The following is a 72,089-nucleotide window of genomic DNA, read 5'->3' as shown; positions in this document are numbered from 1 at the left end:
GACACCTGTGAAAGGGTTGTTAAACCCCCAAAGGGGTCGAGACCCACAGGTTGAGAACTGCTGGTCTAGGGCGATAACATCTGATTACCTGGCCTGACACAAGGACTCCACCCTTGGTCAGGGGAGGACAGTACATGTTAGCTAAGAAAAATAAAAAGTTTCTAACTAATAGTGGAAATTTGGTTCCCCAAAGGAAATTCAGGGTGCTGTTAACTGAGGAAGAAAGGATGCATTCTGAGCAGAAAAATCATCAGAAGGCCACCCACCATATATAAAAACATGCCTCATGCCTAATAAAAGGTTATAATATTCCCATCTTAAAAAAAGATAGTGTCAATCATTTTATTGAAAAGGCGAGACTCTTGGAATATTGGCATGATTTTGAGGAAAGGAGAGATTGCAAGTCATTTCAAATGGAAGAATAATAAGCAAAAACACAAAATAACACACTTAAAGTGTGTTAAGGAGATTATCTTAACAAAGAAAGATCTTTATTTGGGAATAGTTAGGAACTTAATCAAGGATATCTTTAAAGTCATATTTAAAAGAGAACTTTATACTCATTGGCAATAGAAAATTATTGAAAGTTCCTGATGAGAAAAACAGCACCATTAAATTTCTGTGGTAGGCTGAAAAAATATCCTACTTCCTGTCTCTAAAGATGTTTGGTTTCTCACTCAAAACTAACTGCCATCAAGTAAATGCTAACTCATAGCAACTTTTTTTGGACAGGATTCTCTAGTACCCTATGGTACTCTGAGACTATAACTCTTTGTGGAAGTAGAAAGCCCCACCATTCTCCCAGTCCATTTAAGCATCAGGCTGTAAAACACATGGTTGGCACTTCAGAGCCATGAGCAGCATCTCAGGTGAAAGACTGGGCTTTCTACCCGGTAAACAATTACAGCCTCAGAAAGCCGCAGGGTGTCACTGTTAGTCAACATTGACTGGATGTTAGTGAGTTAATATGTAATCAATGTAAATGGAACTTTGTAGATGTGATTTAGGTTACATATCTTGAGATGCTGAGATTATCCTATATTGACTTAGTGAATTTGATTGAATAACCTAACACCAAACTAAAACCAAAACTAAATTCACAGTTATTGGTTGAGTTGATTCTGACTCTCAGCGACCCTATATAATGTTTCTGAACTTGTAAATCTGTATGGGGCAGACAACTTCATCTTTTTCTTAGAGCTCAACTGGTGGGTTGGGTCAACAGGGCACCTTTTCCAGCTCTAGTCAGAGAGAAACAATGTAAGAAACGCTTGAACTTTCTCATTTTCTTTGAAGATGGAGGAAAGGGCCACAAGTCAAGGAATTCTCTTGTGTTTAGTGACATTTACCTTTGATTTATAAAAACAATATGCATGTGAGAAACATTGCCCCTCTTCATAAGTGTAGGTGCATTGTGGCCCGTTGTTTCAGCGGCTGCGTCAATCCACTGACCCTTTACTTTAGCAAGCACGATGTTCTCTCTAGATCCTCCTGGCAGCATCAAGTCTCACCTTTCTTTTCAAGGAGTCTCTTCTTGACTCTACTTTCTCAAAGATGCACTCATTTGCTCTTTTGGTAGCTCGTAATAAATTCATGTTAGAGACATATAATCTCAGAATCTCCAGAAAAGATGACAGATGTTTTGCTACCTTCATTCCCCTTACCCGCCAGTGTGAACATCTTTACTTTTGCCCCCTGAGAACTATGTTGGACTTCGGAGCCACAGATACAGACAAGGTTTTAGACTACTAAGTGTTTCATAATTATTTTAAACATCACAATAGAAAACGGATACAACGAGTGTTTTGCGAAGATGGAATAGGAGTGCCTGATGGAGAGAAGGTGGCCTGAGATCGTGAGATCACCTAAGGTACTGTTGCTGTGGTCGAGACACAACCTGGAGGGAACGTAGACAGAGACTGTCTGGGAGCACAGAGAGGAGGAAATGAGGGAGAAGCAAGCCTGCAAAGCGATTGGTCACGAGAAGTGGGAGAAAGAAAAACTGGAACAAATACATGTTGAGATAGCACATTTGAAATATTTGGCAATACCTCAAAATTGTACACGGCCTTGCAGTTAAAAAATCTTCACATTTTTTGACTTTCTAGTTTAAAAGTAAGCATTCTTTCAGATGGCAGAATAGAGATTGATAACCATTATCTCCGTAAGAATATAATTTCCAGGAAGATCGTACTTTGCTCTGGGTCAAAGCAAGTAAGTCACAAACCTCTCTCTTTAGTCTAGGCTCCTAAGTACCAGATTTCCATCCACTACAACTGCCTCCCGAGTGTGGAGCTTGGAATCTAGTCTCCGCCAAGGATGGGATGGTGGGACCTCCTTGCACAGAGTCACAGAGGAACACACATAGCATAGATGAAGCAAACACGGCAAAGGGGTGATGGGAGAGGAAAAATGTCCAGGAAATCAAGTGTGACTCGAAAGAACCAAGAAATTGCCCAAGCTCACGACGGTCAATCCAGAGTGACCTACCAGACAGGCTAGAACTTCCCTTGTGTGTATCTGGGACTGTAAAGGTTTACGGGAGTAGAAAGTCCAGTCTTCTACCCTAAGAACAATGGGGGGTTTTGAACCTTGTGGACAGTGGGCCGGCTCATAACCACAACACCACCAGCGATCCTTGAGTCTAAATAAAGTGGTTGGTAAAAGAAAAGGAACCGATGAAGACAAATGAAATGGTGAATCCACTTTTTTTATTAGTTCATTCATTGTTGAGGACTTTTATTCCATAATGTCTTGCACCTTGAGAATAAGTAACAAACAATACAAACAAAGTTTGAGATTTACCTTCAAATGGGACAAGACAGAAAACAAATAAATGGTACCTGAGTAGGGACTTAGTTGGTGTAATGCTTTAACTCTTGCCTGCAAACTGAATGATTGGTGTGGTTACTGTGTTGGGCTGTGATGGTCCACAGTTCCAAACCACCAGCAGCTCCCCGGGAGAACGTCTGGGTTTTCTACTCCTGTGAACACTTACAGTCTCAGAAACCCACAGGGGTCGCTATGAGTCAGCACTGGCTTGAGGGCAGTGAGTAGTTTTTTGTTTTTGTTTTGAGAGGTTCCATAGGGGAAACAACAAACAAACAAACAAACAAACCGCCTGTCGAGTTTATGACCTCTTGTTAACACGTTCATTCTGCTCACAGCAATGAGAGAAGACAGAGGAGAACTATCCCACAGTGTTTGTTCCCAAGGCTGTAAATCTTTGCAGGAGGAGCTCATTAAGTCGCTTCTCCCATGGGCTGCTTGTTGGCTTTGACCTGCGACTTTTAGGTTAGCAGACAAGCACTTTACGAATGCACCACCAGGGTCCCTATCCTGAAAAGATGATAGCCCAGCAAATACTACAGGTAGCTTTATTCTGTCAGATAGGATTGCTATGTATCTAAATTGATTCAGTGCGCAATGATATTAGTAATGAATTCGTTTTTAGCAGAAACCACAGTAGTGTTAAGAAAACTGAAGCATGGAGTATTTGTCCCCAAATCTCCTTTTGTCTTTAGAAGCCCTCATGTCATCCCAACCCATCAGGACTGTGTTGTCACGAGAAGGCTGCCCAATCCTGCACCAGCCTCACAAGTGTCCTCACGGTTGTTGTGGAACCCACGGAGGCAGCCACTGAGGCAGTCCATCCCACTGAGGGTCTGTCTCTTGTCCTCTGCTCTCCAACTTTACTCGAGCACCATGCCTTTCTTTGGGGACTGGTCTCTCCGGGTAACCAGTACAACGTACATGTGAGAACCCATGCCACTCTTACCTCCCAGGAGGATTCTGGTTGTACTTCTAATACAGACTTCAGAGGTGTGGTAGACTAAGGTAGTGATACGTGAAAGACTAGTTCCAGCTACCTTAGTTCGTGTGGTCAGGAGGCTTGGTGATGGGGATGGTGTATGAGCTGAGGCCCAACACCGTAAGGCAAGTTGTTAACACCATCATGCAGACCTGCCGCATCCTTGAGCAGGGGCAGCCACTGTCCTGACTCTCAGATCCATGAAACTGCTAAGAACAGCGGGCCTCAAGCATGCAAAATGGTAGAGACAATAGCAAGAGAAGATGGCAGAGGTGTTGGCAAGGGAAGATAGGTAGGGATAAAGACTTTGGAGGGTGCGTGGGTTCTGTTAAAAATGAAAAGAAGAACCAGTCAGAGTAGATGGTGATGTAATTTATATTTTCAAAAGAGTAGTCTATCTGTTTTGTGGAAAACAGACTGAGGATACTCAAAACTGTAATCCTGAAGGTGAAAACTGGATATTTAAATCACCTACTTGAATGATAACATGGCTGGGACAAAGATGGTACTAGTGGAGGTAATAAAAGTGGTTTAATTTTTTGAGCATATTGAGAAGATAGCTCAAATCAATAGGATTTACTGATGGTTATGCTGGAAGGGCAACAAAAAAAGCATAATATGGCACAAACTAAAGAGAATAAAATTCAAGATTAACAGCAATATTCAACAGGGTCCAGTACAAAGAGAGACCTAGTGAGGAAAATCTAAGATGCACTGGTTTTAGCCTGTGAGTGTAATGAAAGCTGGCACACTGTGTTTCAGCGACAGGATGAAAGTGGCCCTGGTAGAAAATGCCCATCTAGAATATGGGCTCCAAAAGAGGTTCTCGTTGTGGTTCGGGGCCATCGAGCCGGTTCCAACCAACAACAACTCTATGCTCAGCAGAAGGAAACACTGCCTGGTCCTGCCCCAGCCGCACAGTGCTCCCTCTGCCAGAGCCCGTGGATGCAGCCACCGTGTCACTGCACCTGGTTGAGGACGTTCTTTTTGTTGGATGTCCATCCACTTTACTAAACACCATGCCCTTCTCCAGGGACTGCTCTCTCCTGACCACTTGTCCAAAGTATGTAGGCAAAGTCTTGCCACCTAAGATTCTAAGAAGCATGTTGACCTTACATCTTCCGATACAGATCTCGCGATCCTTTGAGCAGTCCTTGGGACTTTCGATAGTTTTCTCCAGCACCACAATCCAAATGCACCTCTTCTTCTGTGGTCTCCCGGAATCAATACGCCAAAAGATAGAACTAGGGAAAGGACCGCTGCAGAAAGCACAGTCCTGGTCTGCGAAGAGCAGGGGAAAGGAGATGGCAAGCTTTCAATGGTTGACTTTTGATTACGTTTTTACAATTAAAATCAGACATAATAACAATTATTTTTCCTGGCATTTTCTGTGTTCTTAAGGAAATGTGTTGACATCAGAGAGGAAGTTTGGATTATTGGTGAAAATAGAGTCAGGGATTACTGTTGGATTTCACTTCTTCCCAGCTCCTCTGTTACCCCTAGCCCAGATGAGTGAGAGTTGGCTCTCCACCCCAGTTTCAGTAAAGGACTAATATCAGTGAGTCATGTGCTTACATAAGATGGATCTTGATTAAAGAGGGGAAACCTGGCTGTGGACATAAAAATAAGCCCTTATCAGTGGGTAGGGCCTCTTTATAAAACACAAGTTGGACTACGGAACAGAAAGTTGAACTAAAGCAGATACTCAGGAGCTATATTAAGAATCGGTTCACCCTCCAGAGCATATGAGAGCTCCTGGACCTCTTGCCAAGTCATAAAAATCAGAACCCTCATGAGTCGGAGTTTCGTGTTAATGGATTCAGCTTATGGTTGACGGCGCAGAGGTAACACTGCACTCCCATTGATCTTATGACACTAGAAGAAAGAAAAAGAAGTTGTAGATGACATGATCTTCCTTTTTAATTTAGATCTCCAAAGAGTCTCAAACCGCCCATGGTCTCAATGATAGTATCTCTTGGTATGGCCCAGTTCCCAGTGACTGTTGCTAGTCCCCCGTGGATGGATGTTTGTGCCACCAGGACTCCTTGTAACAATTGAGGGTTAGCACATAGACCCAAAATATAGCTTGTTCTCACAGCACCACCTAGATTAAACCACAAATGAATGCACCCAGAGATAAAATGGCAAAGGAATAGGGGGTAAGGGGGGGGGGGGAGATTGCTATTTCTTTTTCACTTGAAAATCAAGTGCTCAGGGGTGGGGGTGGGCAGCAAAAGCAATTTTGCAGAGTTTTTCTTTGGCCCCACAGCTAGTTGAAAAAAGTGACACATCTTAGGCTAAGACTTCTATGTTTTAGTTCTACAATTTCTGACCAGGTAGGCATTAAAAGCCTATGAAAATATATCATTGTTCATTCATGCTCCAATTTTGTGTGTGTCTTTCATTGCATTATACGACTATACACTTTGGTCTAACAGGTGATGATTGGCAATTTAAAAAATCAATTATTAAATTGCAGTGATAATAACACAAATTGCTTAAATAATTTGCTAAATTACATGTCATAACTATATAAAATATATGTAGCTTTATATCCATATCTGTATTCACACACAATTAAAAGTGAGAATAATCTCTAGGAATCATTTTTCAAACTTCCTCATTTTATTATAGGTTGAGGTCTTGAAAATTTGCAGATTGGTCTCACAGCCAATAACTATAAATTAGGAAGTACTGAAACATTATACTACCACCTACTTGTCATTTTGGTGGCTTACATTGGCTATGAAGATGGAAGACCTGGCCCTGGAATTTTAAATACAAATAGGGACACCATGGTGGTCAGATGTCACCCAAATTCTAGACTAAAACAGAAGAATGGTGGTCATCCTTCTGAGAAGGAAAAAGGAGGGGGGGAAAGGGTACTGGGGGAACAGGGAACTAACCCACTCAAGGGGAATGTATTTGTTATATCTCCACAGAGAAAGAGAGACCAGACTTCAACCCAGTGCTCCAAGATGCAAATGCAACATAATGGCATGGAGTAGGGAACCAGTGGAGAGGTCTAAAGGGCCGGACCCAATCCCAACTTTGTGGACACCTGTCCCTCCCCCCAAAATAATTTATTTCAGACGACAGCACTGAAGCTGCAGCTCAGGGAGAGGGACATGTCTGTTCAGAGCACATGGGAATAAATGAAGGGGGAGGAAGAGAGAGTGGAGCACATCCTGGCCCACCAACTCGTGAGGACTATATCCCCACTCAGAGAAGTCAATCCACAGAGAATACCATATAGACAGCCTTCTATGAGACACAACATCCCTCACTGACCCATAGCCCTACAGGGGTCAACACTGGAGACACAGTGTAGAAATTACACCCGATGTGATCCCACCACACCGAGGCAAAACACTAAGCACGTGCAACAGGACAGCAATGGGAACAGAGAAAGGAAGTCCTGAGGGAATACCAAAAATAGACTTTGGGACCAGGTCTTAGCACCCTATCAGACTCGATCGGAAAATACTCCTGAAGGTCAACAAACAGTCCTTGAACTTACTACAGGCTTTTCTTTTTTGTTCTTGTTGTTGTTTGTCATTGGCTTTTTGTTGTTGTTTTGTTTTCTTTCATTGCTTTGTTTTGTTCTGTCTTGTTTTTTGTGCATGCTATTATCTCTGCAGGTATGTCTAAATCAGATAGGCTGGATAAACTATCTGGAGGAGAAAACAACGGGACTGACAGTTCTGGGGGAGACATGGAATAGGGGGAGGTGGGGTGAAAGGTAGTGGTGTTAACAAACCCAGGGACAAGGGAACAACAAGTGATCCAAATCTGTGGTGAGGAGGGTGTAGAAGACCTGGTAGGGAGTGATCAAGGGTAATGTAATTGAGAGGAATTACTGAAATCCAAATGAAGGCTGAGCATGATAGTGGGACAAGAGGAAAGTAAAAGGAAATAGAGAAAAGAACCAGGGATAATGTGAATATATAGAGGCCTAAATACAGGCATGTACATATGTCAATATATTTATATATGATGATGGGGAAATAGATTGATATGCATATATTTATAGGTTTAGTATTAAGGTAACAGATGGACATTGGGCCTCCACTCAAGTACTCCCTCAATGCAAGAACACTTTGTTCTATTAAACTGGCATTCCATGATGCTCACCTTCCCAACACGATTGTGATTGCTGAAGACAAAGGAGGTGCGTAAGAAAATGTGGTGAGGAAAGCTGATGGTGCCTGGCTATCAAAAGATATAGCATCTGGCGTCTTAAAGGCTTGAAGATAAACAAGCAACCATCTAGCTGAGAAGCAACAAAGCCCACATGGAAAAAGCACACCAGCCTGTGTGACCTTGAGGTGCTGAAGGGATCAAGTATTAGGCTTCAAAGAACAACAACAACAAAAAAGTCACATCATTGTTTGCTCACCTTCCTGAAATGATCACTGAAAACAAATGGGTGCATAAGAAAATGTGGCGAAGAAAGCTGATGGAGCCTGGCTATCAAAAGATACAGTGCCTGGGGTCTTAAAAGCTTGAAGGTAAACAAGAGGCCATCAAGTTCAGAAGAAACAAAACCCACATGGAAGAAGCATACCAGCCTGTGTGATCATGAGGTGTCAAAGGGATCAGGTATCAGACATCAGAAAACAAAAAATGAAATCATTGGGAATGAGGGGGAGTGCAGATAGGGGACCCAAGTCCCATGTGGAGGAAACTGCACATCCCCTTATTGAAGGGTCACAGGGAGGATATGAGCCAGTCAGGGTGTAGTGTAGAAATGATGAAACATACAACTTTCCTCTAGTTCCTATATGCTTCCTCGCCTCTCCCCCACCCCCACGCCACCCCCACTATCATGATCCCAGTTCTACCTTAAAAATCTGGCTAGACCAGAGGATGTACACAGGTACAGATAGGAAATGGAAACACATGGAATCCAGGACAGATGATCCCTTCAGGACCAGTGCTGAGAGTGGCGATACCGGGTTGGTGGAGGGAGGATGGGGCGGAAAGGGGGAACCGATTACATGGATCTACTTATAACCTCCGTGAGGGATGGACAACAGAAAAGTAGGTGAAACGAGATGTTGGACAATGTAAGATATGAAAAAATGATAATAATTTATAAATGATCAAGGGCTCATGTGGGAAGGGGATCAGAGAAGGAGGGGAAAATGAGAAACTGATACCAAGGGCTCAAGCAGAAAGCAAATGTTTGATGATGGCAACAAATATACAAACATGCTCGACACAGTGAATGTATGTATTGATTGTGATGAGTTGCATGAGCCCCCAAGAAAATGATTTTAAAAAGAAGAGGTGATCCCAAGAGCTCAATAGAAACTAAATGTTTAGGAAAGAATAATGGCAATATATGTACTAATATGTCTGATCCAATTGATGCATGGATTGTCACAAGAGTTGTAACATCCTCAATAAAATGATCTTAAAGCAATAGAATGAGTTCTGATATAGTGCCAGAAGATAAGCCACTCATTTAAAAGGCATTGAAAATATGACTAGGAAGGAGCTGCTTCCTCCAAGTAGCGTCAGCCTATATGACATGGGTGTGACCGCCACTTGTTGATATGTTGATGCGTCATGACCAAAGAAGAAACAGGTGCAAACACTGCAATCATAATGTGGAATATGGAAAATATGGTGCAAGAAATATTAGAAGCTGTTAAAAGTTAAACAGAACACATTAAGGTCTATACCCTGGGCATTGCTGAGCTGAAATGGAACAGTATTGACTGTTTTGAATCAGACTACTATAAGATCTACTCTACGAGGAATAACAAATTAAAGAATAATGGTATCACACTCACCATCAAGAGAAATATTTCAAGATCTGTCCTGAAGTGTAATTTTACAGCGATAGGGTAACATCCTTATTCCTAGAAGGATAACTAAGAAGTTGGCCTATGTACAAATGAATGTGGCAGTCAACCTGGAGAAAGGCTCCTTAGCAACTTGCGATCTGCAGGTGACACAGCTCTCTTGCTGAAAGCAAGGAGGACTTGGGGTGAACTTACGGATGAAGAACAACGGCCACAGCCTGCGCTATGGGTTGCACTCAACATAAAGAAAGCAAAAGTCCTCACAGATAAACAAGTAAGTAGCATCATCAAGGACAATGGGGGAAAGGCTAAAGCTGTCAAGGATTTTATTTTATTTGGATACTCACTCATCTTCCATGGGCACAGTAATCAAGCAGTTACATGACATATTGCATTGGACAATTGACTAGAAAAAGATCTCTTCAAAATGCTCAAGTAGGAAGATGTCATTTTGAGGATTACAGTGGACCTGACCCGGGCCACAGCATGTTCAACGATATCTGCATATGGACACTGGGCAATGAATGAGGAAAACTGGAGAAAAATGAATGTATTTGAATTATAATGCTGGAAGAGCTGATTGAATACACTGTAGACTGCTAAGTGACTGGACAAATCTCCATTAGAAGAAGTACAGTCAGAATACTTCTTAGAAGGGTCACAAGGAAGAGACAAGCCAGTCAGGGAGCAGTATCACACCAATGAAACATTCAACTTTCCTCCTACTTTTTAATGCTCCCCACAACTATCATGGCCCCAATTCTACCTTACAGACCCTGCTAAACAAGAGCATATGCACAGGTACAGACAAAAGCTGGAATCACAGGGAATCCAGGACCAATGAGAGTAGCAATACCAGGAAGGGAAGGGGAAGATAGGATGAGAGAGGTGAAAGCAATCACAATGATTTATATATAACTCCCTCCCAGGGGGATGAACAACAGAAAAGTGGGTGATGGGAGACATTGGTCAGTGTAAGACATAAAATTTTTTTTTATAAAATATTAAAGGTTTATGAGCGAGGCAGGGTAGGAGAGGGAGGGAAAATTGAGCTGCTGATTCCAAGGTCGCAAATATATGAATGTGCTTGACACAGTGGATGGATGGATGGATTGTGATAAGAGCAGTATGAGCCCCTAATAAAATGATTTTTAAAATAATTATAATAAATAAATAAATCCAGAGACAGTGGGGAAAAAAAGAATCAAGGATAGTGATACTTTGGCTGACATACTTTGGTCATCTTTTCAGGAAGACCCAGTCTCTGGAGAGACTAAGTAGCAGTCAGTGAAAAAGAGGCAGGTTCTCAATGTCATGGACTGGCACAGAGGTTACAGTAACGTGATCAAACAGCAATCATTTTGAAGGTGGTACAGGGTTGGGCAGTGCTTCATTCTGTTTCACAGATGGTCACTGTGAGATGGAGTCAACGGGAAGGAAGCTAACCATAATAGCAACAAGAAAGGTTTGATGATACAATTATTAAAATGGGTGCACTATCCTCTAATGCCAGTGATGTAGAAAGTGAAGATATCCTCCAACATCTACAGTCTGAAAGTAATCAAACATGCTCTGAAGATGCATTAATAATTACTAATGACTGAAATGCAAATGTAGAAGCAAAGAAAGATCACCGGTTGGGAAATATAAGAGTGGTGATAGAATTGACACTGAAAGCTGCAAGATAGAATTTTGGGAGACTAACAGCTGAGGCATTGCAAATACTTGTTTTTAACAATATAAACGGAGACTCTATAGGTGAATCTCACCTGATGGACTTCACAGGAGGGAAATTAATTACATTTGCGGAAAGAGACAGCGGAGAAGCTCAACTTCATCAATCAGAACAAGGTCAAGGGCTAATAGAATAAATCACCAACTGCTTGAACTCAAGTTTAATTTGAAGATTAAAAAAATAAAGAAAATCTATGCAAGCCAAAATATGATCCTGAGTATATCCCACTCAAATTTAGAGACCGTGTCAACATAACTTTGATGTTTTGCGTATTAACGACAGAAGACCACACCATGTCTGTGAAGATGGCATCTAGAATGGCACACATGGAGAAAGCAAAAGATGACTGAAAAGACAGAAAAGAAGGAAACGACCAAACTAGATGCAGCAGAGACACCGAAACGCTCTCTAGGATGTAGAGAAACTAAAGTGACCGGAAACAATGATGAAGTCAGAGAGCTGAACAGAAATCCTCAAAGGGAGGCTCAAGAAGACAAAGTGTTGCAATGGAACGGGCAGATCCCTGGGCTAGAAAAACAAGAGGATTGTGATGTATGGATGGTGATAAGATTGTGATAAGATTAACATTTTCAAGCTGAAAGATCTAAAGAAAGAATTAATCCTCAAGTGGCAATATTGAAGGATTCGATGGGGAAAATATTGAACAGTACAGGAAGTATTAAAAGAAGATGGAAGGAATACACTGAGTAACTGTACTCCCCCAAAGAGATAATTGATGCTCAGATGTTTCAGGAGGTAGTGTATCATCGGGAGTCAGTGGTATTCTAGTTGCACAGAAGATGTTGGCAAAAAAAAAACAAGGATCAGGGAGTAAAGAAATCAATAGCACAGTGCATTGATCTAGTGCAAAAGACCTTTAAAGCATTAGAAAGCACAGATGTCAGTTAAAAAACCAGATGTGCCTAGGCTAAGCCATGATATTTTCAGTTGCCTCATACACATGCAAAACTTTCTGTGCAGTGTGTATTTTGTCCTTGATTGGATAAGAGAATATAACATGCATTAAAAGTAAATGCTTTGCATAATAAAATAGATTCTTTTGCATTCTATAATTGGCGTTCCACAGTTATTGGCCTGGGCAAGTCACCCTTTGGTAGGTAACCTCTGTTTCTTCCTCTAAAAAGTCGGAGAATACCGGTGAACTAGCAAGATTATCGTGGTAATCAGTTATGGTGTTTGTCTAACCCTAGCACAGTACCTGGAAGAGACTATGATTAGTTATCCCTGAGATTATTTCTATTCATGGTGATCCCTTAACGGTTCTGAATATTATTCACTCTGTAAAGTGGGATCACTTGACATCTCATGTTCTGCCTCCTGGACCCCGCTGATCCCACCCTACATTTTAGGACAATTAATTTTGGCATTAAGACGTTACCTTTCAGCTGTTGCTATTTGCTGTTTTTTAGTCAGCTCTGATTCACTGCAAACTGATACATAATAGAATAAACTACTGCTCAGCTCTTCCTCATCTTCATGATCACTAAAAGTGCACCTCTATTGCTGCCTTATTATGCAGTGTCTTCCAAGCCAGGGCGCTCACCTTGTAGCACTAAATTGACACTGCAAGTAGGACAATAATCTGTTGTGACCCATAAGGTTTTTAGTTATTAATTATTAAATGTAGATTGCCAAAAGTTTCTTCCTTCCTAGTTTGTCTTAGTCTAGAAGCTACCCTGGAATCTGTCCATCATGTGTGACCACTGGTATCTCAAATACCAGTAGTGATACAGTATCAGAGCAACACCTGAGTCTCCACAGTATGACACACTGACAAATCGAATTTCAGTCAAGTTTCTTTGGTCACTGAGAATTATCATTATAGAAATACATGAATCATCTATTTAGTGATTCTATTTAGTTAATTCTACTCGAGTGCAGAGAATTATAGGAGTCCTAATAGTGTAGTGTTTACATAGAGGGCTGCAGTCTGCATGATCAGCAGTTCAAAATCACCAGCATATTCATGGGATAAAGACTGGGTTCTTTACTTCCTGTAAACACTTAGAGTCTCAGGAGTTTGGTTTGGAATGCAGAGAATGACATTGTCTCTGACCATGTCATCCACTGTTTCAATATTCAGTAAGTGACTCCATGACTTTGCTTTGTAGCCCTCCCCTTTGCTTGAAAATAGACTCAATTACACCCAACAACAGCTACTTCTTTCCAGAGATACCTGGAGATGCCTTTTATTATCGCTCCTGCCTCCATTTTAGAATAGAGCGAAACTATCGAGTTATAATGGGATCGGAAAACATTGTTGGTGGGTTCCATGGAGATGATTCGGACTCATAGCAAACCTACGGACAACAGAGTGAAACACTGTCCAGTCTTGTTCTATCCCCGTCATTGTTCTTATGTGTGAAACCAATGCTGAAGCCACTATGTCAATCCATTTTGTCAAGGGCCTTCCTCTTTTTGCTTCCCCTCCACTGTACTAAGCATGGTGTCCTTCTCCAGGGACTGGGCTCCCCGACAACATGTGCACAATACATGAGACAAAGTCTCACCATCTCTACATCTAAGGAGCATCCTGGCAGTACTTCTTCCAAGACGGATCCGTTTGACCTTTTGACAGTCCATGGTACTCTCAATGTTCTTCACCAGCACCACAGTTTAAACTAGGATTGCAGGCTTTTATCTTCAGTCTGTCAGGGAAAGTCACTTAGAGAAAGGTGGAAAGGGGGGAAGTTTACCCCATGGAAGGCAAGCAAATAAACAGAAACGAGTTAATTCCACAGCAAATGGAAGACTTTACGTTTTGGCAATATTTTCTCTTCTGGAATGATAGCATTAGCTTTCCAGATGTTGTCTTATACTTGACATTTATTTTAGGATCCCAAAGCTGTCACAGGCTGTTTATTTGTTTTTCATAAGTGAATTAATAAAAATGTCGGGTAGAATTTTGAAGTTACAAATATTTTGAACAATTTCCTCTCCATGGTTTTGGTTTAAAATTTGAAATGGTTTTCTTTCTTTTTTTTTTTGCCTCATTAAAAAATTCTGAAAACCCAGACTGTTGCTGTCAAGAAAATTCCAACTGACGCTGACTTTACGGGGCTGAGTGGGACTGTCCCCCGGGGTTTGCAAGACTGACATCTTTGTGGAAGCGGACGAACCCCGTGTTTTGCTAAGAAGGGATCTTTGAGTTCAAACACTGACCTTCGAGTTAATAGCGAAGCACTTAGCTATTGGGCTATCAACTCTCGTTAATTGGGGCATGCTGTCCTGTGGATTGCGTCAGAATTTGGCCCTGTGGCCAGCGTCTTGGGACTCCCATCCACTGGTTGGGTAGGACCCTCAAATAAGGTGTCCACTAAAAGGTTTGGGCAGCTTGTTGCTAATGCAAATAAGGAGTATGGCACTCTGTGGCAGTGGGGCCATGCAAGTAAATTTTGGAATGGAATGGAATTCTAGAAATGAGATTGATCATTTTTTTCCCACCATGCTAGACTTAAAATAGGCCATTCCAGACGTGACACGGGGACTGTACTACCCACACGTAAGATGATCTGGAAGTTGAGCATTGCCTTTGGACTTATAATTCCTGCATTATGAGCTCTCTGGATTCAGAGAGCTGTAACCCTGGAGACAGCACAAGAAAACCAGTAGTGATGCAAACATCGTAGAGCATCATCAGCGCCAAACCAAGAAACCAGCAGAGTCCAGTGAAGGGAACTTCTAGGCCTGTGGAATGAGAGAGCTGAAAATCTTTGGGCAGAAAGTTTGCTAGGATGCACCAAGGAGCTTGCCTGAGAAACTCAGCTTACTGCCTAACAGAGTGAGAGCTGAATGCCTACAGGCCGAGGTTTACTGCCTGAGTGGGGTTTATCTGAGCACTTATTGATGAAAACAAAAAGCTGTGTAACCCTTGTCCAAGAAGACATGGAGCAGAGCCCAGCAGCAAAGGAAAAGGAGAAAATTGTTCTGATCAAAGAAGTGTACCTTCAGTTGTTTCAGATCCTGAATTAATGAAGTTAGAGGTCAGATATTTCTACCATATCATTTTTTAGTGGAGTGGTCTATTAATATCTCAGCAATGAATAAACCCCTATATTTCTTGAAACTTTAAAAAAGGAAATATAAAATTGGAAAACATAAACTGAAGAAAGTTTTCTAGGATGATTTCACTAATAAGACAGGTATTATTCAGGAATTATGTTATTTTCTGTATGCTGAGCAAAAAAGCAGAGAAGCTGGATTATGTGCACAAGAAAATGGCTTCCAAATTAGAGGAACGCTTATTAACAACCTGATATATAGAGGAAACACAACCTTGCTTGCTGAAAATGAGGAGAACCTGAAGCACTTGTTGATGAAGATCAAGGTTTGCAGCCTTCATCAAGGGTTACAGCTCAATGTGAAGAAGAGCAACATCTACACAACTGGACCAATAGGTAACATCATGATAGATGGAGAAAAAGTTGAAGTCATCACAATTTCATCTTCCTTGGATCCATAATCACCCTCATGGAAGCAACAATCAAGGGATCAAATGATGCACTGAATGGGGTGAATCTGCTGCACAAAATCTAAAGGGTTGAAAAGCAAGGGTGTTACTTTGAGAACTAAGGCGTGCCTCACCCAAGCTATAATATGTTCAATTGCCTCGTAGACATGTGAAAGCTGAACAGTGAGTAAGGAAGATCGAAGAAGAATGGATGCATTTGAAGTACGATGCTGGCGAAGAATATTCAAAAGACGCTGGACTGCCAAAAGACCAAACACGTCTTTCTTGGAAGCGTACAGACCGGTTGCACCTTAGAGGTAAGTAAAGATGGTGAGGCTTCACCTCGTGTGCTTGTACTGTGGACGTCTTATCAGGGGTTCCCAGTCCCTGGAGAAGGATTTACCATGATATCTGGTCAATTAGAGGCTCCATGAAAAGGAGGAAGGTTCTTGACAAGATGGATAGATGCAGTGGCTACATCAATGGGCTTATGGGGGCGGCGCAGGACCGGGCAGTGTTTTCTTTGTTGCGCACAGAGTCACTATGACTTGGAACTGACTTGAGGGCACCTAAGAGCACCAACCAGCTGGGCCGTTGTCTTGAGAGAAGTACCCCTAGGTACACATACAGTAAGCTTCACTGGTTTGCGGTCTCAAGAAAACGCATTCTAACACATTATCCAGTGGCACATGTTCATAAGCTAGCCAGCTCACAGCACACTGCCTACAGACAGAAACCATCATGGACTATCACTAGTCCCCTTGGGGCACACAGTAGCACCGTTTTGCACTGGAATAGCCTTTGTGTTTGTTTTTGCTGGAGCTTGTGCTGGACACTTCTTATCAATCCATATATTTTTTTCTCCAATGTCCTGTCACTTTGTCTCTTTCTGTGTAGAAATGGAAACTTCACAAATCACAATGCTATTGGCAATGGGAAATAATGCCAAATGCATCTCTATTTGTAAGATAAATAGACTTCAGTCTATATAACATGGTTGTGGATGTTAAAAAGTCATATTCTAAATCATCTTCCCTAATATTAATGTCAATTATATGGATTAAGACAAAGGATTCTTTGTAAAAGTCAATGCCATAAAGGAGGAATAATTCAGTACGCTACTGGCACCTTTCACTACATTATCCTACATTCATATATCACCTTAACAGACAAATGGGCCCCATCAGCATGCCACTCTGAAGAAAAGTGTAGGCCACAAAAAAGTGATTGAATATAAAAATTCTGTCTAATAGACCAGAGTACATACTTTGGGAATGGAGACAGCAGGAGGAAGGTTTTGAAACACAGGGGGACGTGACACATAGAAGAATCGGATATTCCATCAAACTACGGAGCACAGGAGACAGCCAGCCTGTGCAGTTTCACCAGTCTGCTCAAGCGTAGCGAACAACTGCCACTGAGGACATATTTCAGTCGCAGAGTTCTCCTTTAGTTTATCCGTTGTCCTGGTAAGTAGGGTGCTTTCTCAGGCAGCAACACTGTGGGGAAGGACTAACAACCATAACAACTTGTTCATCTGTAACACTATTGACAATGTGGTGGATACAAGCCCAGAGTTTCAGAGATTACATTAATTTGAACTAAACACTGGTAAGTAAGCGGACATGTTCTCTGTCAATGCCCTCAGTGAGGGTCCCCCAAAATGAGCAGAGGCAAGTAAAGCCTTAATTATTAACTCTGTGGCTGCCGCCGCTGGGAGAAATGTATGTCACAGCACACTGTGGGAGAGGGAATTAAGGGCTTGTTACAAAGTTTGGAACCGTGCTGAGGATTTGAGGGTGGACTTAAAGAAGCACAATTTTGTTGTGGATGGAAAGCAGGAGCAATTCAATCCTTGGACATCTTAATTTTTATTTAAGAGGTTGGAGGAAGAAAGTGAGGCTTTCGCTACCAATGACAAAGAAGTCATCATAAGGTGCTGAGGGAGAAAGGTGCCACGTTGTTTTGGATGACACCTTTGCCTCTGTGCTCTCACATGGTTGTGATGTGGGCTACTTTTTCTTATTCCACCCTGGTTGTGGGGTGAGCCGGTCTGACTTTTCTTGGTAACCTGTGTTATTCTTTAGATTTGATGAGAATACTGTGACCTTGTTTTGAGTTGCTAGCTACCTGCCAGTTCTCAGGTGTCAGTGCTTTGAATTTTTTTCTTTAAAAAATTATTGGTATATATTTCACATATCATACAATTTAATCATTCAATTGTACTAAGAAAAGAAGTCCAGTCATCACCACAATCGGTCTCAGGAAATTATCTTCTGGTGCTGATAATTGTTCACTCCCCGTTTCCCTCCTCCTTCCCTGCCATACAGCTAGGTAACCATTAATCCAGCCATTGCCTCTTATAGATCTCCCTATCCTGGATTCCATAGACACAAAAAGCATGCAAAGTACAAACAGGAAACAAAACAACAACAACAATGACTAGACGAAACAGGAAAACTTCAATTGAAATGAAAGTCAAAAATAACAAAATCTGAAAGAACTTAAAATTGAAATCCTAAGGAGAAATGGTATCAGAGCTTGGATTGTGAACCCATGGTTTGCAGAAGGCTATGGATGACGGTGGAAGCCCCCGACAAACATGTGCAGGGTTCCTACATGAATTAAGCCTCTGGCAAACCCCCTGTGACCCCGGGGCAGGGCTGTGAGTAGAACCAGAAAGAAAGCCTTGAAAAGTTAACTGCGGCAGCTGTAGTTGGGTTTGAAGGTAATACTTCATCATTTGATCTCCCTTTGACCCCTTTTAAGTTGTTTCAGTTTCAATATTTTGTGTCAATGCTTTTTACTTTAATTTCCATTTAATTTTAACTTTCTCAGCTCATTAATTCTTAGAATCAAGAAATGTGTTCCAGTGCCAGGATGCGCCTGGCTCTGTGTGTGGGTGGATTGTGAAACAAGATGGAGTTCAGGTGTTAGAAATTGATAAAGCGTATGGCTTTGTAGCCAACTGCCCAGGTTTAAATCCAAGCTTTAACACTTACTGTTTCCCTGAAAATGGTATTCAGTATCATTAATGCTCAGCTACCACATCTAGAGATGGTAATGATATTAATCTTTCCCGTAGCAAGTCGTCATTAACATTAAATATCATCATGCCCTCCTCACCATCTCATCATCATGGTTCCCATCACTGTGTGACAGAGATTGAGTATGAAACCGTGAAACTATGAAATGTTACCAGAGAGGGCCCACTGAAGCCCATGGCAAGGTGTACCACAGGGCCTTTGATTTAATCCCCTCCTATCCACCTCATCGACGAGGTCGCGCATTCTGCCTCTGATTTGGTGAAAGCCAAACACAGGGCATCAACCCTGGACCCATGAGCTCGGTGGCAATTTATTAGTCGCATGCACTATGGTCTGGGGGAGAAGAATGCTTTGCAAGGTCACACTGGGATTGTTTTTAATGTGGAACAGAGTGAACCACCAGGGGCTTTGGGAAGCAGGAACTTTTGTATCGGGGGTTCCCTCACACTAGCAGGCACCTGACTGGCTGGATTGAAATAGTCTACGGGTCAGAAGAGAATAAAAATGCCACTCGGCAGGAATAAGAAGGCAAAACAATCCATTTCATAAAGAGGAGTGTTTGGCTAGGGCATCGGCTCCCCAAATTATTTGGCCTTCAGAAAAAATCTCAGGGTCCCACCTGGGAATTAAACCTCTGTACATAATCCTGGATAGCGTGGAAGTGTCTGCTTTGGCAGAACCCCTGGTTGGTTTCACAACACCCAGGGGTGACATCACCCACGTTGGGAAACATTGGGCTAGGGGGCCTTATCTCTGGAAGCAGCATGGGGAGGAAAACTTGCAGGTAGGCCAGTTGAGATCCCCCAGATACCCAGACAGCACATCAGGTTGTTGGTGAGTGCCTGTGAGTTGATGCTGATGGAAAAGAGACCCTATGCATGACAGAAGGAAGCATTGCCCAGCCCTGCGACCTCTGTCTAAGTTTTCTTTTGAAATATTGGGTCCAATTGGTGCAGTCACTGTTTCAATGCACTGTTTCAATGGTCTTCCTCTTTTTTGCTGCCCGTCTACTTTACCAAGCACGGTGTCTTTTTCCAAGGTCTGGCCTGTCCTGAAAACCTGTCCAAAGTACATAAGATAAAATCCTCCCATCCTTCTTTCCAAGAATTGTCTGGTACACTTTCTCCAAGACAAATTTATTCGTTCTTCTGGCAGTCTGTGGTACTTTGGACATTCTCTGCCAGCACTTTAGTTCAAATATATTGATTTTCCTGAGGTTTTCCTTGTCAATGTCCACCTAAACCATACTGGAATGCAGGTGGGGGCCTCAAGGAAATGACGCTGACTCACCAAAACCCTGAGGATGGAGGCGACCTGCTAGACTAGCAGCCAGAGCGTTTCCAAGGTTGGGGTCTTAATGAAGGCAGCCTGGCACGTCATGTTCCCTGAGGGGTGGCCGGCAAGGTGTCCCACCCTCTTGGTTTGCGACTGATCACTTGAACTGCGGCCCCGCCAGGGATCCATCCCAGAGCTACCATAGCCAGTAGCTATTCTGTACGTGTTCGTTACCTTCCTTTCTATGGAGGGAAGCATTGTCTTCAGAGAATCCATGGCTTCTCTGATACACTCTGAATCTTTTGTTTTTCTCAATATAGTGTCATTTCTTCCCTATAATGACTTGGCAAGTGTCCTTGCCAGGGTAGCAGTGGCGTTGGCATTTGAAGTGAGAGACTGAAGGAGCAAATGGACAATGGCTATCCCAAATAAAAACAGAACACTGATACACTCTTCAGAGCAGTGGCTCTCAACCCCCCCCCCCCCCCAATGCCACAACCCTCTAATTCCGTTCCTCATGTTGTGGTGGCCCCCCAACCATAAAATTATTTTCGTTGCTACTTCATCACTGTAATTTTGCTATTGTTATGAATTAGGTGACTCCTGTGAAAGGGTCATTCAACCCCCAAAGAGGTCGCGACCCACAGGTTGAGAACTGTCCGTTTAAGGAATCCGTCCCAGAACAGCAGATTCTTATTTGCAATGACCCAAACCATGGTGTTTTCCATGTACATGGAAATGAATAAGGAAGACTCGAGAAGAATTGATGCGTGTGAACTATGGTGTTGATGAAGGATATAGAAGGTACTGTGGCCTCCCAGAGAAACAAAGGGATCTGTCTTGGAAGAACAACCAGACTACTTATTAGATGTGAGAATGGTAAGACCTTGTCTCACATCCCCTGGGCATGTTTTCAAGACAGATCAGTCCCGGGAAGAGGACATGCCGGCTAGAGTGGAGGAAGCCTGTCACGGAGATGGGTTGAAATGGCGGGTGCATCAAAGGGCATAACAACAATTGTGATGAACGAGCAACGTTCCCTCCTCTTGTGCCCAGGGTCTCTGTGAAGAGGAGCTGACTTTAGGGTCCTGGACAACAGCAACAACAATAACCACTCAAGAAGTCTAAGGAGCCTCGTGGTGCTACTGGGTCAGCATGAAACTGTTAATGACCAGACCGTCAGTCCAAACCCATCAGTGGCGTCACGAGAGAAAGGTGAGATTGTCTACTGCAGAGATTCACAATGTCTGTCACCCTGAGTCTGAATCTCCTTCATGGGGATAGATGGGGAGTTCAGAAAGCCAGACGATAATATCAGCAACAATTGGACCAACCTGTCCAGGACTCAATTCATAACTGGGAGTTTCTTCAAGTGTTATCTCCTCATCTAATTTTAGGACCAACCAAAGAAAGCCAAACATGTCCCCCAATCAATAAGAAAGTAACGTTCACTTCTATTTAACTTCCTTCCAGTTTCCTACGGCCAGACCAGTCACTCCAGCCAGGACACCACCGGAAGGCTTCCTTCCTTTATTTATTTTTAGAACTATAAAGTTTTCCCATTGTCCTGCCTGCCTTTGAGTCTCAGTCAAACAAAAGCTAAGGTCGCTGGATCCCTTCCTATAGTAAACTCTGAATAGATACCTTTTATTTACTCTCATTGGGATTTAAATTTTCATTCTCTATTTCCACAGAAGTTATCATTAAAGAAAATGTAAGAAAGTTGAGCAAGATCACCACAGAGGTATTGCTGTCTTTGATGCCACTTCTCCTAAAGAAAGAATTCCCGAGGTCAACCTCTGCACAGTCACAAGTGCACAAGAACTTGCCCGACTTTGTTGAGGTGGAGCTTTGAAAGAAAAAAAAAAAAGCTGGCAAAATAAACTCCTCTAGACATTCATATGATTCGCTTGGACGGAAATGTGAAATGAACAGAAGGCATAAGGGAGATTCCATATTCAGTGAACTAAAGAAAAATGATGAAATGTCTAGAGAAGTGCTAATGAGTCAGTGCGGCCCTCCAACAGCAGAGCGGGTACTGCTGACGTCAGCAGGAATCATCCGTCTTCCCAGAATTTTCCACCTTTCCCTTCACCGTAACATCACGCCTCTATTTTTCTTAATTTTTGTCCTGACTGATCAAAACCACGCAGAACCTATCAAGCTGTGTCAATCCGGCACACTCTTGGTTAGAGTGAACTCTTCAAGGAAGAGGACTGGCTGGCACTTTTGCTGTTGGTGGGAGGGACCCGGATCACCTGATCGACTTCCAAGGTTGCAGGGTTCGCTTTTGATAGACGTGGATACCGTGCGTTAGCGGATTCCAGTTCTAGCAAGGGTTCTGAGACACTGACACGCCAATAAATTTCCAAATGGCATCACGAATTAAGTTATACAAATATTTACAATCAAAGGACAGTTGAAATAACAAAATGTTTTTGTTTTCTCCCGAAAGACGTACATGGGGTCGATAACATTCCTTACCAGATGGTGGATTGTATAGTTAGTGACATCTGTGTTGAGATGATCACACACGCGAGCACGCTGGTCAGGTTTGGGTCTGTTTTCCACCAAAAATGAGTAAGAGTGGCCACAACAGCTCTTGAGGGCAAGAATCCCAAGACGGCCTTACAGCTTGCCCAACCGAACTTTGCATAAACCCAGGAACAAAATGCCCTTCTGATGACCCTCATCGCTATCACAAACCCAAACATATTGCTGCTGTCAAGTTGATCCAGTGATCCGATAATTAGAACACAGCCGAATGCTCCATGGGCTTGCCATGCTGTAAATCTTAATGAAGCAGCCCGCTGCCGCTTTCTCCCATGGAGCGGCTGGTGGGCTCAAACTTCCAGCCTGCTGGTTATCGCTCAGTTGGGTAACCACAGGAAAAATTAGTTACACAAAACAGTCTCTTCTATGCTGTTTTTGTCATACTTATCCCCAATTAGGTATAATTAAAAAAATTTTCCCCTAACATTAGCATTGATAGCGTTGAACATGCAAGTTAAAAAAACATATGTACGAGGAAGCTTAGACCCGAACCAAGAACAAATAATCAAAACTCCTGTAAAAAGTTCCAGTCTTGGAAACTCACAGGGTCAGTTCTGCCCTGCCCTGTAGGGTCGCTATCGGCATTGACTTGATGGCAATTAGTTTTTGGTGATTTTTTTGGTAGTGTGGTTGGGGGTTGGTTGCCTTTGAATTGATTTTGATTCACAGCATTCCACCTGGGTGTCAGAACAGATCTATGCTCCGTTGCAGTCTCAATGGCTGGTTCCTTTTATCTGAGCAGAGCACCAGACTTTTCTTATAAGCACAGCCAGATCCTAGCCCAGACAAGTGTGTCTGAATCTCAAGAGATGAGTCCTGGTGTTTAGAACCTTCTGGCATAATCCTTAATCTCAACCAGGGTTGAGAACAATAACCTAAACTAATAAACTGAACGGAGGGGCTTTAAAAAGCAGAGGTGCTTGGATTTCAGTCCTAGAAAATGATATTTAATTGGTTTGGGGTGTGGCCTGAACATGGGAAGTTTTGAAAGCTCCCAAGGGTATTCAAATGTACAACCATGCTTAAAGCTTAGTGGCCAATATGACATCCTTAGAGGTTCCCTGCACATTTTGTTCTGAGTATCTGGGAATATCTCCTAAAGCAATGGCTCCTAATACTGGACTTGGATTTCTTGAGAAATCCTAGAGCTATTTATAACTATACTACCTGTTGCTGAGAAGTTTGTTCTGAATCATGGATACCCTGTAGGACAGAGTAGAACTGCCCCTGTTGAATTTCCAAGGCTATGTAATCGTTAAGGAAACAAGCTGCTGACAGAATGGATACATCTCACTCTTTTCCAAGTTGTTGCTAGTTTCCACCAAGTCAGCTTCCACTGGTGACAACAGGATATGTAGCACAAAAAAAACAAAGCCCTGGTCTGCTTAAGTTTCATGATCACTTGTTCTGTTCAGGGCCATTGAATTGGCTCCAACCCATAGTGATCCCATGCAACCAGAAGGAAACACCACCCTCTCCTGCGCCATCCTCACAGTTGGCCATACGTTTGAGCCCCTTGTGGCAGCCACTGGGTCAAGCCATCTCCTTGAGGGCCTTCCTCTCCTTCATTTGCCCTCTACTCTACCAAGCATGACGTCCTCTAGGGAGGACTGGTCTTTCCTGACAACATGTCCAAAGTAGGTAAGACAAAGTCTTGGTACCCTTGCTTCTAAGGAGTACTCGAGCTATACCTCTTCTAAAACAAGTCGGTTTGTTCCTTTAGCAGTCCATGGTCCTTTCAAAATTCTTCTCCAGCATCACCATTCCAATGCATTGATTCTTCTTTGGTCTTCTTTATTCATTGTCCAACTTGTGAGACAAATTAAATGTAAGTGTTGGGCTGCTTAGCGCAAGGACAGGAGTGTGAGCCTACCATCAGTCTCCTGGGAGAAGGATGAGGGTATGGGGAAGGTGGGCGGAGAAGGGGAGAGGTCATCACAATGATCGACATATAACAAAGGACCCGCCCCCCGCCCCCACCCCACACACATAAAGGGGTAGAACAACAGAAACATGGGTGAAGGGAGACAGCGGTCAGGGTAAGATATGAAAATAATTATAAATTATAATTTATCAAGGGATCTACAAGGATGGGAGTATGGGGGAATGAGGGAAAAAAGAGGAGCTGACATCAAGGACTCAAACCAAAAGAAGATGTTTAGAAAATGATGTTGGCAACATAGGTACAAATGTACTTGATACAATTGATATATGGATTGTTGTAAAAGCTGTAAGAACCCCAATATCACGAGTAAATAAAAAAAGATTAGTTTCAGTATCTTACTATTTTAGTTTTGCATACATGTCTAATATGTATTTTAAACTTGGTATGTGTTCAATAACCATCTCTTGGATGAATGATTGAATTATTCCATTTTGGATAAGGAGTACTCTTGGACACTCCCCCTGTGCCAGCCTCAGCCTAGGTCTTCTCCGTGCAGTATGAAGTGCTGTACTGAGTGGCTCACAGCTTCTCTTTTGTTGGAGATTGCATTCCAGAGACTGGATGAGTCACTGATACTTCAACATCCAGGACAGCTTCCTGTGCCTCACATGAGTACTGACATGCCGCAGCAAAGCTCGGAGGCTGGCAGGAGCTCAAGAACCTAGAAGGCATGCGCCTTTTGTTAACAGTCATGCATCAACCGGTAATGGACTGCTGCAATCCCTCTATCATTTTAAGTGAGTGATTTCCTAGTACATTGCATTTCCTCACTCGGGGGACTTGGAAAGGACAACCCAAGGAAGGCGTGGGTAATGCTTACATTAGAAACCAATAATCTTACCAGATGAGGTGAATCCTCAGATTGCGTGTAACCTGTTTAATTTCCTCATGAGGGTTTGTACCTGAGCCCCCTATTTGAACTGGAGATCTCCACCTGTAATCTTTAACAATAGAGATATATATGTCCCCAGGAAGTATCTTAGCAATAGGTAGCATTTCACAAGCAATTATACAAAAAACCTATTTGTAGGTATGTATATAATGTTTTCCTATTGACGACATAAAGGAGAAAATTGGTGGCTTTTCCTTAACAAAACAATTTTAAAAGGTCACAGTCATAGCATCTGGGGTCTTAAAGGCTTGAAGATAAACAAGCGGCCATCTAGCTCAGAAACAACAAAGCCCACATGGAAGAAGCACACCAGCCTGTGCAATCACGGAGTGTCAAAGGGATCAGGTATCAGGCATCAAAGAACAAAAAAAGCATATCATTGTGTGCTCACCTCCATGATACGATTGCTGAAGACTAATGGGTGCATAAGCAAATGCGGTGAAGACAGCTGATGGTGCTCAACTATCAAAAGATATAGCATCTGGGGTCATAAAGGCTTGAAGGTAAACAAGCGGCCATCTAGCTCAGAAGCAACAAAGCACACATGGAAAAAGCACACCAGCCTGTGAAATCACGAGGTGTCAAGGGATCAGGTATCAGGCATCAAAGAACAACAACATCTTTCCATAGTGAATGAGGCAGGGAGTATGGAATGGAGACCCAGGGCCCATCTGTAGGCCACTGGACATCCCCTTACAGAAGGGTATCTGGGAGGAGACAAGCCAGCCAAGGTGCGAAGTAGCAACGATGAAAAATACAACTTTCCTCTAGTTCCTAAATGCTTCCTCCCCCCTGCCCCCATTCCCACTATCATGATCCCAATTCTACCTTGCAAGTCTGGCTAGACCAGAGGATGTACACTGGTACGGATAGGAACTGGAAACACAGGGAATGCAGGGGGATGATCCCTTCAGGACCAGTTGTGAGAGTGGCAATACTGGGAGGGTAGAGGGAGAGTGGGTTGGAAAGGGGGAACTGATTACAAGGATCTGCATGTGACCTCCTCTCTGGGAGATGGACAACAGAAAAGTGGGTGGAGGGAGACATTGGACAGGGACAAGATATGACAAAATTATAATTTATAAATTATCAAGGGTTCATGGGGGAAAAGGGGAGCGGGGACGGAGAGGGAAAAATGAGGAGCTGATGCCAGTGGCTTAAGTGGAGCAAATGTTTTGAGAATGATGAGGGCAATGAATCTACAAATGTACTTTACACAATTGATGAATATATGGAATATGATAAGAGTTGTATAAAATATAATAATTAAAAAAAAACAAAAAAAACCCACTGCCTTCCAGCTGATTTTAATGGGTAATTATCCTATTAGATAGATGGGAGCAGGGAACCTCATCTTTCTTCCACAGAGAAATTGGTAGACTTAAACTGCTGACCTTTGGGTTAGTAGCTCAGTGTGTAACTTATTACACCTCCAGCGCCTTCTGACTGGCTTCAATTAGATCCCGACTCATCATGACCCTACAGGAAATGATAGAGTTACCCCCTTGAGTTTCCAAGACTGTAACTCTTCGTAAGAGTAGAAACCTCATCTCTCCCCATAGAGGGGCTGGTGGTTTCAAACTGCAGACCTTGTAGTTAGTAGTCCACCTCATAACCACTACACCACCAAGCAGGTCCGTAGGCTATATGAAAAGAAACAACTGATTAGCCTTGAAAGGTCTCCTGTTACTACAAAGTCATTCTCCTTCAAATCATTTAAGAGTCACACATTGCCCTATCCCTTTAAGCAAAGAACAAAGATAGTCTTTACTTGATTTTTAAGGGGCATGTTTGGAGAGACTGATGGGACGATAATTTATCTTAACTAGCCTCATTTGGTCCTGGATGCCCAGGAGACAGAAGGGAAGAGATGAAAGAAATCATAAATTCCCCTAAATCAGTGCCACATAGGCTGCTAGGTGGACTGGGTGAAACTTGTTCAAAGAAAATTGGCCTTTCAGTTACTAAAATTCAGTTTTAATTTATAATTTAATCTTGGGACATTTTGTAATAAAATAATGTACTACCACCCTTAATGGGGCTAAAGAACTGAATCTAGTATTGAAAAACTAACAAGCCAGTGCTTAACACAGAACCAAGATACTATTCAATGGAATCACTTGATTAACTTTATTAGTTTGTTCCCCTTGGGATGGGGCAGGATGGAGCAGGACATATTTTGAGATTTGAGGCCACATCTAAAAGTAATTATATGAATGGGAAAATATTAACTGCCTTCACCCTTAACTTCCAACTGTAGTTGCATATGTATATAAAGACCCTACAAGATTGAATCATTGCCTCATCCAGCACCATCCTGACAACTGTTGCTATATTTGAGCGTGTTGTTGCAGCCACTCAGTAGATCCATCTCCTTGATGGTTTTACCCTGCTACATAACCATTTACTTTATCAAGCCTGATGTCTGTGTCTCCATACTGCTGACAAGATTAACGTATGAAGTCTAACCATCCTCCCTTTTAAAGAGGTTCAGGCTGTTCTGTCACCGAGACAGACCTGTTCATTGTTCTTGCAGTCTACAGTACTTTCAATATTTTTGTCATTACCACCATTCAAATAGCTTGATTCTTCTTCGGTCGTCCTTATTCAATGTCCCCCTTTCACATGCATACGAGGTGCCTGAAAACATCATGCTGTGGGTCAGATGTACCTTAGTCCTCAAAGTGTCATCCTTGCGCTTCAACGTACCTAAAATCCATGTAAGGATACATTTTTAACAGGAAAATATATGAAAATGATTAATTTCATCTTAATAAGTGTTAAACTTAACATAAAAATTTACATTTCAAATTTGAGTGTGAAAATAAAAAGACCCATAATTAGATTAGATTGTGGTCCTCACTACAGTCTGTAGTCACATAAGTTTCAGTAGCTTTGAACGGATTATCTTTAAAAGAGCCTTAACAAAACTCATACATGTACCCACTGCCATCAAGTGGGTTTCAGCCCCAGGAATCCTGGTTCAGTTTCAAAGCTGTGAATCTTGGTGTGAGCCACTTGCACCACCTTTCTTTGCAGGAGCAACTAGTGGGTTTGAAGTACCAACCTTCAGGTTATTAGTCCAGTGATGACCCAATCATGTCGCCAAGGCTACTTAGAGGGCACAGAGAATGGTAAGTCATCCAATCAAATGAATAACCTCAGAATCTCTGAGTTGAATCTAAAATTAATAATTTCTTTTTAAATAACCCATATTTTGTTTCTATGAATGTTATGCTGCTCTGTTTTATGTTTTTCACTAACAGTAGACTTTATCAATTCTCATATTACCTATTTGAAATTAAGTAATAAAAATAACTAATTACCAGGGAAGAAAAGAAAAACAAAAACAAACAAACCAAACCCACATATATCATCAGCTGACTCATGCTCAGTATCACTTTCCTTTCCTAAAGCAGAACAGAATGATAATCCAGGAATTGCTTTTAAAGATTGGAAACTGACTAACAGGACATCATCATCTTGGCACAAAGGTTGGATAGAGAGTATCCGGTTACTACCCAGTAATTAAGTAAGATGAAAATATCCATTGATAAAGGTAAGGGCACTCTTACGGAAAGCACAGTATTCGTATACTTCAGAGGTTAATATATGAAGAAAATAATATGGGCACATCAGTCTGCAATGACATTTGACATTTGACAGTTCTGCAACTTTCCAGTACAAGGTGGTTGCTGTTCAGCATAATACTGGGATATTGAAACACTGTGGAGTAGTATTTAAAAGCTACGCCTATTTATGTACTCTAATATTTGAAAATAAGCAATATCTATCAAAATCATATATGGCACTATTTAACCATAGCTTATTTGTTTCACATACTTTGTACATGTTCTTAGGAGAAGCTATTCCCTGGAAAAGGATCTCATGATTGATAAACTAGAGGGGCAGTGGGAAAACGAAACACCCTCAACAGCATCGATCAGCACAGTGGCTGCAACCATGGGCTCAAACAGTGGAACAGTTGTGAGATGACACTGGAGTGGGAGGTGTTCCGCTCTGTTGTACAGAGGGTCACTGTGATTTGGAACTGACTACAAGGAGCCTAACGAAAACATTCCCTAGGAACCCCAGATAACAGATCTTTCCTGTTTTTTAAAAGTATTTACCCCCAAATCATTTGATTAGGACATAATCCAGACATCATACTATGCAATAGTTCAGTCATATCAACCAATGCTGTAACATCACTACCACAATCATCTTCAAAACATTTTCTTCCTTCTTGTACTCCTAGTTACCAGCTCACCATTACACCCCCCACTACATACACACAGTCTGCCTTTCCCCAGAAACTTTATTCTAGTTATTGTCACTGTAGATTCACAAAATGCAATGGAGATGAACATTAATCTGAAAATAAAACAATTAAAAAACAGAAAATGTTAAAATCCAGAACAAGCTCAGCGTGTATGATTTTGGTAAAGGTTTACATAGAAAATTAATTTTCTGTTCAATAATTGATGCATATTTTATTTCACTATCTTGGTTGTTAAACCTCCAGTGTAACAGTACTTACTTTGTTTCTTCCCCCTGTATCCCATGTCCCTTCATACTTTGTCCATCTTTTCTGTTCCTCCTGCCTTCTGAACAGCTTCTGGGCAAAGCTGGCCTTTGATCTCCTCTGACTGTTCTATGGAATGTGTTCCATTTCTATATTGTTTGGCTGAAAGGGGTGAATTCAGTTTCGTGGTAGTTACATAATTCCATCCAAACTTGAAAATATGTAACAGTGTAGAGGTGGTCTTCAACCTATCCATTAGGTCACATCCTCACATCCTGATCCTGCCTCCTTGTGGGCGTGGTCTTCTCCTAAGGAGGACTCTGTCCTGCTAGTAAGCCACTCTGACCTGCCAGTCATGGATATGCATCCACAGGCATCGGATCCACAAGACTTTGTACCCACCAGCCTGCAATCTTCTGGCATTCTGCATCATTGAATGTAACGACCATATATACTCATGTATAAGACAAAATTTTCAGCACATTTTAATGCAGTTTTTGTGGTAAAATTAGGTGTCTCGACTGATATTTGAGTTGGCTTATGCTCGAGTATATACATTATGTGAGTCTGAAGAGGGACTTATGGAGCAGAATCAGATTTATAGACTTGAGCTGAACTGGGCATATTTTATTGATGCACAATTACTTCCTGAGATGAAGTTCTTTCTTACACATACATGCTTGTCTCTAGATTTGTTCTCTAGTCAGCCCGGCCTAACACAAGTTCTAAGCTTGAAAGGTCATAGTCTTAAGGGTTCTACTAGACTCTATCAGACCAGTAAGTCTGCAGACAACTGCTTTTCTATAAAAAGCAACTGTTTGAATTTTTTCCTTTAAATTGTTCTAGTATAAAAATATGTGTTATCGGAGTTGAATTGAGAGAACTTCATTTTTACACGCAATCAGTCTCATACTCCAAGTGACAAAAAACGTGGCCTCGTTGGTTTTACTTTGCTACCAATTGTTAGGTATTAGGTCAATTTTGCTATTAAAAGTTGAGTCTTTTTACTTGTCTGTCACTTTCACCATTTGGAGAATAATATTTTGGACACAGATACTGAGTTGAAGCACAGTTAGAAACTAAGAGATGTGGGATCTCAATCTTAACAGGAATTAAAATGGTGTTTTGTGAACCGTGGTCCTTCCTTGTGACACTGACATTCAGAAATCACCTGAGGTGTGAGTTGGACGTGTGAATTCCTGAACACCTTCTCGATGAATTAGATCAACATCTTGACAGAAGAGTGGACCTGAAATTGAGTTTTTAATTGTTAAATATTAAAGGGTTATCAAAATAAATTCCCCTACGTATTTAGACTTTTACTGAATTCTAAACTTATCTCGTTAAAAAAAAAAAGTTTCCATTGAGTTGATGCCAACTCATAGTGATTTATAGGACAAGGTCGAATTATCCCTGTGAATTTCCAAGACTACAACTCTTCATAGAAGTTTCTTATCCCTTTTGAAAAATATGATGATGATGATGATTATAGTGGTTGTGGGGGTGATAGTGTTGTTGATGATGTCAGAAAGAATCGTATTACCTTTTGCCCAAGGTCTAGGTTTTTTCTTAAAAATAGTATGTTCAACACTAACTTCATGATTGCTGTCGCTTGCTTATGCTTCAGTGACCAAGATGGTTGTCCCCCAGATTTTGAGGGCTTCTTCTGACTAAAAACCTACTCAAAACCCTTTCCTGCGTGATCTGCCCTGGCCACCGTGCAATGAGGCTGCGCTTCCTTTTTCTTCACCTATTAAATGCATTTCTCTCCAAAGGTCTATCTTTTTATATATTATATTGTTTGTTTGATGAGAGCAAAACCTCAGAGTGTTTTATACAGTACTATATTCCCACTATCTAGGGCATATCATTGTCACATAGAATATACATATTTGTTGAATGTGAATGAGCCAACTTACACAGTTTTTACTTTAATCCCTTAGCAAACAAATGGATTTAGAATAAAAGGCAACTTAAATGTGAGCTTGCAAAACCACAACTTGCCACCATCATTTCCCACTCCAGCAAAGTTATCTACACAGGGATGTGCTAGTTCAAAATGTAAATTTATGTTTTAAGACAGCCCTTTCCTTCTGAGTTGCCCTAGTGTCACACTCTAGTTCATTCTTTATACAGGAGCTAAGTTCATCACAGAACATCATTTATTTGCTCAAATGTCTTCCTTTTAGGCCTCTTGCATTCAGGACAAAAGTCCCTCAGGGTTTTGTATTATCCAGCTCCAAATCCCATTCTTTGCCATATTCCGTCCTCAAAAAGTGCAAACTCTTTGCCAAACTCAGCTACACCTATGCTGAGCTCTCAATCGAGATAGTTCCTCCACCCCCTTTCTTGCCCAAATCCTACTCACTCATCACATATTAGCTAAAACATGTTTTCTATGCTTTTCTACTGCCACATTGATCACCATTGATATATTGGTTTTATGACATTTATCTTAATTTCTATTTGTGCCGTAGCACAAATCTCACAAGCAGGTGGTTTTAAAGAACAGACCTGCATTTTCGTTACTGCATTGGATGCTAGCAGCCCCAATCACAGTCTTGTCTAGGTTGATTCCTTCCTGATTGGCAGTCCCAGTTATTCCTTGACTTAAAGATAAAGCTTACTTGACACCTTTCCTGCATGTGTGAGTGTGTGTGTATATGTAGGTCTGTGTCTGTGATATCTTTATATAACTCAGAAGTGATTAGGTTTAGAACTCAATCTATAGTAAGAAGACATCAATTGACTAATTAACGACATCGCATTGGACTACACTACAGAAATCATTACATTATCTAACCCCAAACCAGTTGACATTGAGTTAAATCCACCTCATGGCAACTTTATGTGGTTTAGATATAAAGTAGTTATGTATTATACTGCATTAGATTTTACCCATAGAAAATAAGATTACTATTGCAAAATATATTTTGGGTGGGTAAACTTTTTAGTATTATTTTTTAAACTTACCTGTGCTGATCCATGAATATGATTTCACAGAATATTTGGGCGTGCGTGTGTGTGTGTGTGTGTGTGTGTGTGATCTTTAGGAAGGAGCCCTGATAGTGCTTCCAGGTAAGTACTGAACACCAGCTAATCGTCCTCCCAGAAATACATCTAGTCTCAGGAACTGTTCTACAGACTCTCTAAGAGTTGGAATTGCCTTGACAGTTGTGGGGTTTTTATTTGATTTTGTTTTAGTCATGAATGAAATGTATGTGCATTCTCCAGATATACACGTTGAAAGAAAGAAAAAATGAATGAATGAATGAATGTCCAAAGCTAACCTTTGGTAAAAAGAAGTGTCAGAAACAGCTATTTACATCATGAAATCTGTTGAAGTTCTATGAAAAAACTTGTCAGATATTTCCAGCAATCTACTAATGCCTCGTATTATTAATAGCTCATGCGTAATCTGATTATCTGCTTTAATCCCTTAAACCCTTTGAGGTAGATATTATTTTTCTTTATTTACAGATTAGGCTTAATAAGTATTATGGGAACCAGATTTGAGACCAATTCATTTGACTTCGAAATCTATGCCTTCATCACCGCCCAGTAGGAGCGCAGCAAAACAAAGCCTCCCATATGTCTCCTTTTCGTTTTCAAAACTTTGGATACTTTCCCTATCCTTTGAGTTCCCTAAATCCACATTCATTGATATTAGTCCTTCTCCGTTTGTGTATTCACAGAATTTAATGAAAGTAAACTAAAGCGTTTTAGCTCATAACTAGACACTGTAGCTAGAGTTTTTGAGGGCTTATAGCACAAATTGATACAGGGGGGTTATATATTGGGTAAATAATCACAAGGTCAGTAGTTTGAAAACACCAGCCACTCTATGGGAGAAAAATGCAGCTTTCTACTCCCCTAAAGAGTTATAGTCTTGGAAATCCAAGGAGATAATTTTACCTTTTCCTACAGAGTGGCTATGAGTTGGAATTGACTTGATGACAGTGAGTTTGGCTTTGGAATGAGTTGAAATTTTTAAAATAAAAAAATCTATCTTCCTATTATTGTACTTCACAATTCATCAAACCCACTTAAAGTAAAAGCAAAGAATTATATTGAAGATCAACAACAACCACAACAAAATCATGAATTGGGAAAATACAGAATTAAGGATGTTTTCAACACAGTTTTCCTTTGTTCCTGATGTTTTTATTCACGGAGATACAAAGGCAAGGCAGGGGGTTAATATTGATTGTTGATAAAATCAGGTTTACTTTGAAGTTCTTTGAAATGTAAAGGTTAGCCATCTTGTCTTGGGGTGGGGGAAAGTGAGCAAGCTGGTTTGGTTGTTTTCCATGGTAGAATTCTTGTCAGCCCTTTGGCATAGAATGGGTTATGTATTGAACTGCTAACTACAATCTCAGTGGTTGGAATCTATCCATTATTGGATGTCTTCCAGCCCCTTTGAGAGATGAGGATTCCTGCTCCCATAAAGATACAAAGTCTTCAAAACTCAAAGAGGGGATTTTTATTTTGTCCTATTAGATGACTAGGGGTAGATCTTGCTTTGGTGCCACTGTGGGGTTGGCTCTTGGGAAAAATACTTCATATATTCTTCTTAAGTGCAGAGTTATGATATATGCATATTCTTCCAAAGAACAATCTTTTATTATCTTGACTTACTCTTCCTAAATGATTTTACACCTTGACTTTCATTTCCTGAGAATGCATGTTGATCTCATCAGTCTGTTTGTTTAGGGTGGTTCCCTCATTTTCGAAGAGTTACTTTCTCTGTTGATTTCAACACAACGTAGTGGGAACTTACCGAAATGGCAGGCTGTAGTCTTGAATAAACTTGGGATGAACATTTTAAAGGAATCTGACTTTGAACAAGGAAAGCTCTTTCCTATTGTTCAGTTTCCCAATTGATTGTTTCTGTTGCTCTTATTACCTAGCAATATGATCTTATAGACCTAAAAGTTACAGGTCATATTTTGATTTTTTTCATTTGCTTGCTTTATGTGGGTACATAAAATGTATATCATTATAAATATTATAACATTTAAGTTATATATATAACCATTATATAATATAAAATTTAAATTCTAAATATACACAATTAAATATATATATATATATATACAATTAAATATACATATATATTTGTCTACTACGCCAGGTCTGTATTTGGCAGGTACTCAGCATGTTGAATGCTGAGTTGAAACATGCCTTGGCATGTACACCTGAGTTTGCTTTCTCGGCCCTGCCTGTGGTATTCAGGCTACAGAGTCGATGAGAATGCCAGATCAGTGAGGGCATGCGCAACACTATTTGCTTTGAGTCAAAGTTCATTTGATCACCGCTGGCATTCCGGATATTGACCTGAGTGCTCCTAAATTGTCCTCTTATTGTAAAGCAAACTTCAGTTGACATTTTAAAATCTTGACTAACTTAGTTGAAGTAAGTAAAATGTGAAAATTCTTTATGGGTGAAACTTGACTGAGCCTTGAAAGATAAGCATAAGTGATGGGTGAGTCACTCATGTGAATGATTTTTTTCTGTATTACTGTTATTCTAGGTTTAATCACGAATATTTTATTATGTGGGAAATCATGCGACATTAAAACATTGCATAATTGGAGTGCTGCTCCATGTTCCTCTGTGTTTACTTTAGATTAGACCCCAAATCTGATTCTGGGTGCTTAGAGCATGTCAACATGCCAAGGCAGAAGCCATAAACTTTATGACTAAGAGAATGTTGTAATTTTGTCATACGAGCTATAAGAAATACCCAGAGTGAGATAGTATAAAAGAGGTTTAGAATATGTGATAAATCTCCCATATCTTTTCAAACCCAATTGAAGCATGGTGGACTATGAAGTTTGCCTAAACATTTAAAGTCTATGAGAAATAATTTAGCTTTCCTAGGCTTATTAGATGCATGTGGGCTAAATCAGTGATTTGAGAATAAATTGCAATTGAAACCATTTGGGGTTCATGTTAGAATACAGATTAAGATTCGGTAGATTTAGACTCAGGATCTGGTTTTTATATCTATCTCCCAAGTGATGCTGATGTGCGAGGTGGATGTTTATGCCTTATACACAGCAAGAACTCATCAACAAAGGGGGAACTGAGTTCCAGGATTCCATTCTTTCTACAGATTGGTTTTTATCTCACTTGTTGAAGAAGTGTCTTATTGTTGTCAGGTGCTGTCAAGTCAGTTCTGATTCACAGGGATCCTAAGTCCAACAGAATGAAACTCTGCCCAATCCTGTACCATCCTCAGAGTTGTCTTTATGTTTGAACCCCTTGTTGCAGTTACTATGTCAATCTACCTCCTCGGAGGTCTTCCCCTTTTTTCCTGCCCCTCTATTCTACACTCAGGATGTCTTTTTCCAGGGACTGGTCTCTACTAATAACATGTTCAAAGTATGTGAGACAAAGTGTATTGAGTATCTATTATGTTCTAAGCAATGTGATCAGCACGGGGTATCTGTGATGAAGAAATAACCATACAGGCCACAGTAGCGGGCAAAAGCTGAATAGCAATCTTATTTCCATCTAAATGGAATAGTGGTAGAGTGGTCAAGCGTTGGGCTGTGATCCGCATGGTAAGCAGTTCGAAACTGCCAGCAGTTCTGTGGGAGAGACTGGGCTTTCTACTCCTATAAAGAGATACTGTCTCAGAAACCCACAAGCGGTCCCTATGAGTCAGCATTGACTCAATGGTAAGGAGTTGGGGTTTTAATTAATTAATTTGTTTGTTTCTTTCCATCTAAAAGCCTTGTGGAGAAGACATTCACTAAAGAAATTATATGTGGCTCTCTGGGCTTTAGCGCCATCTTGTTAGAAACCTCCGAGCCATGAGAGCCAAGTGGAGGAAGAAGAGAATGCGCAAACTGAAGCGCAAGAGAAGAAAGATGAGGCAGAGGTCCAAGTAAACAACCAGGCGCCCCTCCGAAGCCACAGCTGCAGGACTAGGGAGTGCCTGCAGCCGGGACACTGCTACAAGCTGTTGACCGCGCGCTACCCACCGGCTCCGCATCTGCAACTCGGTGGCCATTGGATCGCCCAGAGACCCGCCACCTGCTCTCACTAACCGGTCCGGCTTTGAGCCTTTGACCCGGCCCTGAGACATTCTGGACTCGTTCTGCCCGCATTTGTGGCTCGATGTAATGTGCACAATAAATCGTCTTGACTGAAGAATCAAAAAAAAAGAAATTATATGTGATTACAAATCTTTACATGTACATTGAAAATGCAATCAAAGACGTGGAGGAGTTTAGCGAACTTGGAAGGTCGACTACATGTTAGGTAGAAGAAGTGAGGGAGAACTGGGATCCAGGCACAAGTAATGCCTTGGGCAAGTACCCTAAGGCATGAAAGTGTTCATATTCTTCCTGAAATTTCATGATGGTCAATATAGCTGAAATATAATTTTTTAAAAAGAGAGTAGATGTGAGATTGAAGTTAAGTGATCATCTAACAGTATTCAAATGGAATAGTTCAGAGACTAAAATAAAATATTAAACATCATATTTCAATAATAAGTATAAATCAAGAGTTACAGCCATCCAAATATGGAGAGACATGTGGAGGTCAAATCATACAGGAGGATTGGGGTGTAATAAAGCTTTTTACCCTGATGGGATGAACTTCTGAACAAAACATGGGGGCTAGTGGTGAAAACAGCCTTTTAAATTTATTTTTCAAGCCTTTATGGTTTTGCTTCTGCACAAGATGAGTCAGAAGGACAGAATATCAATTTGAAAAGGATTTGTGTTATTTTAAATTTTTGCTCTTTGTTTTATGTGGTTACATTGGTTTTAATTATTATACATGTGTTTCCATCTGTTTAATTACGGCATAAGCATTAAGTAAGGAATTACTATAATGAATTTAAAAACCCTTAGAAGAACAGTTACATAAATCCAACACATTTTTAGTGCGGTGAATGTAAATAAGATGAGCAAGATACGATAAAGATTGGAGAAAATGTCAGGTGTATCTGATAGAGGCCTGAGGTACTACGCTAGTCAATGCTCTAAGAGACTATGGCCCTTCTCCCACCTGCATCCTCGGGAAAAAATGAAACCATCTCACACAGGTGATACAGAGCGCAGTCCCAGAGAGCGGAAAATTTCAGATTGCCTTTCAGAGTTACTGCAACCAATTCCTTTTGGTACAACTAGCCATCACCAACTTAATTTGCCTACTTCCTCTTCAAGCAGTGCCTTCCCCTTCCTCCAAAGCTTTCTGCATAGAAGAGCGTTATACTGACAGTCCACAATGCTCTTCTATTACACTGTTTCTTCTACTTTCATCATCTGCTGAGCCTTAGTGTGTCACTCTCTTCCCTAGAGCCAAGCCAGTTTCTAGCGGTGATGTGGTTGCTTGGGGATCACCGTCATTCTTAGCAGGACACTAAGGACTGTTCATGGACCCCACAAGCCTGGTGTGTGTGCACGGGTGTGGGAGTGAGGGGGCTCAAAGGCCTCCCTGCTTCCTTTCCTCTGTCTTCTTCAACCCTTTGCTACACGCCCTCTGATGCCAGTTGACTCATTCATTCTCCACAACCCATCATCTTGTCTGGAACTGGTCCATGTTTTCCCCGCCTTCCCATTTCCTCTCCCTGGAGCTCTAAGACAGAAAAATGCCTTCCTAAAGAGATGAGTGATATCATATCCTTTTTCAAATTGTTTATCTTATTCCTAACCCGTGCTACACCCAACAGGCTTAATTCCCTTTGTGCCTGAGTTGTCCTCCTAACACTTGTGATTGAATCATATTTATTTTAGATGCACTAGAGTATCTTGCTACTGAAAATAGTATTGTGTAGCAAAAACGTGTTTAAATGAATACAATGAAGTGAGGACTTATTTTTTATTACCACCCATTTATATCTTTCATAAGTGAAGATTTTCACTTACACTGTTTGACAAAATAGGGCAACAAGGCCATTTTGAAAACAAGGCTACCTGATATTTCCAATCCTGAGCATGCTCTCTTTAGCAACAATGGACTGATGTAGGCACGGGGTAAAAGAAAAAATTTTAAAAATAAATGATCTAATTCCAGAGGACTGCAGCCCCTCATAGCAACCTCCTAGAGAAAAGGAGAATCCCCCTGTGGGTTTCCGGGACTTCCATCTTTCTGGGAGCAACCCCCCTCGCTTTTCCTCTGTAGAGCAGCTGGGGGTTTACAGCTGCTGATGTTCTGTTCAGCGGGCCAACACATAATGACCACACTACGCGGGCTCCGGAGTAGACTCGATGGCAGTGAGTTTGGTGTTTGGCTGGTTATAAGGCAGCATGTCTTTAAAAAGATAAATGAGAGAATTATAATCGACTTGACAACAGCCAGCAAGAATGATATAACATGCTATATTTATCGCAGTGCACACACATACATACACAAATCATCGAACTGAGAAAACACCAAGCACCCTCAATTTAATCATCAAGGTTCGCTTCAGGAAGCATGTAGGCCAAGTTTCCCCAGACATCTTCCTTGTCCTCACACTGGGTAAGCATAGCTACAAATGAATGCGGGGATGGAGAAAAACAATTGTGGCTAATGGCATCTAAGTATTCCCAAGTGGGTGGTGGAGGAGGTCAATCATTTTCTTACCCGGGCAGAATATTCCAGCTGCCTCTGGAAAGGGGGAAGTCAGCGGGAGGGTGAGAACAGAGAGGCCCCTACTGCGTCCTGACATATCTGTGGACACTTCTCAGATGGCAGAAAAGCCAAAAAATGCAATTGAATACAGGGATTACTTTCTAATTTCCGTTACTACCGGGCCATTTCACTTTGCTCTTTTCCGATTTCACATAATAGAAACAGTACAGTATTTACCCTTCTGTGTCCGGCTGCTTTCACTTAACGTTTTTGGATCGACTATATTCTTACATACACCCTTGTTAAATTCTGAATAGTATTCCACTATACAAGTATAGCAAACTGTGTTGATTGCTGATGGACTTTTGGGTAGTTTCTAGTCTGGGGCTGTTATGAATTGCCTTTTATGTGACAATTGATAAATACCAAAACTCCAAACTCACAGCCATTGAGTCACTTCTAATTCATAGTGACCCTATAGAAAAGAGTGGAACTGGCCCTGTGGATTTCTTGGAGTGTAACTCTCTCCAGGTGTAGAAAGCCTCATCGTTCCCCCGTGGAGCAGCTCCGCAGCTTGCGGTTAGCAGGCCCACTGTATATTTAATTTTATCAGAAACTGTCAGGTAGCTCGCCATCTTACACTTTATCCAGATAACTATGAGAAATGTAATCATCTCACATAACTGTCAACATCTAATGTTGCCAGTCTTTTTAATTTTAGCCTTTCTCATGGGTGTGAAACAGCATCTCATTGTGGCCTTAATTTTTATTTTCTTCATCACCAATGATACTGACTAAATGAATATGTATTTCATCAACATTTTTAAATAGTTTGCTAATGATTTTTACATTTTATACTTATGCAATCATTTTTTAACCAAGGCGCCTACCAAGTAACAATTAATTCAAGATAGTTGTTAGATTACAATAAAAACCCAGAAGCATAAGACTTTTAGAATTTCACTATCTAGTAACCACTATTGGAATTTAAATTAACATGAAAATTTAGTTTCTCAGACACACTAGCCCATTTCAAATGCTTAATAACGTATGTGTGTAGTGGCTACACTGTTGGACATTGTAGCTATAGCAGAAAAACCAACCATCAAAGAAAGTTCTAGTAAACTGTGCTCTTCTAGGAGATGCATGGGAAAATATTCTTAAGACTGTGGGGGCTACAGCACAACATGGAGGGGGAAATATGGGTGCTTCAGGCATATATAAAAAGCACTTGCAATATGGACTTAGGAGCAAATGACATTTATAGCTTCCTTGAGCATTAAATGTCTTGCCAAAGGCTGAAGGACATGTCGTAGGTCAAAGAGCGGGGATAAGGGTTGCAGGACCATAGATGAAAACCACCTGAGGGAGAGAAAAAGGACTGGAGAGCCTACAGGTCGCTAAGCAGAGTGCTTTGCAGCTGCCATTGAGCTTATCTTCACTCAACCAGTTGAGGCACAAAGACGACCACATTTTGAAGACAAGTAAAATGAAGTAGGAAAATATTATCTAAGTAACTTCTCAAAGTCATACACATATTTAATAGGAAAAATCAAGATTTAAATTCAGGCTATCTGATTCCATATGCCAGACACTTAGTTAGCACTTAGTAACCATATTGTTTTAGATAACTGTATTATTTTAGATAAATGTTTACATTAAAGAAAAGTAAACAGCACAAGGCATTCTAATCGTTAGATTTTCCTCATCAAGGCTAATGTATTCTAGACCTGAAGGGTGAATAAGGGTCATCATCTTGGGGTTTTCCCAGTCTCTACTTGGCCAGTAAACCTCATCTACTTTATGACTTTCAGTTTCAAAGTTTCCCACTCTCAACAGGACCTTCGAATGTGATCCCTTTCAGAGCTTAACTTAGTTTACAGCCAAACAACAGTTGTTGTTAGGTGTCATTGAGTTGCTTCCGACATATAGCGACCCTGTGCACAGCTTCACTGTCCTGTATTCTGCCCTTCTCACAATTGTTCCAAAGCCAGACACCATTGTTGAAACCACTGTTGTCAACCCTTGTCCTTCGGGGCCTCCCTTTCTGGTATTGCCCTTCTACTTTACCTATCCTGATGTCCTGATCGAGGAGCTGATCTCTCTGGTCAACATGTCCAAAATAAGTGAGACAAAGTCTCACTTCCCTTTACCTTCAGGAACACTCTGGCTGTCCTTCTTCCAAGAGATAATTGTTTGTCCACTTAGCAGTACACTATATTTTCAATATTCTTCTCCAGCAACACAATTCAAACCCAGCGATTCTTCTTTTGTCTTCCTTATTCAGTGTACAATGTTCACATGCATATAAGGTAATTGAAAATACCATCATGGTTTGTGTTAGGATACCTTAGGCATCAAAGTAACATGTTTGCCTTTCAGTACTTTAAAGTGGTCTTGTGCAGCAGATTTATCCAATACAATGAATGTGTCATTTGATCTCTTGACTACTACATCCATGAACATTGTGGACTCAAGCAATCTTTTCTACATTTGTCATGATATTACTGTAGGTTCAGTTGTGAGGATTTGGGTCTTCTTTACATCAAGTCCTAATCCATACTGAGGACTGCAATCTTTGATCTTCATCAGTAAACGCCTGAAATCCTCTTCACTTACAGCAAGCAAGGTGGTGTCATCTACGTATCTCAGGTTGTTACTAAGTCTTCCTCCAATCCTGATGCTGCACTTTTGTCCATATAATCCAGCTTCTCCGCTTATTTGCTCAGCATCAGCTTAAATAATTATGTGAAAGAAAATAATCCTGAGTCATACTTTTTCTCATTTTAAGCCATGCAGTTCTCTCTTGTTCTGCTTGCACAAGTGCCTCTTGATCCATGTACAAGTTCCTTGTGAGCAAAACGAAGTGTTCTGGAATTCTGATTCTTCTCAAGGTTATCTGTAGTTTGTTACAGTCCACACAGTTTAATTCCTTTCCAGAGTCAATAAAACATAAGTAAACATCTTTCTGATACTCTCTGCTTTGACCCAAGATCCATCTTACAGCAGCCATGTTATCCCTTGTTTCGTTCCTTCTTCTGAATCAAGCCTGAACCTCTGGCAGCTGCCTGTCAATGTACTGCTTCAAATGTTGAATTATCTTCAGCAAAATTTTATTTGCATGTGATATCAAAGATATTGTTTCATAATTTGAGCATTCTGTTGGGTCACCTATCTTTTGAATGGGTACAAATATGGATCTCTTCCAGTCAGTTGGTCAAGTAACTGTCTTCCACATTTCCTGGCAGAGACAATTAATTTTCCAGTGTTTCATTGGCTTGTTGAAACATTTCATTTGGTACTCCATCAATTCCTGGAGCCTTGTTTTTGGCAAATGTTTTCATTGCAATTTGAACTTCTTCCTTCAGTACCATTGGTTCTTGTTCATACGCCACCTCCTGAAATGGTAGCGTATTAACTAGATCTTTTTGGTACAATGACTGTGCTCCAGGCATAGTTCAATATTATCCCCAGAGAATTATTCAGTGTTGCAACACAAGTCTTGAGTTTGTCTTGAATTCTATTAGTTTATAATTATTTTTTGGTTTTCTAACTCTAGGCTTGACTGACATAATATTGAAACATTGTCAGCCAAATGATATATTGGCCTATAATAAGAGCAATAGCATGAGGGGTAGATACACATCTTATAGTAATCAACAACTTGACATCAGAAGGGTAGATTTACTTAAGGATGAAGAATGGAAAGGTTAGGGAAGAAGGATAAATGGAGACAGGAAATATAGAAAAAGTGGAGAAAGTGATGTCAGATTGTGAGGATTGCAAACAATCAGACGAAACAAAATGCCTACCAACTGAGGAATGGAAAGTGGATTTTCTATGTAAACCTTCAGCCAATTCACAATAAAAAAGATTTTTTTTAAAAATCCTAGTATTCACAAAAAAAAACTTGGGCTGAGTACATGAACAGAGAATTCATCAAAGAAGACATTCAGACAACCAACAATCATGTGAAGAAATGCTCACTATCATAAACATTTGTTGTTGTTAGGTGCCACGGAGTTGGTTCCGACACATAGTGCCCCTATGCACAACAGAACAAAGCACTACCCAGTCCAGTGCCATCCTCACAATTGTTCCTTTGCCTGATTCCATTGTGCCAGCCTCTGTGTAAATCCATCTAGTCAAGGGACTTCCTCTTTCTCGCCACCCCTACATTTTACAAACATGATGCTTTCTTTAGGGATTTGTCTCTCCTGAAAATATGTACAAAACATGTAAGGCAGTCTTGCCATTCTTGTCTCTAATGAGTACTCAGGCCTTACTTCTTCCAATATGGATTTTTCTCTCATCCTTTTAGCAGTCCATGATGCTGTCAATAGTCTTCTCCAGAACTGCAATTCAAAGGCATCAACTCTTCCATGGTCTTCCTTATTCAATGTCCAACGTTCACAGGCATACGGTGCAAGGGAGAATACCCTGGCTTGGATCAGGCTCACCTTAGTCCTAAGAGGAACATTCTTGCTCTTCAACATTCTACAGAGGTCTTGTGCAGCAGATTTACCTAAGGCAATACATCTTTTGGTTTCTTGACTGTTGCTTCTAAGAGCATTTACTGTGAATTCAGGTATGACAAAATTCTTTACAACTTCAAACTTTTCTCCATTTATCATGATGTTACCCGTTAGTTCAGTTGTGGGGATTTTGGTCTTCCGTACATTGAGTTGTAATCCATACTGAAGGCTACAATTCTTGATCTTCATCAACAAGTGTTTCAAATCTTCTCCATTTTCAGCAAGCAAGTGGTGTCATCTGTATACTACTGGTTGTTAATAAAGCCTTCCTCCAATCTTCATGTCACATTCTTCTTCATATAACAGAGTTTCTTTGATGATTTTCTCAGTGAGGTCGTTTATTGTGCCAAGCTGGCCAATAAACACATATGGGGTTAATTGAAGGGCGGAGGGATAAATGGCTTGGTGAGACTCAACTTTCGAAATCTTGGGTCTCTTGATTTGTGATGGTTGGACCACGGTGCAACTGCCTGAGCCAGTTCCCTGCTTCAGCTGGCTTCCTGCAAGGCAACCCCAAGGAGAAGCTGCATGGACCTACCCTGATGCAGCCCTGGAGCAGCTGTGTGGAAACCCCTGCCAGCACCGAGATGCTTATACATTCACTGATTCGGTTTCCACCTATACTAGGCATCATAGTGTGTGTTTTGTGAGATGGAGGAGGACTTTGTGGATTGGTATCAGAAATAAGGGTTAATGGTGTACTGTTGCACTTGTGGACTTGGGCAGCACTGGGATGGGATGTTTTCTTGATGTGAACTTAACCTTTATATAAAACTCTCTTATACATGAGTTTCTGTGGATTTTATACTCAGCATATAGGTTGAACAAGTGTGGCGAGGTGATACAACCCTGATGCACACCTTTCCCTATTTTAAACTATTAATATTCCCTTGTTCTGTTTTTACAACTTTCTCTTGATCCATGTACAAATTCTGAATGAGCACACTGCAGTGTTCTGGAATTCCCTCTTTTTTTTTAACATTTTATTAGGGGCTCATACAACTCTTATCACAATCCATACATATACATACATCAATTTTTTAAAGCACATTTGTACATTCTTTGCCCTAATCATTTTCAAAGCATTTGCTCTCCACTTAAGCCCTTTGCATCAGGTCCTCTTTTTTTCCCTCTTCCTCCCCGCTCCCCTCTCTCTCATGAGCCCTTGATAATTTATAGATTATTATTTTGTCATATCTAGCCCTATCCGGAGTGGAATTCCCATTCTTTTCAAAGTTATCCACAGTTTATTATGGTCCACACATTCAAAGGCCTTTGCAGAGTCAATGAAACACAAGTAAACATCTTTCTGGTATTCTCTGCTTTGTGCTCAAATCCATCTGACGTCAGCAATATCAGTCCTTGTTCCACATCCTCGTCTGAATCTGGCCCGAAATTCTAGCAGTTCCCTGTTAATGTGCTGCTGCAGACATTGTTGGATGCTCTTCCGCATTAGTATTAGAGATGTAAGTAAAACAATAGTGACATATATCACCTCTAGCACTACTAGTGAAGTTCCAAACAATCAACGCAAAAACAAATGTTGGTGAGGGTGTGGAGAGCCGAGAGCCCGCATACTGCTGAGAGAACTGCAACTTTTTACAGCCACCACGAGTCCTTCAAAGTGGGAAGCTGAGAAGCGCCATCCCAGAAGCACGAGCAAGGCCGCCAGATGTGCAGGCAGCGGAGAAGGAAGAAGAGATGGACGCCCCAGACTCGGCCTCAAGAGTCTTCTGCAGCCGCGTCCTGAGCATGGTCAACACAGACGGCATCAACGCCATCATCCTGGCCCAGAAGAACATGCTGGACCGGTTTGAGAAGACCAAGGAGATGCTGCTGAACTGCCTGCAGCAGATGATGAACGAGCGCTTCCTGCATCACACGAGGACCCTGGTGGAGATGAAGCAGGACCTGGGCAGTATCTTCCGCAGGATACGGACCCTGAAAGGGAAGCTGGCTCCGCAGCACCCCGAAGCCTTCAGCCACATCCAGGAGTCAACCCTGCTTGAGAATGAACATGAGGACCCAATCCCACCCAGCACTACGACCACCATTGCTACCTCGGAGCAGAGCACAGGCTCCTGCGACACGAGCCCTAACCTCATCTCACTCCCCCTCAGCCCTGGCTTTGAGGACCTGTTCCAGGCCTGGCCCTGCTCACCCACCATCAGTGGGCACGGCCCATAGACAATGAGGAAGAGACACTGGGCGAGTAGCCCTGCTCCAGATTCCTGAGGCTCCCATCTGTCCTCAGGAGTTGCTGGGCATTGGCTTCTGAGGTTGTCTCCCGCCCACCCATCCTCTTCTTCTGCTGACATGACCCCCAGCCCACCAGTGTGGCCAACCCCGCTGGGGCCCTCAGAAGGGGTGCCAGGGATTGTGAGCTGCCCCAGACAACACTTAGAGACTAACAGAAATTGGAACCCCCTCCTGTAGGGAGAGAACATCAGCTGCCCCAGCCCACCTGACTCGTCTCCCTGTTCCTTTCCTGATGACAGTATCAAATATTTTCTCCAATCTGCATCTTGTGGGGGTAGGGCATGGAGACAGGTAGAAGGTTTGAGGTAGAGGCTGGCCACCCCAGAGGACCCCCAGTGGCCTCAGCAGGCCTCTCCCAGGGCCTCTAGGGGCAAGTTGGGCCACCTTGGAAAACAGAGTTTCATGGAATATTTTTGTACCCGATGTTTAGAGATGCTGTTGGGAAGTTATTAATAAAGTGACTCCGTTCTTACAAAAAATAAAAAAAGTGGGAAGCAGAAATACCATATGACCCAACAACCCCTCTATTTGGTAAGTATTCTAAAGAAATAAGAGTCACCACACAAGTTGATGTGTGAACATACGTGTTCATCGCAGGACTATTTACATTAGCAAAAATATAGGGGGAGAAACCCAACTTCCCATAAGTGTATTACACAGTGTAAAAGTATAATGAATCTTCAAAATCTCATAACATTGATGGACCTAGAGAACAATATGCTGAATGAAAATTTTTGAACCCAAAAGGACAAATGCCTTATAGGACCACTAATATGAAGAGTCAAGTAAAGGATTTCACTTGGCGAATATTATTTGATAGTTCCAGAGGTGGGAGGAAGGGAAGACACCAAGAGCAAATCACCCCCTGCAAGATCGACAAGTATTACATTGATTGAAAGAAAAGATTCATTTCAGGGGGAGTTCAGCACAAATGATCAGGGAAAAGTAAGGCACCGGGACAAGTGCATAGCTAAAGGCAACCGAGGTAAATGCTATTACATATATGATATTATAAGTACAGTAATAACAATATATTGTTAAGTAGATAAACACTCAAGATGAACACATATGGGGATATAATGGGACCACACCCATGAATCCATGGAGGTTTGACAGAGCATGTCTCTACATATATATTTATATGTGTTGATAATATATCCATGAATATAATAGATCAATGAGGGAGTAAAGTTATTTAAACATCCTAGGCATACATAACCAAAAACCTTGAGAAGAGGAGTCTTTGGGCCTGGGAGCTCAGAACCAATGTTGGGAGGCCTCGAGGTCAATCGACACACCACACACAGTGAAAAGTTCTATAGCTTACCTTGGTGTGTAGTGATTAGAGTCTCCAAAGCTTGTGAACAGCCATCTAAGATGCCAGATACGTCTCTTGTCCTGGAAGAGCGAAAGAAATCAGATACAGGAAAGCTTTTAGTTCAAACAACTAATGGACTGTTCAACCTTCAGTTTCTACCACTCAGAAACCAGAAGAACTAGATGGTGCACAGCTACTTCTAATTACTACTCTGAAAGGGTTCATAATAGAAGAACCTGGATCGAATAGAAGAAAAAAATATGAACTCCAAATCATTAAAAAACACAACAACAATCCAAAACAAGGCCACATATGCTTGTTAGATAGAGCCAGTTGGAATCCTGAGATTGTGATTCGCAGTCACCCTTCAAGACTGAAACTGAACTAGCCTGCATAGCCAGTCAGCCAAACAACAGGCAGGTTTACAAGGTGAACAATAGCATCTGGGAAGTACACATTCCTGAAAATAATTAATCATATGCAATCAGAAGGGGAACATTTGTTTTGTGTCAAAGTTCAGACGGTAGGAAGGGTTGGGAAAGAAGGCCAAATGGAAGCATGAAGCAGGGAGGATGTGGAATGAGTGCTATCATATTGTGGGGATTCCTATTAGTGGTATGACACAAAATGTGTAAAAATTGTTGCATGGAAAATTGATTTGCTCTGCAAACTTACACTGAAATCACAGTAAAGGGTTTTAAATAAGAAAATGAATCAAGGTATTTCATTTTCTCCTTGACTAATAATTTCCATTAACGCTTTAGTCAAAATATTAAGCTTTCTTTCTATTAATATGCAATAATTATAAGAGCTAGAAAACACCAAAAAGGTTACCCAAGCTGTCTGAGATTGTCCAAAAATGTAAACCTGAGTTAATGAAGTATAAGATTTTCTGCATGGGTTTTGTCTTTTCTCATTCTCCTTATTCACAGTTTTTAAAAAAAATTAATCATTTCTTGGGCTCCCTTATTCACAATTTGAGAGTGTGATCCAGTTGCTTTTAAAGGGTCTGCTGATCTGGTATAAGAGTACATCTTGGGCTACCATAGGAAAAAGAAGCACATCCAGGCTACATGAATCCCTACGTTATCAAGGCTTGCTCATAACAGGCTAAGAATAGAGTGTAACTCATTTTCAAGCCTTGGTGTTAGCTCTAGAGTGGTGACAACAGGGAAAATAAACAGTCAACAAAACGGTTATGACTCAGACATAGTACATAGCATGTTTATAGAAAGCAAAGTCTGGTTTGTTCTTTGTAAGCCACGTAGTTCCTCCCGAGTTTCGTTTGAAATGAATGCAAGCTTTGGGGGAGAAATGCATGAGGAAACGTGTAGAAGCAAACAGTAATTGTTGGTAGTGGTTGCAGTAGCAGTCATTTGGGGGGAAGTAATCATTACATCTGATTCAGAATCTATCTCCGATGATTTCCTAGTATTCCATAGGTGAGAACCAATTAAAACAAAGGTAAAAAGTAGATACCCAGATATTGTTTCTTTTATATTTCCTTTATATTACAATATATGTTGCTTTATTCTTCTTTTGATGATTTTATTTCTACATAAAAATTATAAACATTTTAATAGAATATTTTATAGCAAAATGGAAAATATGCATCTGAATACAGTTCCAACCTAAAGATGTGTCATGAATTCATAGTTCTGCAATTCTGCATGTCACTATTTTCATTATTAGGTTTTTATTCATTTTAATTGAATATTATTGAAAAATTTTTACAATGGAACTACTTAAAAGTCTGCTTCTATCTGAAAGTATTGATAGTGCACATTAGAATAAAGTACAGCTCTTCTATTTGTTCTTAAAATAAACCCCAACTTCATTATCTTTATATCTTAAGAAAATGACCTTGAGGTATTAAAGGGATAAGGTAATCATGTCCTTAAGCTAGAAGAGTCAGATTGATGCTGAACTTCTCATGACGGTGTCTACCACTGCACATTAGGATGCCATGCATGAAGCAAAGACATGTGAAAATAAATGTTCAGGTGCATAAGAACTCTGAGAACTAACATGATTTGCTTTAAGCATGATTTAAGGAGACAGTGCCACTCAAATCTCATTGCCATCAATTACATTTTGACACATATCATGACATTCTATGAGTTTCATAGAGCACCCACTTGTTGCTGATGGTCTACTTGCCTATGACTCTCTTAGATCCAATCCTTTGAAAATACTCTTTCTTTTGCCCAAAGTTGCTCCTCTCCCTTCCAAAGAAAGAAAAAGAGTGGCGGATCAAAGGCTGGGTTCTGCAGAGAAGCAAAACCAGTGATATTTATCTTTGTAGTTATATTTCTGTCTGTATAATCGCATTTACATTTACACCACAGAAATCACTCACAAAGGTGGTTAAGTTCCAAGACCGTGGGTCAGATATCAGAGTGCGGCTTCTCTTGACACAAGTAGCTATAGCTACTGATGAAACCACTATTAGGAGGCCAGATGACACCCTTCTAGCTGCAGAGGCAAATGGATCTATGGTTGCAGGTAAGATGGTAGGCAGTTAACTGCCAGGGTCAGCAGGGCATAGAGCAGGCTGCTAGCTCAAGTTCAAAGAACCAGAGGTTAACTAGCCAGATGCAGAACACAGAACCGGCAAAAAGCAAGCAAGCTTTCCCCCAACATCCTGTCCTTATATATTGGAAATAGGTCATTTTTTTTTTTAGGAAACATTATGGAGGACTACTATATGTTACCTGCCAAATCGCTGAGAATCATGAAGTCAATTTGGCACAAATTCTTAACCATCACAAAACTCACTGCCATTGAGTTAGATCTCAAAGGGAGCCATTATGACAGAGTAAAACTGACCCCGTGGGTTTCCAAGGCTGTAATTCTTTATGGAAAGCCTCATATCCCTCTTGAGGCGCTGTAGTGGTTTTGAACGGCTGACCTTGTGGTTAGCAGCCTAATGCGCAATCCAGTGTGCCACCAGGGTTCTCTTTAGCTGTCACAGGGGGTCGTGACACATGACCCATGGTATAAAGGGAAGGTGGGGGAGAAAGGGGAAACGAATCACAAGGATCAACATATAACCCCCCTCCCAGAGGGGCAAACAACAGAAAAGTGGGTGAAGGACGACAGAGGACAATAGAAAAGATAAAAATAATAATCTGTAACTTATCAAGGGTTCATGAGGGAGGGCAAGGGAAGAAGGAAGAAAATGAGGAGCTGATATCAAGGCCTCAAGTAGAAAGAAAATGCTTTGAAAACGATGATGGCAGTGTATGTACAAATGTACTTGACACAAAAAATGAATGTATGGATTGTGATAAGAGATGTAAGAGCCCCCAGTAAAAGTATTTAATAATAAAAAAGAAATAACAGTTATCTGAATAAAGAACACAGGAAGTTTAGGGAACTATACAGAGAGATACTTTGACATAGACTGAAATGCTTGGAAGCTTTGCTTTGTCTTGATTCTCTATTATAACAATGTTGCAGATGTTATTTCTTAATGTTCAGATTTTAAATAACAAAAGACATATGATATTACCTATTGGTTCAGTCATGAGGATTTTGGTCTTCTTGAGGTGTCATCCATACTGAAGGCTGCAATCTTTGATCTTCATCAGCCAGAACCTCAAGTCCTCCCACTTTCAGCAAGCAAGGCTGTGTCATCTGCAGATCTCAGGTTGTTAATAAATCTTCCTCCAATCCTGATGCTGTACTCTTCTTCATATACTTGAGGTCCTCTGATGCATTGCTCAGCATCAGATTTAATAAATATGGCGAGAAGATACAACCCTGAGGCATAATTTTCCCGATTTTAAACCACTTAATATTCCTTTGTTCTGTTTACACAAGATGATCCATGTACAAGTTTCCTCATGAGCAAAATGCAGTGTCCTTGAAGTCCCATTTTTCTCAAGTTGATCTACAGTCTATTAAAGTCCACAGAGTTGAATGCATTTGAATAGTCAGCAAAACACAAATAAACTTGTTTCTGGTATTCTCTGCTTGCAGTTATGATTCACCTGGCATCAGCAATGACATATCCTGTCCCACAGCCTCTTCTGAATGTGGCTTGAACTTCGGGCACTTCCCTGTCAGTGGACTACTGCACGCAGTTTTATGTGTAGGAGGTGATTTTTTTAATAGTAAAACTCTTTCTTCTGGTGCACTGGGGCTTCCAACCCGTCAAGTTAACAGCTGAACGCATTCACAATTGTCACCACCCAAGGCAATTCAGAGTCTCTGCTGACACACATTTTGATCTGGTTTTTGTTCTTGTCTTTGTAGCGACCTTTTATTTTCTTCACATCTGAAGTAAAAGAGCTGAACAGAAAACTTCCAAGGGCCGCTCTACACGTGTTACAACAAAATTGCGAAGATCTAGAGTGAGAGACCTAAAAGAGAAGAACATTGCCAACATATTTGAAATGCAAAGAATTCAAATAAAAGTCCAGCCTTGAGTTGAAATATTGAAAGATTCTATAAAAAATTGAATGATGCAGAAAGTATCCAAAGAAGATCGAAAGGATTCAAAGAGCCACTGTGTCCAAATGAACTAGTCCACATTCCACTGTTCCAGGAGGTAGCATGCGGGTAAGAACCAATGGTCCTGTAGGAAGAACTACAGCTGACTGAAAGCATTAGCCAAAAACAAGGCTCCAGGAAGTGATGGAATATCAATTGAAATGTTTGCACAAGTTGATGGGGCAATGAAGATACTCACTTGTCTATGCCAAGAAACTTGGAAAACAGTTACTTGGCCAACTGATTGGAAGAGTTCCGTATTTGTACCCATTCCACAGAAAGGTGACTCAACAAAAAGCTCAAAGGATAGAACAATAGCACTGACATCACAAGCAAGTAAAAGTTTGCTGAAGATCCTTCAACAACGATGCAGCAGTACATTGACAGGGAGCTTCCAGGCATTCAGACCAGATTCAGAAGAAGACATGAAACAAGGGATATCAATGCTGATGTCAGATGAATCTTGGTTGCAAGCAGAGATTACCAAACTGTTTACTTGTGTTTCATTGACTATTAAAGGCATTTGACTATATGGATTATAACAAACTATGGATAATATTGAGAAGAATGAGCATTCCAGAACACTTCACAGTGCTCGTAAAGAATCTGCGCATGCATCAGGAGGCAGTTGTGGAAGCAACAAGGAAATACTGCATGTTTTAAAATCAGGAAAAAATGTGCTCCAGAGTCGTATCCTCACATTATACTTATTAAATCTGATGCTGAGAAAATCATCCAAGAAGTGGAATTAGATCAAGAATAATGTGGCTTCAGAATTGGACAAAAGTTTATAAATAAACTTGATATGCACCTTCTTGCTGAAAGTGAGGGGGATTTGAAGCACTTGCTGATGAAGATCTAGGACTCTCTAGCCTTCAGTGTGGATTACAACTCAACCTGAAGAAAACCAGTATCCTCACAACTGGATCGATCGGCAAAACCATGATAAATGGAGAAAAGATTGAAGCTGTCAAGGATTTTGTGGTCCACAACCAATTTTTATAGACGCAGCAGTCAAGAAACCAAAAGACAAGTTCTATTAAGTAAATCTGCTGCATAAGACCTTTTTAGAGCGTTGCGAAGCAAGCCTGCCACTTTGAGGGCTATGGCCCATTTGACCCAAGCCATGGTGTTTCCAATCACCTCATGTGCACGAGAAAGTTGGACATCAGATATTTTCTTCATACTTAAAGAAAATTCAACGAATGTCTTAACTATGGTGTTGATAAAGAATAATGAAAGTACCATGCACTTCCGAACGGCCAGCTAGGTCTGTCTGGGAAGAAGTATAGCCAGAGTGCTACCTAAAGTTAAAGATGTCAAGACTTCATGTCATGTACTTGGATGCGCTGTCAGGAGAGACCAGTGCCTTAAGAAGGACAGCGTGTTGAATCAAGTGCGTAGGGGGAAGAGGCGGGCGTGAGAAAGAGGAAGGCGCTCGATGACATGGAGTGACACAGTGGCTGCAACAATGGGTTCAAACATAAGAACAATTTTGAGGATGCCATAGGACCAGGCAGTGTTTTGTTCTGGTGTCTGCAGGGGAGAGATGAGTCAGAAGTGACTCAACAGCACCTTGCAACAACACGCAGTGTCTCCGAATGCCCTGCGATCAGTCCTACGTTGGCGATCCAGTTCCAGACCCACATTTGTCCAGCATCCCTCCTTCCTTCTCTCTTCGCCTCTCGCCACCCCCTCAGCACTTCCACATTAATCAGACTGCTAAAAGGGCTAAAAAAAAATCAAAGATGCCACGTTGAAGACGTAGGTGTGCATGACTCGATCTTGGTATTATCAATGGCTTCATCTGCATGTGCAAGCTGGATAATGAAAAGGAAGGGATAAAGAAGAATTGAAGCCTGGGTTGATGGTGTTGACAAAGAATATTGCCTATGCATTGGATACCAGATGAAAAATAACATCTGTCCTGAGTAAAGCACAGTCAATGCTGCGGAGGGTGAAGTTGCATCCCATGTACATTCATGGTACGTGCTGTCGGGAGATACCAGACTCTGGAAAAGGACATCATGCTTGGTAAAGAGGGGGAGCTTTAATGAGATTAATTGACACAGTGGCTGCAACAATGATTGTGACGAAGGTGCAGGAGCAGGCAGTGTTTTGGTCTATCGTATGTATCTAGGGTTGCTATGAGTTGAAAGCAACTGGATGGTACTTAACAACAACAACAATATTACATTTTCTCAGTTCCTATTGAAATAAATCATCAATTGTGTCCAGCCTCATCTACTAGTCATTGTTCTGCAGAGGCCAGGATGTCATACAGTACAGGAAAAATAATTTGACTCTAATAGACTGTAAAGTTATCTTATTTTTTTATTATTTACAGTGTTGATATCAAGATTTGAAATGTGCATCCCTTCAGTGTCTCCCCTCTCCCCAATAGACTTAGTTTCTCTTTCTGTGATTCTTTCACTGATTTGACCAAATTACTTGGTTTGACATCACAGACCACAGTCAACGACCAAGTTCACCTAAGGGTCTCTTTGTGAAGGAACTAGAAGTTTATAGAGCACAGATAAATTCCAAGGTGAAAGTAGAGAGCTATAAACATTAGAATGATGCTAATGCATTTATTCATAAGGTGGCAAATATTAGTTAATTGAGATTTAATAATTCTGGTTTGGGGTTTGTGTGTTAATTCATGAAAATGTCTGTGGCATAATTCTCACTCAGACCCTGATACTATTTGTAAAAACTCAAGATCAACATTTTTAACAATTACTTAGCCTCACCTTGGATTCTATCACATACATTTTAGCAGAAACAAAATGAGATTATTTTCACTATATTTATAAACTATTATCAGGATCCATGGGGCAGACACCAGGATGCATGGTGGGTTAGGAACATTTGCCCTACGGATGCCCTAACTTTATAGGTAGATAAGGACATCCTCAATTTATAGGGACAAATACGAGAAGCTACTGTACTGGAATCTCTTGAAAATGTCCCTCCTTGTCTCAGCTTAGCACCAGAGTGTACGTAGGGCTGGTTTCCTACTGGAATGCCATGACACAGCAAGCGCGCTGCAATGCGATGTGATTTTAATGACACCGGTGTCACCCTATGATGCACCATAAAATGCCTTAATTGGACGTACGTACAAAGTTCATGGACTGAAAATATTGAAGAGATTTACTTCTATTTCTGTGAGAACATCTATTTATGAGAGCTGCTTTTTTCCTCCAATGTTTTTAATGTAGTGTAACTATCATAAAGTTAAAATTAATAATAATTGGTTGAATTTACTGAGTATTTTCTAGGAATGGTGCTATTGTTTACTGTTTTTTATGCCTCTTATCTCATTTGATCTCCCTCGCATCAGAAAAAGGAACCCAACTGTCGGTCCAGTGTAGGGGTAAGGCAGTGGGCTGCTAACCACAAGGTCAGCAGTTTGAAACCACCAGCCATTTTTCTGGACAAAGATGAAGCTTTTGATTTTGGTAAAGAGTAACCATCTCAGAAACTAACCGGAGTACTTCTTCCCTGCACTACAGGGTCGTTATGAATCAGAATGGATTCCAGGCAGTGAGTTTGGCTGTTCTTTTGTTGAGTAGTGTTAATAGACTAGGTGTTGCCCTGCATATCAGCAGGTTGGTGGTCCAAACTTTCTGCTACTCTGGGAGAAAGATGAGGCTGGTGCTCTTTTGTCTCAGAATGCCCAGATGGATCATCATCAGTGGGAATCGACTTTGTGGCAGGTTTGGTTACTTAAGTTAACATCAGAGAAGCATCTTATTTTTCACACGAGGGTCTAAGTCTTCTGAATATTAAGTAACAGATGTGATGGAATTTGTATATGAAAATACAAGTTGGTTTGAATCTAATGCTCAAAGTAAGTATCAAGATATGCACCACATCCCCATAATTGACGTCCTCTAAATTTCCAATTGAAGAAAAAGAAAGAAACCTGAACAGTTGCCATTGTAACAATCTCAGTTTTACTTCCAATAAAAAGGGAAACATTTTTTGATGACAGATATGACCACTTGTATTCATCTCAAAAAGAATAAAGAAGCGAGAAGTAATGGAAGAACAGAGCTAAAATACAGAAATGATGGAAGCAGGAAGGTGCAGCCCTGCCTGAGTGTTACATAAAATCCTGCACCTTCACATGTTGAAATTTGCTTGCAGGTCTCTGAATCTCTTTGAATCACAGCTGTCTCATCAGAAAGAGAGAGAGAAAGAGAGAGAGAGAGAGAGAGAGAGAGAGAGAGAGAGAGAGAGAGAGAGAGAGAGAGAGAGAGGATTCAGGCCTCTACAGCACCTGGGAATGTGCAGTGTCATCTGTCCAAACTTCATTTCCATCCACTGTCAAGGGGCCCCTGAGGGGCCTTTCCCTCCTTCCACAAAGCCTTCCAAGACACTCAAAGGCAATATTAAACCATGTCTTGGTTATGCGTGGAGCTGCTAATCACAAGATCAGCAGTTCCAACCCACCATCCACTCACTGGAAGAAAGATGAGGCTTTGTGCTCCTAAGATTTCTCAGCTCAGGCATCTTCTGTCGGCTTGCTCTGAGTCACATTCGACTCCTTAGCAATGGGTTTAGGTTTTCGTTTCCTTCTATCCCCTTGGCCTTGTGAACCATTCTTAGCCTCTGAAGTTTGAGAACTACTTGTCTGTGTATCTGCCCCATACCACACAGTGACTGTGAGTTCTTGGAGAATAGATACCTGGTCATAGTCATATAGGGGCAAGTTTAAAAATATGGCAATTAAAAACACAGAAATATTTTTCAAACAAAATTTTTAAACGACAAGTTATTGTTTCTTGATATCTACATTGATATACTTCCACACCAATAGGCCTGCTTCCACCTCCCTAACCCTTCAATGAAGACTTCTATGCTTTTCCATTTAATTCATGTCAAAATACATTTAGCATATTAAGACTCAAGTTGTGTTCCTTTTACATTTTTATTAAATTTGAGGAACAAAACCAAGTCTGAAGAGGCCAGATCAGGGAAGCAGGGTAAATGAGTAAGGCGCACCAACAAAGTGTACATAGGAGAGGCCTAGCAGGGTCCTTGTCCTGATAGCAAACAAGACAACACAACACAAAAGAATCTCTGGTGCAACTTTCCTAATCGTTTTCTCATAAATTTAGTTTCACTTTCCTGAAAACTTCTTCCTAATAAGCCCCTGGATTGTCTCACACACTTCGATAAAATCGATATAGGTGATTCCTTTGGATTTTCACCGAAAAAGCAGTTACCATCACATTCTCAGGTGACGTTTCTGCATTGGAGTTATCTGGCCCAGGTGATTCCATGGGATGTCCCTAGTTGGACATATTTTTGGTTTGGTTTTGTTGCGTTACCTTAAGGAGACTAAGACAAGTGCACAAGGGAGCTTCAAAAGTTTAAGGAAAATAGGATTAATGAACAATATAATTTCCCAAGAACTTTTTGAAGCCCCTGTGTAGCTGGGAAAATTGGCCTGTGGCTGCGATCCACTGATGGCAGAGACATGTTTAAACTCTCTTGGTTTGGAATAAACCTTCACATGAAATGGAACCCAAATAGCAAAACTTTTGGCTCACTCTCATATAGGCCCAACTCTTGTTCCTTGGGGGCGTGTGTGTATGTGTATGTGTAGCAAAACAAGTGGGTTATAAAAATGCACTTTTAACAAATGTAAGCAGGAGAGAAGGAGGGATTCATGTCTGTTTATCCCATCTTAGTAAATGCATGTTATGATTTAGCCTAATCACTGTGCTGTGCTATTAAAAAAATAATTTGCCTTACAAAAGTTTTCCAGAAATAGGACAGATGCGCTGTGACCAACTTTCTGTGAAAGGTAGTTTTGCTGAAGCCACCAAGGAAGAGAGAGAACAGTATTTTCCCCTTCTTTTTTATGTCAAGTAAAAACCCAGTTCTGGAGTTACTACATCCGAAACAAAACAAAGGAAATAAAAAACCCACCTTATTGCCGTTGAGTTGATTCTGACTCATAACAACGCTGTAGAACAGGGGTTTTTGAGAATAATTCTTTTTCATCAGGAGCAGGTGGTGGTTTTGAACTGTTGATCTTGGACATCACAGCCAAATGCGATGCCACTATGCCACTATGCTGTTAACCTGAACATGGGACTCCTTCATGGTAGCATATTAGTATTTGAGTGGTATGTGAGAGGATTGGACAGTGGGTCTCTCAAAGCCTCAAACACAAAGACCGGTGTTTAGGGTTCATTGCAACCCAGTGGGGTTTGTAATGATGACAAGTAGACAAATGAAAGAAAGCTGCTTAATTTGATGAGCCTTGGTTGTGCAGTAGTGATGTTAATCACAAGGTCAGCTGTTCAAAACCACCAGCTGCTACTCATGAGAATGACAGGGCTCAGCGTCTTGGAAACCCAGGCAGTTCTACCCCTGTCCTGCCCTGTCGCTGTAATGGATCTATGGTTGTTAATGTCTGGTTTTGTCAAGGTTAAATAAGTCCTCGTGGCACTGTCAAGTAAGCAATGAACTGCTAAAGGCAGTGTTGGCGGTAGTTCACACCCACTAGTGACTGCTCAGAAGAAAGGAAAATGAGGCAGTTTTCCTAAATATTTGCAAAGCCTCCATCACAGTGAATTTTTGTCTTTGGTTCCTTAGGTAAAACCATTGATCTACCCAGGGGTCCTCTTTGCAAATGTCAGTTTATTCCTGAATTCTTTTTATCAGTGTTAACAGGGCAAGTTTGGGGGTAACTTGAACTTGACACTGTGGGTTCGGGGATTCCGTTGTTTCAAACCCACTTGTTCTGGGAGAGCCCCTGTGGACTCCATGGCAGTGGGTTTGGGTTCTCTGCCCTTTCCAGCTGTGTACCATGGCAAACCTTTAAGGAAACAACCAAGCTGTCACATCTTTCTCCCACTGAGAGCCTGGGTGGGTTTCAACAGAGCGCTTTGGACACCAACAACACACCCCCCTCACCCCCCTCGCCCCCCTCACCCCCACCCCCGAGATTGAGCAGGGCTATTGCTTGAAGTGGAGCAGGTTGAAATTTTTAGCGCATAAAGAGTCCATGGCCAGTGAATATTCATTATCTTGATGCGGTCCCCACACCAACCAAGAAATGGGAAAGTGAGATGGTTTGAACTTCTGGGGAAGGCACCCTGATGGAGATACAGGCCTATCCCAAAGGAAGCCTTGTCTCCATCAGAGGCTTCCCTGGTCCTCTGATGCACTTGCCTGTGTTAAAGACTAAAGATGGCGCCTTCGTCTTAAACTCCCTTACATCTCAGTAGGGACCCTGTTCCTCTTAGTCGCTGACCTTTGCCATTTTAAGAGCAGAGGGTCTTCATTCTGGATTCAGTAGTTCCTCTCAGTTACCTTGCTCTTGGTCACTCCCTTCCAGTCCACCCCTCCCCTCCCTCCTCTGGTTTTGAACCACTCACTGTTCCCTTGTCCCTGTGTTGGGCCAGGAGGAAAGCGAAAGGAAATAGAGGAAAGGAGTAGGAGGCAAAGTGCATACAGAGAAGCCTAAATACAGACATGTACATATGTAAATATATTTATGATTATGGGGGCAATAGATTTATATGCATATATTTATAGGTTCAGTTGTAGGGTAGCAGATGGACATTGGGCCTCCTCATGCATAATCCCCCAATACAATAGCACCTCGCCCTGCTAAACAGCCATTGCAGGATACCCATCCTCCTGACATGATCACTGAAGACAGACGTGTGTGTAAGCAAATGTGGTGAAGAAAGCTGATGGTGCCCGGCTATCAAAAGATATAGCATCTGGGGTCTTAAAGGCTTGAAGGCAAATAAGCGGCCATCTAGCTCAGAAGCAACAAAGCCCACAGAGAAGAAGCACACGGCCTAAGAGAATACAAGGTGTTGAATGGACCATGTAGCAGATACAAAGGAACAAAAACAATCATTGTGTGATCACCTTCCTCACATAATGGCTGAAGACAAAAGTGTGCATAAGCAAGTGTGGTGAAGAAGGCTGATGGTACCCGGCTACTGAGAGATATAGGTCTGGGGACTTAAAGGCTTGAAAGCAAACAAGCGGCCATCTAGCCCAGAAGCAACCGAGCCCACACGGAAGCAGCACACCAACATAGGTGACCGTGAAGGACAGAGGAGACCAGGTCTCCAACAACAAAGGTAGGGTGGTGGTGAGAATCACATCACCGTGAAAGAGGGGGAGTGCATGATGGGGACCCAATGCCCACCTGTAGACAGCTGGACACCCCTTCCAGAGGGGTAGTGAGGAAGAGATGGGCCACTCAGGGTTCAGTGTAGCAACAATGAAACTCAAAACCTTCCTCTAGTTCCTGAATGCTTCCTCTCTTCCCAATCATCATGACCCCAATTCTACCTTGCCTTGCGGACCTGGTTATACCAGAGGATGTACAGCGGTGCAGTGGGGATCTGGAGGCACAGGGAATCTAGGACAGACGAACCCCTCAACACCAGCGGTGGGAGTGGCGACACCAGGAGGGAAGGGCATGTAGAAAGGGAGAACCGATCGATCCGAGATCTATGTGTAACCTCCTCTCTGGGAGATGGGCAATGGGGAGGCGGGTGAGGGGAGACGCCGGGGAGTGTAAGATAAGATATAATAATTATTTATAGACTATCAAGGGACCAGGGGTGGGATCTGGGAGGGAGGAGGATAGGGGGGGAAAGGGAAACCGAGCTGATTCCAGGAACCCAAGTGGAAGGTGAATTATGAGAATGACGAGTGCAACGAATGTGTAAGGGTGCTTTGCTCAATTGATGTATGTACAGATTGTGATAAGAGCCTTATTATCCCCAATAAAAAATATTTTTTAAAAAAAGAGCAGAGGGTCCTCAGGCGCAGTGGTTCTCAATCTCCCTCAGGCAGCGACCCTTTCATACATTTCCTCCTGTGGTGGTGACCCCCAACCTTAATGTTATTTTCATGGCTGCTTCTTCACTGTCATTTTGCTCCGGTTATGAATCGGGCGACCCCTGTGAAAGGGTCCTTCAATCCCCCAGGTTGAGGACCTATGATTAGAGAAGGGGACTTTTGACAGTCAGATACAGGCTTCTTGTGGATGGGGGAGTGGCGGGTCAGCACTGTGGTGACATTTCCATTTCCTGCCAGCGGCGATCCGCACGCGATTTGCGGAACTGGGGATCCCGTGTGAATGGCGGGGAAAGGCCACCTCTCGGGGTGCGGCCGGCCTCCCCCCCCCCCACGCGTGACGTCAGGCCCGGCCCCCGGCCCCGCCCCGGGGGAGCCGCGCGTCTATAAAGCCGCAGGTGCGGGCGCGCCCGGGAATGAAGGCTCGCCCGCCCGCTGCCCGCACCCCGTGGGAACCCGGAGTTCGCCTGGCGCCGCGTAGGTGCCCCGCCACCGGCCGAGCTCGCTGTGCCTGGGAGCCCGCCGCACACGCCCGGTCTCCTTCCTCTCCCTCCTCCTCCTCCTAGCGGGGGTCGGCGTGGCCCCGGACTGAGAAGCAGCCGCTCCAGGGGACCCATGAGAAGCTCGGGGCTGCCGCCGGCGCCCTTGGTGCTGTCGCTGTTGATCTTCAGCACAGGTGAGAACCGCCCGGTCCGAAGCTGTCCTGGGCTGGCCAGGGCCATTGACGCTGGACTTTGGCACTTTGGCTTGTGGAAAAAGAGTCCTGTGGGCCCCCACCTCTTTCCTGGGCAAGATGATCTCTCAGCCCCTCGCTCCTCAGGTGTCCTCTTCGGGAAGCCTGGAAGTGTCTGTGGAAGTGTCTGTTGGGTCCCAGGACAGATCTAGGGAGCCAGACCTTAGAGATCTTGCAATTCAAGCCTTTTCTTTTATGAATCAGGGTGAACTGATTCCCGCAGGTCTCCCTGGGCGTGGAGGAGTCAGGTGCTAGACCCAGAGGGCGGCTGCCTGCCTAAATGTTCCATCTCTGCCTGGGACTTTAGTTTCACCTTCCGCAGGTGGCCGGCCTCCGGTGTCACAGAAAGAAGTGAGAAGCGCCACTTTGAGGTTGATTCATTGAACACTAAAAGACAGCTTCGCGGTGGCTTAGACAGTGAGCTGCTAACTGAAAGGCTGGCATTTCAACCCCACCAGCTGCTCTGCCGGAGCCTTGTCTCCCAGCAACAAAGTACCCTAGAAGGTGGCATCTCCAGCAGTCCGGTGGATTCTTTTGATAAAAGATAAAGCCCCAAATGTAACCTACTATGCAGTTTCTACTCTCTATAAAAACAGTAGTGAGACTAGTTATCTATTTGCTATTTATATTCCTTTTGCTTTTCATAGACATAATCTCTGAAAAATAGGAGGCTGTGTAAAGAAAATCTGATATATCCAGAACCTGCCTTTTAAAATGGGACAGAGCAATAATCGGGCCAAGACAAATGTGTCTGGAATGTGAAGAGGGAGAAAATATATAGGAGTTCATAGGCATCATCTGCTAAATAGCGACCTTTAATGACTTTTCTTATTTGGCCGCATTATTTTTTAATGTGAAAATTAATGTAGACGTTCTCTGGAAACGGAACCCCTGATAAAAAATGCGCTGTACTTGGAAGCTGTGTGTGCTTGTTGGCAAAAAATGCTAAGTGGCTTTCCTAAGTGACTCCATCCCAAACACCAGCCCATGTGCAATAACTACTTCAATATCAGAAGATAAACATTTCTCCTACACACGGTGGCTGGTGAGAACGGCATCCTGCTTCACACTCTCACTTCCGCTCTCATTCCTCCTCCCTTAGGGCATTATGCTGCTGAATCAGACCTCACAGACACCTACTCTGAGCTACGGGAACCCTTTTCTGGGGACCGGAGTACAGGTGGCTTTCAGGTGACGGTGCCCTCAAGAAGTGAGACGCCCGTTGGCAGCGAGATTTCCCCAGTGAGTGAAATGCCTGCCAGTGGGGAGCCCTCCTCAGAGACTGACTATGACTATTCCGAAGAGTATGATGATAATGAACCACAACTACCTGGCTACGTGGTGGATGATTCCATCAGAGGTGAGTAAGGCATGAAGTCAGATAGGAGTATGCACGGGTCAAAACTCTGTCGAAGAAAAGCCACACCAGGATTTCCAGAGGGCTTTCTTGTATCTATCTGTCCCTGTTCCATTCATTTCCTGTTGGGTAAGCTGCAGACTAGAATGGACAGAGCTGGACGTGGACACATGTCATATTTCCTCAGTTCACTAAATGTTTGTTCATGAGTCTAATCTTCACAACTCCGTTAAGGAGTAGGAATGATTGTCCTCATTGGACCGGTAAGAATACTGCAGTTTAAAAGAGATTGTGTTTTGCCCAAGGTCCTACAGTTAGCAAGCAGTTGAGGCAACCTAGGAACTACATTTAGCTTGATTCCAGACAGGTAGTTTGGTTCCTGCCCTACCACGTGACCTGGATTTAGAGCCATATAGGCATCAGCCACTCCTATCTACTTTGTGTGTTCGCTTTTGTCCTAGGTCCCTGGCCACCAGATAATTTCATCTTTGAACAAATAAGGGGGGAAAAATAAAGTAATGGGCCTAGAGAAATTGAACATTAGCTACTGAGTATTAAGAAACAGGTGGCAATGTTGAAAATAATGATAATAATAAGAAATTAGCCTTAGCAGATTAGACTAGCGCAGTCTGCATGGTTAACACCACACTTTAACCACAAGCACCATCTGTCAATCATATGACCGTGACCACGTTTCCTCGCCAGTTGTTGTTAATGGATCTTTGGAAGAGGATTTGCTTAAAATTTGGGTATTCCACTGAGTCTTATTCATTATCATCGTATGACTTTGGAATTGGAGGGTACAAAAGGCCATAAATACAACAGATCGAAATATCCCCTCTGGAGGCAGGGACTGAGTGGCCTAAGAGCGCCTATAGCTTCTGACTCCTGTCCCTGTGCCTGGATTCCAGCCTCGGGGGAGGGAGGATAGGAATCACCAAGGACCAATGGCTGGAGAAAATATCAGGTGGAAAAGGCTTTGGTGAGCCCTCCACCTCATTTCGTCCCTCCATGTGCTGTTCTTGTGAGGAGGTGAAGCAGAGTCCCATGGCTCTTATTTTTAAAGGGGTGGGAGGGATATCCATAAACTGTCCCCTTAGAACAGTTTCACGTTGTCACAAAGGACTTGTGGACTGGCCAAAAAAAGCGTCAGCGATGGAAATGGCAACTGCGCAACACCGCAGTGTCTCATGAAATAGAGCGGACATGTCAGGCACACTCGTTCGACACGCTGTGAATGTCCATGAGACTGATGTCCATTGTAATACATAGCCTAGTGACTACGTCTGCCATTCCTAATCTGCTTGACAAAGCACATGAGGTTCATTTGAAGTGCTTCTGTTAAGAGAAATTCAGTCCAGCTGGTGGGTCACTTTTATCATTACAGGAAAGTTTCAGTACAAAAACCACATAAACATCTCTTGCATGTTCCTAATTTTAGTTTTATTAACACTAATATAACATGCTAAAATCTTCGTAGCATTGATATGTCATCTTCTTGATCTGATGGGTTCTATCTTTGATTTTATTGACTCATCATTATATTTCTAATGCTGACTGCTTAATGGGTGCTGGATGACTGTCAGGACTGATCTCACTGGTATTTTTTCTCCTCTTTGGCCTCTGCCTGCTAAATAGTTCCTCATATAAATTCATCCAGGAATTAGTGTAGGAAATGTGCAAAGTCCTTCTTCCCTTTCTGTAAATGGATAAATTATACCTTGTGTAATTGTAATACTAGGCAAAGGATTCTGGGTATCATTACTGTGGATTAATTAAGATGAATTTCTGGAAAAACGAGTATTTGAGGACTCCTGTATCCAAATAGATTGAACACAGAAATGAGTCTCACAAAAGGCATCAATCCATTATAATTCATTGTGCTCTGGGAGCTGGAGAAAGTCGGCTCACTCTAAAGAATAATTCCTGGTTTCCCAAATCCCCTTTGGGTAACCAGTGCCAGCCAACAAACTATTTCAGGGCAAGCGTAGATATTCATATCTTTTTTCTGAGGTGTTCCTGGGTTTATTTGAAATACCAACCTTTCTGCTGGCTGCTCAAGTCAGAAATAAAGCAAACCCACTGCCATTTGAATTCAATTCATAGCAACCGTTATGGGTGTCGGAGACCACAGACTGTTACAGGAGCAGAGAGGGAGCAGAGAGGCTCATCTTGCTTCTTCAGAGCAGCTGATGGGTTTGAACCACAGCCTTGCAGTTAGCAGTCTGCTCCCTAACCCACAGCGCTACAAAGACCCTTGTTCATTTCCAATTACGAAAGCGGAGATAAGGCTGACATGCTAAATAAAATCTACAAACATGCCTCAAGCCTCATTTCAATCAATGGCATGGAACTTTGCTTAGGGAAAGCATTGCATAGCGGAGAATTAATAGGCTTCGAGAGGCCAGCCCTGCAATTTTCCAGTTGCTTGTCTTGGGGCAAGTTACTTCTCTTCACTGAACTGGTCTCTTCAGCTCCATCACATGGCTATAAAACTGCGATTTGGGTTAATCACATTGACGCTTATTGCCAAGAACTTGCTGTGTATTACAATTGTAGAAAGGTTTAAAGTATTTAAAGGATTTTCTTAGACACATACGTCCCGTTATCATTAATAAAAATAAAAATCATAGTAGTTCTAATAATGCAATCACACTCAGAAATATACTTCTAGTCTCGGAAAGTAATCACAGGGGCTCAGACTTTTAAATGGCACACCAGACTGATGTGTGCTTTGGCCACTTATTGTGTACGCAAGCATGGTGTTAAATAGGGGACAAAATGGGATCTCACTGCCCTGACTTCTTTTTCCCGTGTTTCCAAAATGATATTCAAGATGAAGACTGTTGCTAATAAATTTTATTTTGTTTCTTTTTTTTTAGTGGAACAAGTAATTAAACCCCCCAGAAACAAAACAGAAAGTGGAAAGACATCAAACAAACCAAAAAGAAAGAAAAAGGGTGGCAAAAATGGAAAAAACAAAAAGAACAGGAAGAAGAAAACTCCGTGTGATGCAGAATTCCAAAATTTCTGCATTCATGGAAAATGCATATACATAGAGAACCTGTCAGTGGTAACATGCATGTAAGTTTTCCTGAATTAAAGAAATCTTTTTAGCTTCTAACACTATGTCTGAGATTATTAGCTTCAGACATGACTGTTTTCTCAATATATAAAACAAGAGTCAGCAAAATTTTTTGGAAGACCAGATAGTAAATATTTCAGGCTTCATGGACCAAGATGATTTATATACCTTTATAGCTACATGGAACATAACAGTTTTAAGTATAGCATTCATTCTTAAGCTTGTAGGTTGTGAACAAGAAAACAAGGGCCCTGGAAAACAATGTATGGTGCCCTCTTGTCCCCCCCAAGGAAAAAAATCAAAACAAAACAAAATACCACCCCAAACTAAGCATGACACTCAATGTGTATGAAACTCTTTAAAAAGGGACCTAAGGTACTTTTCATATAATCTTCCATGTTGTTCTAGCAGAAACACTGCAGGCATATTAAATGGTAGTGGAATTTATTAAGTGCATATTAAAACCCTGAACTCCTCAGGTGGTCATGAAAAAGAGCAAGAAGAGTGACAAGGTGGGTCTTCCTGGAATATCACACCCAAACTACTCTCAACTTGTTCTTACACTAATAGATATTTGGCTATAATGCATTCTGTGACTCTGGATTTCACAATACAGATATAGGGCATGCTCTGCTTTTAAAAAAATATTAGAATTAGATAGCTGCTTATAACTTGGAAGGCGTTTGGTGATTATCATTTTTAAATGTGGCTTCTTTGCAGCTGTCATCAGGATTACTTTGGTGAACGATGTGGTGAAAAGTCTATGAAGACGCAAAAGGTGATCGGTGGCGATTTGTCAAAAATCGCTTTAGCAGCAGTGGTTGCCTTTGTCTTTGCTATGAGCCTCGCGCCTGTTGTCATTGTAATCACAGCCCAGTAAGTATGGGGGTATCTTGAAATTCCTCTTGAGATAATTCCAGGTTAATATTTCCCAGTATTTCCATCATCCTCTGCTATCAAGTTCCTGGTGAAATAGTCTATTGGTGGCACTTGGTCTTTGGTTTATAGGTGAGAGGGCATCAAAAAGTCCATGGATTACATGACTAGTCACCCTTCAGGTCTAGAACTTAACTCACCCTCATGTTAAAATGATCAATCAAGTACAAGAGGGCACCTTTTCCCTAAGGACCGAAGGCCGGGAAAGAAGGGAAAGAAACCTCAAACACAGGAAAGAAATAGGGGATTGACATGGGCCACTTGAAATAAAATGTATATAAATTGTTATAGGTGAAAGTGATGACTGGCTTTGTAGACTTCTAATTCATGACAGAGAGTTTAAAAACAGTTTGTGCAACATTTCCATTATCATTTGAATCTATTTTACATGAATCTTTTTGATGACCGCTCCCATACGCATTTCATTGACAAAGATCACAAAATAGAGTCAAGATATATAGTGATATTTTGGTCACCATTGGAATTGAATATGTAAAATCCTTTTTCAGAAGCCCTAGAATTATTTTTAAGTTAAATGAACATTTTGTTTCCTACAGTTTAAGTTCCCACTCATGGTTACTTCCAAATGTCAGGAAGTATTGGCAACTTCTGTGAAGACCTTTACGTTTAAAATCTTCTAGTCACTGTATACCTTTATGACAAGCTGTCCGAGATAACTGCTTTGGTACTAAAGGGGAAAAAAACCCCAATAGCCAGGAGAATTTATACCTCCTGTTCAGATCAGAATGCAAACCCCCAAATTAGGAGTTTTATGGAATGTTGCTGATTTGCTTAGAGCTTATATTGTGTACTACTTTCAAGTACAGGCAGTATGGGAACTGAATTAAAAAATCAAAACCGAAAAACCCCTACCCAACAAACCTTTCCTTTACCTGGCACAGTGCTGGGAACAGGGACAATTCCAGTACTGCTCCACTCTAGCTGTGCCGTGCCTGTGCTCATGATGTCACAGGTCGCCTCCTTGACTTGAGGAACAAGACATTCTACCACCAGACTCTTTGGCACTGAGGAGGCGGTCAAATGCCCTTGTCTGTTAAAGAGGAGTCACTGAGGAAGGGAGGCTGGGGAGGTTTGAATGGTTCTGTGATGACTCATTCATTATTCCAGCTTGGGAAAAGCTTGGACTCATTCTTCTAATTTTAGGTCTTAGCAAATTACTTCAACAACTGGATTGTGCACGCTCCTATCATTTAGGAACCCATCTTCTGCCATATTGTATTATTCACTATTCGTGTGCAGAGTAGAAAACAATGAAACGATATATGAAAAAATACAACTCTCTTATCATGTACATAAAGTCTGCTGTTTGCTGTATATTTATCTTGTGCTCTATAGAATTTATTCCAGGATTTTAGTGCTTCAAGCCATCTAAGCAGATGGGTTCAGGCCATGTAAGCAGATGGGTTTAGGAAAGGTACACACAGTTAGTCCATTGTTATTAGTACAGAAGGGTTGAGGGGGAGAAAAGTGTCAGTTAGGGAAAGTGTTTTGCAGCTATCACTATTTAAAGTTGAAATCATTAGAGTGGAAAATTTTAATATTACTTTGCAAAGCTTGGGACAATTTTGTCATGGTGGCATTTAAAAAATCATGTCTCCTTGTATTTGAAATACACTAACATGCATTAAAATCCAAACCATAATTGCTGTTTTTGTTGTAGTTGAAGTGAGCATTTTCCCCCAAAACATTACAACAAACGATAGAGTATTTTTTATTTAAATACAGTATTTAGAAGATGGATTCAATGTAGACTAAGTAAAATTATAACTGCTTGCACAGTACCAAGAAGATTTTAAGCCACTGTGCTTTTTGATAGAAAGCAACACTAAGTGAAACTAGAAGGAAACATTTATAATCTTTAGAATTCAGTAAAATCCAATTTGCTTTGTAAGCCTCTTAAAAAAAATCCAACTAAGTTCGTTTTTGCAAGCTTGGATTTTTCACCAGGTAGAACTATACAGATAGAGCTATACTGCTCCTTCCTCCATCCATGCGCGGAACCCTGCTGATTTCTACAGAAAAAGATATGTTGATGTGTTCCATTCCTTTTAAAACTTACATCCCAGTATTTGATCAAATCGAAGTCCTCTAGACATATGGAAGTTGCCATAAACACCTCTAAAATACGCTGATATTTTATAACTAAGTGATAACTTTTTCTTTAAAGGATTCGAAAACGATATTTCAGTACCTGTGATGAAGAAACAGAAGAAAGAAAGAAACTTCGGCAAGAAAATAATGCTCATACCATTGTATAAGGGAAGATAACATTACAGGTTAGACTTTTAAAGAGCTCTCCTGAGACGATATCCTATCATTTTGGACAGTATAGCACCTATTATCCAGAAAAATGAGGAAAGTAGGTGTTCTTAATTAAGGCTGTACTGTAAACAGTGGTTACATTAAAATGTTTATCTTTGGGCATGAGATAGCACTTCATCCTAAGAATCGACCATGCGCTCCGTCAGGAATATAAGGGATTTAAAGATGAAGAGGAAGCAGCAGATCTGATACTCTAGAGAGCTGAGAGTCTAGCAGATGGGGAAATAAGATGGAAGAGCCCAGAATGCCAAAGAGAGCAAGGTCACTGTCTTGGGGTGGAGCCAATGGGGTAAGAAGACTTTCTAGTGGAAGCCTGAGAAAACCCCGCCGGCTGCTTTCAGGAACACGGGTGCAGTTCGATCTTGCAATTGTGATGAAATAATGTTATGAGAGAGAATTGATCCTGTAGGAATTGCCGTAAGGGGCCCAGGTCGAACAGATTTCCAGGGAAATCGATGCTCAGGGGAAGCTGCGCTCCCTGCTGTGGAGGAAGGCCACATTCCGGGGTGACCATTTAGACAGAACAGCAATCTCAGAGAGACCAAGAAGAAAGAGATGGGGAAACAGGTTTGCAAAAGAGTGGCAAGCATAACTGGTCTCTTAAAAAGTAGATGGAAAAATGGAATTAGTGAAAAGAACGTGGAATCTTTTCACGTGCTTTTGGGAACGCCTTTGCCTTTGGTCAAGAGCAGCAGGTGCTGATGGTGTCACTAGAATGCAAGACATATGAAGAGGATACTTCTTTGAATGCATGCGTGTAGAGCTAAGGATGGAAGCTCCCAGAATAATGAGACCAGGAGGTCCAGGACATGCTTAAGTCAGGCAGAAGGGGGAGCTCTTATTTCCTGAGGCAGCCAGGAAAGCAGATGCCACACCCTGAGCCGTCCTTTTTCTAAAGTTCCTGCCTGTGAGAAGCCCTCAATGCTTGTTAAGGGCGTGGGGGTAATTCCAAAGTCCAATTTTCCAGTTAGGTGCTGTGGAATTTCTCCAGACTGAACAGTCGTGTGGACCATAGAATAGTGTACGGTCTTGCACTACGCTGTGCTTGCGCCCATTGCTGTACCCACTGTGTAGTTCCTTCCAACCTGGGGGCCTCATTGCTGGTGCTCTAAAAGCCAATGGCCTGCCGCTATCTGTAATAAGCGTTTCACTGGCTAATCTTTTTAGAAGTCGATCATCAGAGGGTCCTTCTGAGTCTGTCTTATTCTGGAAGCTCAGTGGAAAGCTGCTCAGGCTCAGTGATCTCATTGGCAATTGATACACTAGTAGCAGGGCTTCCAACATCACCGAAGCACACAAGCTTCCTCAGTACGACGGAGAGCCACATGAAAGGCGGTTGTGGCCAGCCTTCAATCTGCTGTCTAGTTGTTTGTGATGAATGTAGTCTCCTCACAATTTTCAGGGCACCACTACCTTCACCACTGCATGGTGCAGACCTTATATCTGAGGCTGGCACAGAGATCATTCTCCAGGGCAATGGTCTTCTCAGTATTTATTGTATCCAAATGAATTAATGTCTTGGTTTTATGTGTTAGGCTGAGAACAGTGGAGCAATAGGGTGGATTTGGGGTTCCCTGGTATAATTGAGACTTTCCCGAGAAGGTCCCGGAGTGATTTTCGGGAGAGGAATATGCTGAGCTGGCACAGAGTGGCTTCCTATTAACTTGTAGCTACTATTATTATGCCTGTAGTACTAATTATCCTAAATTAACTGTACATTATAAACACTCTGAGCCACTTAATCTTGATTTGTAATTATGTCCACTGCAAAGATTTGGTTAGGAAAACTATCTCTCCTGATGGCTGTTGCTTTTTCCTTAAGCAGAACTTGATTTGATGAAATAGGTTTGCGCATCCTAGTTTTATACCTCAGTGAGCAGCTAACCAAAGCTCTTGGGAAAGAGGAATTCAAATCAAAGGGTGAAGTTTGCCAGTCACAAAGCTCTTGCCATTTTTCATAAACCATATGCAATAAAGAAAACGGCAAAATTTCTGAATGCTGATTGCTATTTTCCCAAGGCTACATTGGAAATGAGTATGTTGCCAACACTTTGTTTTATTTTCTGACAGGAGTTCGGATCGGGGCCATTGTCCAGTGAGCACCAGAGCAGAGTTGGTTCCTCTGTGCAGAGGATCATGACAAAGTGGAACCTTTTGGTTCCAATGGTTTTCAACGTTCAATCGTCACTTTTTGTGTTGAGTATTGTTTCTGTACATAAAGATGGATGGAGATAATAATATTTTTTCAAATTGTAAATAATTTATTTAATATTTAATGGAAGTGTATTTATTTTACATCTCATTAAACTTTTTTTAATCAAATGCAGATTGACAGTTTGAATATGACTCTGGGGGTGGAAGAGCTCTCCTAAAGTTTGCGACATTGTCTAAAGAGGATTTCATCTTCATCTCCACCCTCCCTGTGCCCCCGTTTTCATGCTGACCTTTAAAATGTATTCCTTCTCTTATATAGTGTGGTTGACAGGGAACATGATAAACAGAGTCAGCTAAGGATGCAGTTACTGTGCCG

At 41.6% G+C, this 72,089-nt stretch overlaps 1 protein-coding gene and 1 pseudogene across 1 annotated transcript; both read left to right on the top strand.

The window, feature by feature from the left end:
• The first annotated feature begins 45,879 nt into the window (after nt 1-45,879).
• On the top strand, nt 45,880-46,365 carry LOC142443611 (kxDL motif-containing protein 1 pseudogene; annotated as a pseudogene).
• A 15,355-nt stretch (nt 46,366-61,720) lies between these two features.
• AREG (amphiregulin) lies at nt 61,721-69,495 on the top strand. The gene is made up of 5 exons (XM_075543555.1): nt 61,721-61,781; nt 62,941-63,198; nt 66,078-66,279; nt 67,001-67,156; nt 69,405-69,495. The coding sequence occupies exons 1-5, from the start codon at nt 61,721-61,723 to the stop codon at nt 69,493-69,495; spliced, it is 768 nt and encodes a 255-aa protein (XP_075399670.1).
• Nucleotides 69,496-72,089: the final 2,594 nt, after the last annotated feature.

This window comes from Tenrec ecaudatus, chromosome 3 (genome assembly GCF_050624435.1).
Source record: "Tenrec ecaudatus isolate mTenEca1 chromosome 3, mTenEca1.hap1, whole genome shotgun sequence".
In the NCBI taxonomy this organism is placed as follows: Eukaryota; Metazoa; Chordata; class Mammalia; order Afrosoricida; family Tenrecidae; genus Tenrec; species Tenrec ecaudatus.
This window is presented reverse-complemented; position numbering and strand designations above follow the sequence as displayed.

Coding starts and splice junctions, on each gene's coding strand:
- AREG (XM_075543555.1), top strand. CDS start 61,721: ATGAGAAGCTCGGGGCTGCCGCCGGCGCCCTTGGTGCTGTCGCTGTTG. Junction 61,782..62,940: donor GCTGTTGATCTTCAGCACAG/GTGAGAACCGCC, acceptor CTCCTCCCTTAG/GGCATTATGCTGCTGAATCA. Junction 67,157..69,404: donor GTCATTGTAATCACAGCCCA/GTAAGTATGGGG, acceptor TTTTCTTTAAAG/GATTCGAAAACGATATTTCA.